The 71,838-nt window shown below is 44.5% G+C and overlaps 1 protein-coding gene across 9 annotated transcripts; it reads left to right on the forward strand.

The window, feature by feature from the left end:
• Positions 1 to 5,911: 5,911 nt before the first annotated feature.
• On the forward strand, positions 5,912 to 47,306 carry Cdrt4 (CMT1A duplicated region transcript 4). Of its 9 annotated transcripts, none has more exons than XR_005878048.1 (4): positions 5,912 to 6,083; positions 30,708 to 30,895; positions 44,821 to 45,039; positions 46,773 to 46,877. XR_005878048.1 is itself a non-coding variant. In XM_040747998.1 (4 exons), exons 3-4 carry the CDS (start codon positions 31,577 to 31,579, stop codon positions 47,225 to 47,227), a joined length of 528 nt encoding a protein of 175 aa, XP_040603932.1. In that variant the 5' UTR covers positions 5,929 to 6,083; positions 30,708 to 30,895; positions 31,546 to 31,576; the 3' UTR covers positions 47,228 to 47,306. The 9 variants fall into 9 exon arrangements, 2 of the variants coding, with proteins under 2 accessions (XP_040603933.1, XP_040603932.1); XR_005878050.1 differs by lacking the exon at positions 44,821 to 45,039 and adding an exon at positions 31,546 to 31,614 and having other exon boundaries at positions 46,773 to 46,858; XM_040747998.1 differs by lacking the exon at positions 44,821 to 45,039 and adding an exon at positions 31,546 to 31,649 and having other exon boundaries at positions 5,929 to 6,083; positions 46,773 to 47,306.
• The last annotated feature ends 24,532 nt before the right edge of the window (positions 47,307 to 71,838 follow it).

Below are 71,838 nucleotides of genomic sequence, written 5' to 3' on the forward strand. Positions count from 1 at the left end.
ATGAGACCTCCTGAAACTGAGAAGCTTCTGTAAGGCAAAGGACACAGTCAGCAAGACAAAAAGGCAGCCCACAGAATGGGAAAAAATATTCACTAATCCCACATCTGACAGAGGGTTGATCTCCAAAATTTACAAAGAACTCAAGAAGCAAGTCTCCAAAACATTAAAGGACCCAATTAAAAAGTGGGCTGCAGAACTAAATAGAGAGTTTTCAATAGAGGAGTCTAAAATGGCTGAGAGGCACTTGAGAAAGTGCTCAACATCCTTAGCCATCCGGGAAATGCAAATCAAAACAACTCTGAGATACCATCTCACTCCTGTCAGAATGGCTAAAATCAAAAACACCAATGACAATTTATGCTGGAGAGGATGTGGTGAAAGGGGGACACTCCTCCATTGCTGGTGGGAGTGCCAACTGGTTCAGCCACTTTGGAAAGCAGTATGGAGATTCCTCAGAAAAATGGGAATAAACCTACCACAAGACCCAGCAACTCCACTCAGGCATATATCCAAAAGATGCCCATTCATACAACAAAGATGTCTGTTCCACTATGTTCATAGCAGCTTTATTTGTAATAGCCAGAACTTGGAAGCAACCTAGATGTCCCTCAACCGAAGAGTGGATAGAGAAAATGTGATACATTTACACAATGGAGTACTATTCAGCAGAAAAAAAAAACCAATGTAATCATGAGATTCGCAGGCAAATGGATGACACTAGAAGAAACCACCCTGAGTGAGGTAACCCAGTCACAAAAAGAGAAACATGGCATGTACTCTCTCATATATGGATTTTAGACATAGATCTGGGGAGTGCCAGCCTACAATCCTATGGCCAGAGAGTCTAGGAAACAGAAACTTCATTTAGTGGCTGATTGAAGAAGAGGCAGACTCCCTCGGTTAAGTACTGAGCTGAACTCAAGAAAGCCAGTAACAGAGAGGGAGGACTGATGATCAAAGGGATTAAGACTGGGCTGGTTTAACCCCCAGAAACAGCTGACCAGACAAAGGTTAACTCTTGAATCCCAGGCATCAGCCTGGGAATCCAGCATGGGACTGATCAAGACCCCCTGAATCTGGGTGTCAGTGAGGAGGCCTAGGGAATCTATTGAGCCTTGGGCAGCAGATCAGTACCCATCCCAAGTATACACACGAACTTTGGACTCCCATAGAACAATGTGAGGTGCACTCTCACCCTGAACTCTTGGGGAAGGGTCTAGGCCCTGCCCTATATGAAATGACAGACTATGGACACCCCCATGGAGGGCCTCACCCTCACTGGGGGAATGAGGGGATAACGGGGGGGGGGGTTGGGGGGAGGGTACGGGAGGAGGGGAGGGAAAGGGAGAGGGACCTGGAACTGACTTGTGAAGCAACCTTGTTTCTTATCTAAATTTAAACTGGAAAACAAAACAAAACAAAACAAAAAACCAGGTAACAAGTGGGGGAGATCAATAGGAACAAATTGTATTTCCCCACACCTTCCAAACTTTGGATAAAGTTTTAGGACAGCGGTGAACCTCTGTGAGGGTGCTGGGAATTGAACACTGGTCCTCTGCAAGAACAGCAAGTGCTCCTAACCACTGAGCTGTCTTTCCAGCTCCCCGTACAAAGCATTTTCATTTTCACTGTAGCCTTTCTCATGAGTTCATGAGTCCAATTCTCTACTTGTAACATGGTGTTTTCCCTAAAAGTGTTTCAGGTTTTGGAGAATTTCAAACTTTGGGGTAGGGACAATCTACCTGTCTTAGTCACTGTTCTATTGCTGTGAAAAGACACCATGACCAAGGCAACTCTTAGAAAATAAAGTGTTTAATGGGGGTTTGCTGACAGCTTCAGAGATTTAGTCAGTTATTATTGTGGTAAGGAGCATGGCGGCATGCATGGCACTGGAGCTGAGAGCTACATCCTGATCCAAGGGGAGAGAGAGAAGAGAGAAAGTGTGTGTGTGTGTGTGTGTGTGTGTGTGTGTGAGAGAGAGAGAGAGAGACAGAGAGAGAGACAGAGAGAGAGAGAGAGAGAGAGAGAGAGAGAGAGAGAGAGAGAGAGAGAGAGAGAGAGAGAGAGAGAGAGAGAGAAGACTTGGCCTGGCTTGGGCTTTTGAAACCTCAAAGCCCACCCCCAGTGACACACTTCCTACAACAAGGCCACACCTCCTAATATTGCTACTCCCTGAGTCTATGGGGCCTTTTTCATTCAAGTCCCAACAAGTGAATGTGAACCTATCCAGGCCTCTAGAGGCTAAGTTCCAGGGGCAGAGGGACCTGTGAAAAAGTCCATGGAGGGGTAATCAGTGACTCCAGCATGTTAGCAATGAGTTTCTTCTATAGATACAAGGAGACAAGGTGAAGAGGGAGGACCTCTTTCCAACTTGATTTGATTGTATGTCCACCTCTGATACACTTAGCCAGAGTTACAGGACCACAGAGTGAACCACATCAAGACTGAAGGACATGTGCTGGCATGTCACATCCTAGAAGGGACTGTTAGCCGTGAGTTAAACTTCAGACCTAATCATTCTCCCTATGATACTATTCTGCGTTCATATATAACTTGAGTGTGGAGGTCAAAGAAATATATCTGAGGCCATTTGGCCAATGATTTGAGGGTAGAGCTGATGGGGGATGCCCTTCTGTATGCTGTAAATATATGTTTCTCTTATCGGTTGATGAATAAAGCTGTTTTGGCCAATGGACAGCCAGAGTGTAGCCAGGCAGGAAGTATAGTTGAGGCTATCAGACTAGGAGAACTCTGGGAAGAGGAACGCAAGGGAGATGCCATGTAGCTGCCGAAAGAGTAACATGCTGGAGCATTGCTGGGAGGCCACAGTCTCATGGCAATACAATAAGAAGCCTGAGCCATCTGCCAAATAGTTTATAATTAATATAAGCCTCTGTGTGTTTATTTGGGACTAAATGTCTGTGGGACCTGGCAGGACAGAAACGCTGTCTACCCTGGCAGGTGGAAGAGACATGCACGGAGGAGAGGTAGAGTGGGGGAGGGGCTCGGCATGACTTCTGTGCATTTTGGGGATGTTACCCTAAACTGCTGCTTAAAGATGTCTGGGGAGCATGTGTAGAACTTTCCTTGACCTGAGCATTCCCCATGCCCTCCCCCTCCACCCCAAGGCCTCTCTACCCTTCATGGCTTTGTGCCCCATCCTGCCCTTATTTGGAACATCCTACTCCAGAAGGTGTCCCCTTGTCATGGTTTGCATTCTGCAGTTTGCACTTTGGTTCCTTTACTAATAAAATATGTTCTCTAGGACTCACACACTGGAAATTGGATCCCCCAATGGTGTTTGGAGATGGCGTCATTGTGGGGTAATTGGGTCCTGGCTCTTGCGAGTGGACTAGTCCACTCGCAGATTAATGTGTTAAAGGGCTATCAAGAGAGTGGTTTGCTATGGAGTGACCATTCTCTATATGCTTGATCGCATAGGTTTGCCATTTATGATGCAAGGAGAGTCCCTCATGAGTGACCATGCAGATGTCGATGTTAGGCTCGTGAACATCCTAGTCTCCAGAACCAAGAGTCAATAAACTTTGTTTCCAAGTTTTCAGTATTTTCTTATAGCAACAGAAAATGAATGAAGACACTGTACAACCTAACTCTTGTGTACCCCAACTTCAGTATTTTGTAAAGTGGGAACCAGGACAGCAGATTCTCAGGGTTTTCCTGGGTTTCAATGTGGGGTAGGTTCAAGAAAAGGGTTGAGGTGGTTCCTGGTGTGGAATAGTCTAGAGGAAGCTCTAGAACCTCTGAAGACAAATTCCTTCTGCCTGGAGTGAAGGGGGAAAGGCTACGTTCAGTGCCTGCCTTTTGGAGATGCCAGGGATGAGGCCAGTTCACTGTGCATACCTACTTGGCTTGACCCTTCTCGTGGCTGGTAGAAGCATGTGGTGAGGTCACATACACAGAGTCTGACTTGTGAGGAATTTGCTGCCCACAGAAGAAGGAACAATGCATCTCCCTGGGGCCAGCAGTCAAAGGCCAGGCAAGCCGGTGGGAGGCAAACATCTCAGACTACAGAGTTATTTTCTTGCTTTAGAGTCTTGGCAGGGATAACACAGACCAGATGAGTGTCATGGTCCCCTAAGGTCCTATGTCCACAGGCAGGTGTCTCTCTGAGTGGCTCTAGCCTATCCAGCGGTCTGTCTGCCTCTAGACCCTGAACCATTTTACATGGTCTGTATCTATATAGACATCTGGACCCAGATACAAGCAGCTGAGTATCCCCTCACTCTATAGGAAGCTTATGGATTGCAAGGTAGTTACCTGCCTGTCTTTGCACTTCTAACCTGATCTCCGCCAGACCTTTGAACACAAGCATGCCCACTGACTTCCCCAGCCTTGCTGGCTTGACACAAATCTCACATCTTTGTCTTGACATAAATGTTTTCCATATCCCAAAATTTGAGCCTCTCTGAATCTCCCACCTTTCCACATGACCCTTCCCTAATCAGAATGTATTTCCTCTGCCACCCTGTGAAAAGGAGCTTGTTAGAAACACTGAGTGAACAAAAACAAACAAACAGGCATTGATGGCACATACCTTTAATCACAGCACTCAGGAGGCAGAGGCAGGTGGATCTCTGTGAGTTTGAGGCCAGCCTGGTCTACAGAGGGAGTTCCAGGACAGCCAGAGATCTTACACAGTGAAAGCCTATATCAAAAAAGCAAAGCAAAGCAAACACAAACAAACAAAAACAAAAAAGAAAGAAAGAAAAAGAAAAAAAGAAACAGAGTGAAGACTCATAGGACTGGAACATGATGATCCACAAAAAAGGGAGCTCAGTGAGCCGTGGTGTAGCTGACCCAGGAGCTGCCAAACGAGCAGCAGCTGAGGAGGGACTGTAGTCTGGGGAGGTGAGAACCCAGAAATGGAAACAGCAATGATAGGTCTGCACGGGCTTTTAGATGCAGAAGCAGCCACTGGAAAATGCTGATAATTCTAAGAGAGGCCGGTCCCAGTGTCATGTCAACCCCAAGTAACACACAAGAGACTGTTATTAGTTACAGTGATGTTGGCCAATGTCCAGGGCTTTGCATTGGCTAGTACTGTCTTAAGTATTAACCCATAACTACTAATATATATATATATATATATATACATATATATATTTCTATAAGGTCTTATCTTACTGAGAACACCAGGCTTGTGCATCCCTCATGGCAACTCCCTTTCCTCCATTTCCCAGAATCCTCCTCAACTCCTAGTCACACCTATCTTGCTTTCCTATTGGTCAACAGTGCTTTATTCATCCACCAATAAGATAAACACATACATAGAAGGACTACCCTCATTAGGACGGGCACTTGCTTTGATGACAAATCAAGTGCTTGTTTGAATCTTAGAAGGGCAGCTTCATATTTCTTCTGAGACTAGGCCTGAAGCTATGGGAAGGGATGAGAAAGAGTGGTCCCAGCAAGAAACCTTTAGCGGAATTATGACTATGGTTAGAGGAGTAACTGAGTCTTTGAAGGTAGAAATTCTCTCTACAGTTTCTCCCATAGTACCTTTTTAAAACCTCTTTGTTTCCACCCCAGGTCTATGAGTCAGCCATTCACATCCTTATTGGCTTTCTAGGTGATCCAGGCACAAAGGAAATGGACTCCTGAACTCACCTGTCGTCAGAACTAGTCAGGTCTGGTTCAGTGACTGCTTGTTGGAAGTGAGATTAAAAGCCAGTGTCTTCCTTGTTCTCTGAGTCTGGACATCCTAAAAAGGTCATTTACACAGAGTGCCTGCCTGGGGCTTTCTGTCTAGGGCAGGGATGGTTACCCTAAGAGTCACCTTTAATGACTGCCCGAAGCCAATGGAACCCTGGAGGAAAGGCAGGAGCTTCAGGGCAGGGAGGCATGGATACGGCTGATGTCACAATGCCTCTACTCACTTTGTTGGCCTGGTTACTGCGTCACCTCAGGGAAGCAGCAAGACCATGGCCGGCTGCAACAGACAAAGGACAGCAGGGGACCTGGGATCCAGAGTTCAGGGGACTGCAGGTGACAAACAATGATCCCTGGGACAGGAAGCAGCCAAGAGACCCAGACAAGGATGTGGAACACCAGAAACCAATCAGGTACTATTGGCCAAGCCCTCCTCCCAAGCCAGACGCCTGTGCTGACAAAGGGGGAGGGCTAGGCCCAAAGTCAAAGGCACATACCCATATTCTAGGGGTTGTGTCCTTTTCAGAAGGACGATTCTTCCCCTTGGTTAAAGGAGTTCAAGTTCTCAGCATTCCTTACCTTCTCCAGTTCACGGTCCATGTCACCTGTCAGAGACTGGAAGTGCACGAAGGCAGCCATGTGAGAGCCAGGTGTGGTGGTGCACATGCCTTTAATCCTAGCCCTTGGAGACAGAGGCAGCGGATCTCTCAGTTTGAAGCCCTCTGATCTACATAAGGAGTTCTAGGCCAGTCAGCTACATAGAAGACCTTGTTCGCAAAACAAAATGTTCAAGTGACTGTCTTGTACAGTCAGGGTCAACATAAGTATAACACAAATCTAAATACACAAAAATGTGTGTGTGTGTAAGGCCCCTGGAGAGACTGGAGGGGGGCTTCTATAATACAAAGAGGGTTTATAATGATACTCTCATGTACACGCATCTACATTCACACGGATATGTCATTACTGTTTATTGTTACTTAGAGGGGAATATACTCTGATGTTTCCACAGATGCATGACAAAATGTAGAACCAAAAAAAAGAAGCAACCAAGCCTGGTTCATGTCCTATTTACTAAGTATCTGTAAGGCTAGGCGTGGTGGTGCACATTTGTAATCCCAGCACTCTGGAGGCTGAGGCAGGAGGACTGTCATGAATTCGAGGTCAGCCTTGGCAACATGGTGAGTTCAAGGCCAGTCAGAGTTACACAGCTAGAGTTTGAGACCAGTCTGAGCTACATAGCAGGGAATACTATCTAATCCCTTACCCGCCCCTCCCCACAAGATAAAGAATCTCTAAGAAAAATTAAGAGCTGGTCACACATTCGAGAGACATTCTTCAAAGGAATAATTAAATTCAAGTTGCTTATTTAGAAACAATTCAGAGCAAGGATTAAAAAGCAACAGTAAATCAAATGGGAAAAATTAGTGAGAAACTTTATGAGCAACGAGGCACCTTAATTTGTAGATCAGGACAGGGGAAGATGAGGGAGAAAAGACTCTCATCCACGCAGACGAGGAGACCTGGAATTGGGCTAGATGAAGGTAGAACCTTGCTTGCCCCCTATTTCAGGGCAGTGCATGAGGGGTCCAGAGCCTCTGGTTCCCCCTAGCGCCCCCTCTCCAGGTTGCCAGCTTCTGTTTGCATGCACTGGAGCTGTGCTGAGTTAACATGGTGAGAAGTGTGGGAAGCAGAGCTGGTCAACAGCCCTGGAAGCCAGAGCTCTGAGTTCAAATTCAGATGCTGCAACTTGTCTGGGAGATGCCTCTAACTGACCTGGGGTAGACAAGCCCTGCAGCCTCGCTTCTTTCTTCCTGCCTGGAGATGTAGTTACAGGGAACCATGCTTGTGCTTAGACCATTGGCGAGTGCTAAGCCTCACAGGGAACCATGCTTGTATTTAGACCATTGGGGAGTGCTAAGCCTCCTCTTCTGGGACCAGTGCTGGGCAGGAATAGGCCTTTCTTCTTAAACACAGAATAATCTATGGGTCCTGTGAGACCTGCCCCTCCCCAAGTGCCACAGTTCTGAGGTCTTCTTTCTTCCTGTGCTGCCAGCATCTGGGGTTGTGGCCTTAGTGGATGGCCCTGGGGTTCCCGCCTCTTCTGGCAAATGGGTTAGTGTGTGTGTGACGGTGTGTATTCCCGTGTGGGTCTCTGCCTGTCTGTGTGTGTGCATGTATGTGGTGTGTCTTGGGGTCTGTTTGTATGTATTTCTGTTCTGTATCTCTGTGTGTATGTGTATTTCTAGGTGTGTGTCCATGTTTGTGTGTATCAGGCTGTTGGTGTGGATGCTGGTGTGCCTCTGTGTGTGCCATCTGTGCTTTCTCAAAATAGTTCTGGAGGTTGCATGCTAGGAAAGTGTTCTCCCTCCAAGCCGAATCCTCACTTCACCTTTACCCTCTGTTTTTGACAGTCTCACTAAGTTGGGTGAGTATCCTTAAACTCACACTGAAGTTCCCTCAGGCCTTGAACTTGCAATCCTCCTGCCCCAGCCTTCAGAGTAGTTGGGATCCCAGACTTGTGCCTGGAATGGGAGGTTGGCTTCCTTCTGCATTTTCCAGGGCCCTCAATGGCTGTGCTCTCTGTTTAAGTGGCAGCCTGCTGTCAGCCGGGCCCTGAGGATGGATAGCCACTGGCGTGGAACCTTGATGACTATGGGAAAGCTATCGACGGTATAGCCACCCACTAGTGTGTTTGGGGCAGAGAACAAGGGGGGGGTGGATGGAAGGAAGGCTTGCAGTCAAGAGAATGCTTTAGTCGTGACACTTGGGGATGTCTGAGTGGAAAGGAGGGCACGGGGAAGAGGCACAGAAGTATTGCTGAGAAAATGAGCGGGGGTTGCTGGGAGAAGGTGAGGATCCTGAGCCAAGAGAGCGGTAAAAGGACACTAAAATGGATGCTGATAGCTCCTCCCCTGCCTAGGACCTGATCTTCAACCATAGTTGGCTAATTCCATAAGCTACAGGACTGTCATTCAGGATAATTTCCATTACCCCAACAACACAAGAAGGAGCAGAAACTGCTTAGAAAAGTAGCCAGTGCTTCATGGGGCTGATAGCCCAAAGCACACAAGTGTGAATGTTCACTTATTTCTGGGTACCAAGAACCAAGCTTAGGCCAAGAGGTGGCCTCCACCTTTGAAAGGCTCAAGAGGTATTTGGGACACAGAGGATTAACACTTTAAAACCTGTAGGCTTGCCTGGCCTGGGACCTTCACCGCACCCCACATCCTCCATTTCATCTCTTTATCCCTTTCTTGAAGCTCACAGGCATGCCACTAGAAAAGAACGAGGCCAGGGAGGACAGTGCCTTCCTTGCCTGAGGTCACACAGCTGATAAATACTAGAATTGGGACTTGAACCCAGCACCATGTGACACCAGTTTATCAGCAGGGAGCCTCTATGCCATGTCTTGATAGCCTGTGCTCTGACCTCTGACTTTGGCATCTTTGACCTTGAAACACGGCTTGGACTCTCCTCTTCTGACTCTCTCACTCATCCCTTAGCTGATCAAGCCAGCCAACCTTGCAACTCAGCCTAAATTTTCCTCTGGCTCCCACCCCCAGCTGGTCGCCAGTTTTTCTGATACTTCCCCTGTTCTAGTCCTCAGGCCACTCATATGTCTCCTATGACAGAATAGTTTAGGAAAGGAAGCAGGACATGGGTACAAGGGTTGGGAAGGAGGTGTGTCAAGGTGGAACCGGCAGTGTGACTTTTGACGGACTGTAGTCACCGGTGGCAGGGGAGGTCACTGTGGAGGAGACAACTGGAGAACTTAGAGGTGGGGCTGTGTGGAATGTACTGGGAGGTCACTGAGCTGAGCATGGAGAAAAGCAGGGCCAAGTTCTAGCAAGTGCCTGGTTGAAGCCAGACAGCAGGAATGCGAAGCCGGCCAGGCCCATGCTTGCAAAATATTTGCCTACTTAGATTCAGTTTTTATTGTTTATTTCTAAGATAAATGTTTGCTTTACCTTTGTAGTTGTAAAGTTTTTAGGAACATGGAAAAGAATGGCTTTGTTCGGGGTATAGAAATATTCTTTGGGTCTTGGAGGCCCTTGCATGTCATGGTCTGCATTCTTGAGTCTGCAGGTGCCTATGGTCCACCTGAAGTCTTCTAGTCACACCCACAAAGGACCTGTCCTCAACCTGGTCCTCCTTGTCTGTGGCCATACCTGATCTTCTCCCTCCCCTCCATCCAAGGATCTCAAACAGATGCTAATGAGGCTAGCCAACCACACTAACTCCCATCCTAACCCTGTAACCCTGTCCTGTCACTCTGCAATGGTCCATGGGTCCTACATAACAGTAGCTTTTTTATAGTCTTTCATCTCTCTCCTCTTAGCAAGTTTTGTACTATTCTGTCCAATCCCACTCTTTCTACCCACTCTGCCATCCTTGTATTTTTAAAAGGAAAACATCTTAAATATGTGGGCCAGCAAACGGTTTAGATAAAGCACTTGTTGCAAAGTCAGTTGACTTGTGTTTGATTCCTGAGATCCAGAGGGTAGAATTGACCCCTAATGTGTTCTTTGACTTTCTCATGGGTATTGCTGTAACTATAAATGGCACACTTGTTGAGGGTATAGGTAACTGTTTATTGTAGAAATTACTTACAAGAGAAAACGGGCAACCCAGATGAGTCAAGTAACTTTCCGCCACCGAACCGGAAGCAGAAAAGAGAGAGTGTGGCTCTGCTGCACAGTCTTTTATAAGAACCTTCATACACACCTCTAGCCACGCCCAAAAGTGGGCCTGGCTAGCAGCATAGTTCACTGCCCTTTCATTACTACATCCATATGCGCCTCTAGTGCACCACATGGCTAATGGCGCAGTCCTAAGTCTCCTCCTATACATAGGCTCATCTACTGTTACTGATTTGGGGTTAATCTGTGTCTTAGAGTCTAGGGGAATGGAGTGGGAAAAGAAGCTCAGACAGGTGTTTAACATATTGCTTTCATAAATATTGTCAAGTGATGTAGTAGCATTTCTTGATAGTACGAGCCTTCGCCCACGGTTCTGTGCTACCTTTTGAGCTGGTGTCTTCTGGGCTCTTTGTTCAGTGACCTCTGCCTATTTTCCTGTTCTGATTTGTCACTGTCTAATTATAACATCCTTAGAGCAGAGTGTGAATGTCATGCACAAGTTCACTCACCTCCAATCACCTTTTCTATTCTCAGCCTTTGCCATGGTCATAAAAAGTCTAGATTTGTCAATTTTTCCAAAAAGAAAAATAACCCTGGAATGATTTTGGTTGGGGTTGCATTGACTCTATGGGCCACATGTAGAAGAAATGGCATTGTTTTATAATTGCTGTTGTGTTCTTACAATAAACATGACACATCTCTCTATTGAGATCTTAACTTTTGTTCTTGTTTTTAATTTAATTTTACTCCAGTTTTTGAGTGCCACACTATCATTGAATTTCCTTTTAGAAATTTTATTTTCTTGCTTTTGTTGGAAATTGGAAAAATTCAAGTATTTTTAGGTATGTGGACTTTATGTCTACTAGCCTTGCTGAACTCAGTGATTCCATTCATAGATTATTTTGGACGTCTGCACAGACAATCATAGTGTGAAAGTTAAAAACCCCAGTTTAGAATCAGACTGCCCTGGATTTGAGTTTTAATCTTATTTACTAAACATACCACTTGAAGGGAGTGACTTGTTTTCTTCTAAAGCCCATTTCCCTGTCTAAAGAAATGTTACTTATAGAGGAGTCTGAATGAGATGAGGGCACAGGGCGTCATCAGTGTTTGAATCTCCCCATTCATCATCTTTGTGCCCTCAACTTCCCTTCATGCCACTGCCTTCAGCTCTGGGTCATTTGTAGAATGCCCTCTTCATTTTCTAGCAGCACTCTCCACACACGGCCTATCATCAGCTTCAGTGCATTTCTTGACAGATCTGTGGCCTTTAGCGTCTGCCCCTTGTGGGGTTCAGGAGGCAGATGCTCCTATTTGATGGATAGACAGATATAGGTCTCTGCTACAATATTTTTCTAAAGAGAGCTGGTACTGCAAGTCCCTACTTGAAGTCATTCCGCAGTCTCCGCAATATCTGCAAGACACAGGCAGAATTCTTGCGTGTGAATGGTCTAGGCTGTTGGTTCTCAACCTGTGGGTCATGATCCTCCCTTTGGAGGGTCAAGCGATCCTTTCACAGAGGTCACGTATTAGATATCCTGGTACTGATATTTATTTTGATTCATAACCATACCAAAATTATGGTTGTGAAGTAGCAGCAAGAATAATTTTATAGTTGGCAGTCCCTACAACATGAGGAACTGTGTTCCAGGGTTGCGGCATTAGGAAGGTTGAGAACTACCCATCTAAGCAGTGGAAACACACAGCACAAAAGTCCACCAACGTGAGACCCTTCACACTTTTTGCATGTTAAAACCCACTTAGCATAGCCCTCTCACACACACAGCACAGGTGTGTCCCATGTGTTAGCTGTCCCTTTTTAAATGTCCTTTTCCCCAGCTTTTTCCTCATTGTATTTTTCTTCCTTTTTCTCAGTCCTGCCTGTTCACCATTCAAAAGTAAGCCAGGTGCCTGTTCCTTCAAGGACTCTCCTCTTGTGCCTCTTCTCAGTGCTGTCCCCTCACATCATCGGAGCAAATGGCATCCTGACACTTGGAACTGTGCTCAGCTGCCTTGTGGTGTTCTGGGGTGAGGAAATGGTGTGTTTGGGGGATTCTCAAGGCCTTAGACCACTGACACTGGTTTTCACACAGGAATCTATTAGAGATGCAGATTCTTGGCCTTTACCCCAGATCTACTGAATCAGAGACTCTGGTGACCTAGTAGCAGCCTGCATCCTCATAGATTGAAAGACCCCTACCCAGGACTCCCTAGGAAAAGAAAAGCAAGGCCAGGCCGTTGCCTAATGAAAGAAACCTAGACCAGGTGCCTCACCCAGCTGGCAGGATGTCAAACAGGATCTGTGGTCACCAGAGCAGTCACGGGACCCGGATAATAATTGCTGAAGCGTGCCAGGGTCTTTTATGTGGCAATACCAGGACACCTAGTCCTTGGCAACTACCCCTGTCCCCAGTTGTGTCTATGATCACCATAGTAGTCATGGGACCAGGATAATATTTGCTGAAGCGTGCCGGGGTCTTTCATAAAGTAATACCAGGAAACTTAGTCTGTGGGAACTACCCCTGCCCCCAAGATGAGCCAATGAAATGCCTGTTACTTATGTAATCATTAAAACTCTATAAATATTGTACTCCCTGCAAGCCCAGTAGCATCCGCAGGCGCCTGTGTACTCAATAAATCACCTCTTGCATTTGCAGGCAGTGGTCTGGCCCCGGTTCTTGGGCAGAGGGTTCGGTTCAGTGCCCGGTGCTTTGATGCCGAGGTCTTTTAAGATGTTCTAGGTGGTCCCAACACTAAGGAACCAGACCACCGGTCACATTTATCTCTCAGACTGTCAGGTCTGTGGCAGCACGTGTTAAAATGAAGTGACCATAAATCATCTGTCTCAGGAGTCTTTTTCACTTCCTCGGCCAATCCTCTACATCCTCATGAAACTATGTCTCCTTTCGGCACGTGTCTGGTGGTTCTCAATTGCTTCTAACTCCAACTCCAGGGGATCGGATGCCCTCTTCTGGCCTCTGTGGGTACCTTCATACGTGTGGCATATACTCACACAGACTCACATACGCATAAATAAAAATAAAACAGAAAAAAATTCAAACAGCGGTCTGCACTGTCTGACAATAACATGAAGTGATAGGGTAGTGGATAGTGAGTTGAATAACCTAACCAGCCAAGTTGGAATCTGCAGGGTTCGGTGAGTTTGGGAAGGGTGGGTAGGGGATCTGAGAATAGTGGATAGAGACAGTCATGGATGGAGTTTCAGGCTTCACTCCCGAGCATGCTGGGGAGGTTCCTGGAGAGGGAGATGTATGTAGGTTGAGGAATGACACTCACACTGGTGCCTATTTTTGAAAGGTTACTCAGGCTGTTGAGTGGATAAACTATGCTCCACAAGGGCAAGAGTAGGAAGGAGGAAGCCAGTTTGGGGATTGTGGAATACCTGGGAGGACACTGAGGCAACAGAGGGAACAAGTGTTTGACCACACGTCCCTGGTGCCAGCTACTCAGGTTTGAGTCTTGGTTTCATTCTAACAGGCTTCGAGCAAGTCACTGAAGCTTCCTCTGCCTCAACTTTCTAATCTGTAAGAGGGGATAATATTGGCACTCAACTCTTAGTTTGCAGAGAGGACTCAGGAAGCTAATGCAGGTGAAACGGGGCCACCATGGTGTGTTGTTGTTACTATTGTTCTGTTAACAGCAATAGAAACAGTTGTCATTATTCATAAAACAATGGGTTTAGGGTATGCTTACAAGCTGAATGGACATGATTTACTGATAAATTGGGTCTTAAGACAGATGAGAAGGAGAAAAGACTTCTAGGTTTTTACCAAGTGACTAATTAGTGGTGTTTGATAAGAGCAAGCCACAGGGGGGATGGTTTTGTGGGGTTATGAGAGTTACCAAGAGTTCAGCTGAATGGGGGAAGATCTGAGATACATGTAACACATCTGAGTTGTCTGACTCTGAAGTTCAAGGAAGACCTAGTCTGGAGGCCCACAGACACACACCTCTGGAGAGTAGGCAGAGGGCAAAGTCCAGGGCAGACGGGTGGGTCCCATTCTCTAAAGGTGGGCTGGGAGAAGAAGCCAGTTTGGATCCCAAGATTACCAGCTTGGGAGGTGAAACCCAGAAGGTGCCTGCATGGGCTTCATGATGAGCAGGGAATGGGAAGCAGATGGTTGAACTCAGTAACACTGACAGTATTTGTAGGGAGTGACTGGGATTTTACATTATCAGCTGGTGCTTAAAAACCACTCAGTTAGAAAGGTCTGCTTCTACCCACTTCTCGATGACAAGAATTAACATGAGGAGAAGAGGGGATATCCCTGAGGACAGCAGGACAAGCAGCCTTCCCAGAGATGCCTTGGAACAAGATATTGGCGCATCTAAGGGAAACTTGCTGCAAGCCAAAATAAACCCTACCTGCTCTACTACTCAGTGAAGAAAAGCATCCTACCTCCTTTTAAAAATAAAATTTGATAAATCACCATTAAGGCTGACTGAACCGAGGTGGAAAATTTCTAAAACTGAGTGAAGAGTTTCCAGTGATATCATAGTTTGGTACAACTGTTCTGGGTCCCAGAACATCTGAACACTTACTCCTGTGACCTTACCACACAGACCATGTGCATTTTAATTGACAAAGAACTTGTTACTATAATAAGTTATGGGTTTCATTGTGACATTTACATTTTTAATTAAAACATAATTGTATCTTTTTTTTCCTTCCTTTTCCTCTCTCCAACCCCTCCCATGTTCCCTCTAGCCCCTCCCATGTCCCATTCCTCCATCCCCTCCCAAATCTCCCCTCATGCCCTCTCAAATTGATGGGGTCTTTTTCTGTGACTATTTTCACATATATGTATAAATATATAAATACAGTCTGTTGAGTCTCCTAGTGTTGCTTGTGTCTATATGATTTTAGGGCTGACCACTTGATATTGGATGACCAATTAGGATATTTAATTTTTGAAGTTCCACTTTTTGACGGTTGGCCTTAATTCTTGGGCAAATAACGTTCTATTTAGAAGGTCCTTTCCTACTCCTATATCACACACCTATGTTTTTGTCTATACGTTTTAGAATCTCAGATTTCAAACTGAAGTCATTGGTTTGCTTGGAGTTGATTTTTGGGCAGTGTGATAGATACAGGTCTAATTTTGTTCTTCTGAAAGTGGACATTGTTTTCCAAGTACCATTTGTCAAAGATGCTGTCTTTCAATGAAGGTGCACGTCCCTAAGTCTGACAATCTGATTTTGATTCCTAGATCCCTCGGTGGGAGAAGAGAACTAGAACTAACTCCCCCAAGTTGTCCTGTGACTTCTGCACACATCCCATGGAATATGTACTGTCCCCCAAATCAATGAATCCATGGAAAAATAATAAAAAATAAAATACTGGTTATTGTAGAAAAAAAAGATGCCATCTTTATTTGTATGTGTTTTGGCATCTTTGCCAAATATCAGATAGCTGCAGTTATTTGTACTTACATTTGGATTCCTGTTATATTCCATTGATATTCACATCTCTTTTTGTGCCACTACCATGCTGTTTTATTACTGTAGGTTTGTAATATACCTTAAAATTTACAATGGTACTATTGTTTTTTGCTCAAGGTTGTTTCAACTACCTAGGGTGTTTTCTAATTTCATATAATTTAAGGATATTTTTCTATTTTTGTGAAGAATGTTGTGAAAATTTTGATTGAGTTTACATTGAATTTGTAAATTGCTTTTAGTAGGATGTCATTTTTACAATGTTAAATCTACCAATTCATGAGGGTGTTAGGTCTTTCTATCTTCTAATGCCTTCTTCAATCTCTTTCAAAGTTTTGAAGTTTTAATGTAGAGGTCTTTTACCGCCTTGGATAGGTTTATTCCAATATATTTGTCTTTGGCAAATTGTCTTTGAGTCTAAATTGAAGTGCATCCATGATCTCCTCACTCAGCTTGTATGTTGTTGGGGTATAGAAAGGCTACTGATTTTTTTGTTTACATTTTTCTTAGGGTCACTCTATGTCACTCTGGTTGTCCTGGAACTCATATGTAGATCAGGAGAGACTCAAACTCAAGAAGATCCCCTTCCAATGCCTCCTGAGTGCTGGGATTAAAGGCATGCTCCACTACTCCTTGTTAGCTACTAATTTTATAAGTTGGTCTTCAGTCTGCCATTCTACTGAAATTAATAATTGTTTCTAGAAGTTTTTGTTGGAATTTTTGCAGTTTCTTGCGTATATTATACCATCTGCAAATAGAGATGATTTGACCTCTTTTCCTATTTGTTTCCCTTTTAATTTCCTTCTCTCGCCTTATTGTTCCAGTTAGTACTTTACACACTACATTGAAAAGGAGTGAGGATAGTGGACAGCTCCATCTCACTCCCATTTAATGGAATTGCTTTGAGTTTTTCTTCATATAAAATAATGCTGGCTGTGGGCTTGTCGTATATAGACTTTATTATGTTGAGGTATGTTCCCACAAGCCCTACTCTCTCCAGGACTTTTAACACAAAAGCATGTTGGATTTTGTCAAAGGAGTTTTCTGTATCTACTAAGATGATCATGTGATTTCTTTTGGTACTAAAGCTTTTATTAATTAATTAATTAATTTTTTATGTATTAATCCCAATTTTCCCTTTCTCCCCCCTCCTTCCCCTACCTTCCCCTCACCCCACCCCACCTTTTGTCCCTCATAGAGGGTAAGGTCTCCTATGAAAAGTCAACAAAGTCTGTCTCATAACCACATTGAGACAGGATCAAGCCCCCTACTCCATGTCTAGGTTGAGCAAGGTATCTATCTATCTCTTCATAGGAAATGGGCTCCAAAAAGCCAGTTCATGCATTAGGGATAGATTTTGGTACCACTGCCAGTGGTCCCACAAACTCAACCACTGTCACCTGCATTCAGGGGGTCTAGTTAAGCTCTGTGCAGGTTCCCCAGCTGTCAGTCCAGAGTTCGTGGGCTCTTGCTAGCTCACTGTTTTTGTGGGTTTCTCCATCATTGTCTTGACCCCTTTGCTTGTATTATGGCTTCTCCCTCTCTTCGACTGGACTCAGGGTACTCGACCCAGTGGTTAGTTGTGGATCTCTGCAACTGTTTCCATCAGTTACTGGATGAAGGTTCTATGATGACAATTACAGTATTCCTCAATCTGATTACAGGGGAAGGCCAGTTCAGGCACCCTCTCTACTATTGCTTAGAGTCTTCTCTGGGGTCATCCTTGTGTATTCCTGTGAATTTCCCTAGTTCCAGGTTTCTCGATAATCCTGTAATGGCTCCCTTTATCAAGGTAATTCTTTCCTGACTCTCTTTCTCTGCCCTTACCCAAACCCGACCATTTTGCTCCCTCAAGTTAACCTTCCCACTCCCCTTTCTTCCTCCCCTCTCCCCTTCCACCTTTCCCCCTCCCTCTCACCCTCCTGATTCACTCAGGAGATCTTATTTCCCTTCCTAGGCAGGTCCATGTATGTCTCTCCTAGGGTCCTCCTGGCTTCTCTGGGGTTGTGAATTGTAGGTTGGTTGTCCTTTGCTTTATGCCTAATATGAGTACATACCATATTTGTCTTTCTAGGTCTGGGTTACCTCACTCAGGATGTTTTTTCCATTTGCCTGCAAATTTAAAGATGCCATTTTTTTTAGCACTGAGTATTTCTCCATTGTGTAAATGCACCACATTTTTCTTATCCATTCTTCAGTTGAGGGGCATCTAGGTTGTTTCCAGGTTCTGGCTATTATGAATAATGCTGCTATAAATATAATTGAGCAAATACTTTGGGTATACGCCCCAAAGTGGTATTGCTGGGTCCTGAGGTAAATTTATTCTCAATTTTCTGAGAAGCTGCCACACTGATTTTCAAAGCGGCTGTACAAGTTTGCACTTCCACCAGATGAAGGAGTACCCCCTTTCTCCACATCCTCTCCAGCATAAGTTGTCATCAATGCTTTTGATCTTAGCTGATCTGAACTCTATGTGATGGTATCTCAGAGTTGTTTTGATTTGCATTTCCCTGATGGCTATGGATATTAAATAATTCCTCAAATGTCTTTCAGCCATTTGAGCTTCTTCTGTTGAGAATTCTCTGTTTAGATCTGTACCCCGTTTTTAAATTGAGTTATTTGGTATTTTGGTGTCTAGTTTCTTGAGTTCTTTGCTTATTTTGGAGATCAGTCCTCTGTCAGATGTGGGGTTGGTGAAGATCTTTTCCCATTCTGTAGGCTGCTGTTTTGTTTTATTGACCATCTTCTTTGTCTTACAGAAGCTTCTTAGTTTCAGGAGGTCCCATTTATTAATTATTGCTCTCAGTGCCTGTGCTATTGGTGTTATATTTAGGAAGTGGTCTCCTATGCCCATGCATTCAAGGCTGCTTCCTACTTTCCCTTCTGTGAGGTTCAGTGTGGTTGGATTTATGTTGAAGTCTTTGATCCATTTGAACTTTTGTGCATGGTGATAGATATGGATCTATTTGCATTCTTCTACATGTCAACCTCCAGTTATGTCAGCACCATTTGCTAAAGTTCCATTATACCATTTTGGCTTCTTTGTCTAATATCAAGTATTTATAGGTGTGTGAGTTCATATCGGGGTCCTCTATTTGATTCCATTGGTTTACCTGTCTGTTTTTATGCCAATACCAAGCTGTTTTTATTATTGTAGCTCTATAATAGAGCTTGGAGTGTCTAGTATGGTGATGCCTCCGGAAGTTCTTTTATTGTACAGGATTTTTTAAACTGTTCTGGGCTTTTTGTTTTTGCATATGAAGTTGAGTATTGTTCTTTAGAGGTCTGTGAAGAATTGTGCTGGGATTTTGATGGGGACTCCATTGAATCTGTAGATTGCTTTTGGTAAAATGGCCATTTTTACTACGTTAATCCTACCTATCCAAGAGCATGGGCATTCTTTTCATTTTCTGATATCCTCTTCAGTATTGTTCTTCAAAGACTTAAAGTTCTTGTCATACAGGTCTTTCACTTGTTTGGTTATAGTTACCCCAAGGTATTTTATGTTGTTTGTGGTTATTGTGATGGGTGATATTTCTCTTATTTCTGTCTCGGCCCATTTATCATCTGTACATAGGAGGGCTACTGATTTTTTTGAGTTAATCTTGTATTCTGCCACATTACTGAAGATGTTTATCAGTTGCAGGAGTAGCCTGGTAGAACTTTTGGGGTCACTTATATATACTATGATATCATCAGCAAATAGTAAAAGTTTGCTATCTTAATTTCCAATTTGTATCCCCTTGATGTCTTTTTGCTCTAGCTAGAATTCAAGTACTATATTGAATAGATATGGAGAGAGTGGACAGCCTTGTCTTGTTCCTGATTTTAGAGGAATTGCTTTGAGTTTCTCTCCATTTAGGTTGATGTTGGCTTGCTGTATATTGCTTTTATTATGTTTAGGTATGTTCCTTGTATCCCTAATCTCTCCAAGACCTTTATCATGAAAGGATGTTGAATTTTGTCAAATGTTTTTTCAGCATCTAATGAGATGATCATGTTGTTTTTTTTTTCCTTTAAGTTTGTTTGTATGGTGGATTACATTGGCAGATTTTCATATGTCAAACCATCCCTGCATCTCTGGGATGAAGCCTACTTGGTCATCATGATTTTTCTGATGTGTTCTGGGATTTGGTTTCCCAGTATTTTTTGCATCAATGTTCATGAGGGAGATTGGTCTGTAATTCTCTTTCTTAGTTGAATCTTTGTGTGGTTTGGGTATCAGGGTAACTGTAGCCTTATAAAAATGTTCCTTCTGGTTCTATTCTGTGAAACACTTTGAGGAGTATTGATATTAGCTCTTCTTTGAAATTCTGGTAGAATTCTGCTGTGAAACCACCTGGCCCTAGGCTTTTTTGCTTGGGAGACTTTTGATGACTGTTTCTATTTCTTTAGGTCTATTTAATTTGTTTATCTGGTCTTGATGTAATTTTGACATGTGGTACTTATCCTGAAAATGGTCCATTTGCTTTAAATTTCCCAATTTTATTGGAGTACAGGTTTTTGAAGTATGACATGATGATTCTCTGGATTTTCTCAGTGTCCATTTCCTGGATTTCCTCAGTGTCAGTTGTTATGTCCCCCTTTTTATTTCTGACTTTGTTAATTTGGATATTCTTTCTTTGCATTTTGGTTAGTTTGGATAAAGGTTTGTCTATTTTGTTGATTTTCTTGAAGATTCAACTTTTTGTCTCATTGCATCTTTGTATTGTTTTCTTTTTGTTTTTTTTTTTATTTCAGCCCTCAATTTGATTATTTCCAGCCATCTACTCATCTTGGGTGAGTTTGCTTCTTTTTGTTCTAGAGCTTTCAGTTGTTTTGTTAATTTGCTAGTGTAGGATTTCTCCAGCTTCTTTTTGTAGCCATTTAGTGCTATGAACTTTCCTCTTAGCACTGCTTTAATTGTGCCCACAAATTTGGCTATGTTGTGTGGTCATTTTCATTGAATTTTAGGAAGTCTTTAATTTCTGTCTTTATTTCCTCCTTGACCCAATGGTGATTCAGTGGAGTATTGTTTAATTTCCATGAATTTGTGGGATTTCTGTAATTAGTGTTGCTGCTGAATTCTAACTTTAAGTCATGGTGATCTGATAAGATACAGGAACTTACTCTAATTCTTTTTTTTTTTTTGTATCTGTTGAGGTTTGCTTTGTTACCGAATATGTGGTATGTCTGTTAAGCCCATTTGAGTCATAACGTCTGTTAGTTCCTTTATTTCTCTGTTAAGTTTCTGTCTGGTAGGCCTGTCCAATGGTGTGAGTTGGATGTTGAAGTCTTCCACTATTAGTGTGAAGGGATTGATGTATGATTTAAGCTTTAGTAATGTTTCTTTTACAAATTGTGGGTGCCCTTGTATTTGGAGCATAGATGTTCAGAATTGAGATTTGCGGATTTTTCCTGTGATGGATATGAAATGTCCTTCATCTCTTTTGATTACTTTTAGTTTGAAGTCTATTTTGTCAGATATTGGTATAGCTACACCAGCTTGTTTCTTAGGTCCATAAGATTGGAAAATCTTTTCCCAACCCTTTACTCTGAGATAATAGACATTTTGTCTTTGTAGTTGAGGTGTGTTTTTTGTATGCAGCAGAAGGATGGATTCTGTCTTCGTAACCATTCTGTTAACCTGTGTCCTTTTATAGGTGAATTGAGTCCATTGATATTAAGGAATATTAATGACTAGTGATTGCTAGTCCCTATTATTTTTGTTTTTGCTGTTGTTGGTGATATTGTGTGTGTGTTTCCCTTCTTTGGGATTTGCTGGTGTGGGATTATCTATTGTCTGTGTTTTAGTGGGGGTAGCTAACTTCCTTGGGTTGGAGTTTTCCTTCTAGTACTTTCTGTAGGGCTGGATTTGTGGATAGGTATTGTTTAAATCTGGTTTTGTGACGGAATATCTTGTTTTCTCTGTCTATTGTGATTGAAAAATTTCCTGGGTATATTTAGTCCTCGCTAGCATATGTGGTCTCTTAGGGTCTGCTTTCATTGTTTCCATGGAGAAGTCAGGTGTGATTCTGATAGGTTTGCCTTTATATATTACTTGGCCTTTTTCCTTTGCAGCTATTAATATTCTTTTTTTTAAATTCTGTATGTTTAGTGCTTTCATTATTATGTGGTGACGGGATTTTATTTTATTTTTTGGTCCAGTTTATTTGGAGTTCTGCAAGCTTCTTGTACTTTCATAGGCATGTCCTTCTTCAGATTGGGAAAGTTTTCTTCTATTTTATTGAATATATTTTCTGTGCCTTTGAGTTGGACTTCTCCTTCTTCTGTCTTTATTATTCTTAGGTTCAATTTTTTCATGGTGTCCTAGATTTTCTGGAAAGTTTGTGTTAAGAATCTGTTGGATTTAGGAAGAGAGGATAGAGGATGAACTGGGATTGGAATGTAAAAAATAACAGAAAAAAGCAAAAAAAAAAGATTTTGTTGAATTTAACAGTTTCTTTGACCAATGAATCTATTTACTCTATCATTTCTTCAATGCCTGAGATTCTCTCTTCCATCTCTTGTATTCTGTTTTTTATGCTTGATCATTTACCCGGATTTCCATTTCCACATTTCCCTCGAATTGTGTTTTCTTTATTGCCTCTATTTCAGTTTTTTAGGTCTTGAACCATTTCCTTCACCTGTTTGATACCTTTTTTTTTTTTTTTTGGTTTTACAAGACAGGGTTTCTCTGTATTGTTTTGGAGGCTGTCGGTCCAGCTCGGCCTCGAACTCACAGAGATCTGCCTGCCTCTGCCTCCCGAGTGCTGGGATTAAAGGCATGGGCCACCACTGCCGGGCCTTGATTGCTTTTTTAAAAATTTTCTTTAAGGGATTTGTTGATTTCTTTTAATTTTTTGTGTTTGTCTTTTCCTCCATTTCTTTAAAGGAATTTTTCATTTCCTCTTTAAGGGCCTCAATCATCTTCATAAAGTTATTTTTAAGGTCTTTTCTTCTGCTTCATCTGCAGTAAGATGTTTAGGTTTTGCTGTTTTAGAACTGCTGGTTTCTGGTGGAGGCGTATTGCTCTTTGTGTTCTTGAGTGTATTCTTACACTGTTGTCCACCCATCTCTTCCTCCAATGGGTATAGGTGGAGTCTGTGCTTCAGGGTGTGTGTGTGTGAGGGTCTCTCTTCCTCCGGTTGGTGTAGTTGGGGGCTGTGACTCTGTTGATTGCTCCTCCAGGTGTGTATATGGGGGGGGGCAAAGGCTCAGGTGGTCACTCTTCTAGGTGCAGGTTAGGGGAGCATGATTCTGGAGGTCATTTCTCTCTGTGTAGGCTGGTCTGAGGCTCCAGTAGTCACCGATGCATCTAGGTCTCTTGTACAGAAATTGGCACTGAATGCTGGCTGGGACACAGAACCCTGAGGCATTTCTTATGATAGTTTCTGGAAGCTGCTTCTGTTGATGCTTCTGGGAAGCTTGCTTGTTCACTGATGTGTGCTCTCTCTCTCTCTCTCTCTCTCTCTCTCTCTCTCTCTCTCTCTCTCTCTCTCTCTCTCTCTCTCAGCTTCCAGGCTGCTAGATGGTCCACTGGATGCTCTCACTCTTCCCCACCCCCCCACCGCCCCCAGTTCCTGGGCTGCTCTCTCCTGATCATGTGATTTTCTATGGATAATACTACACTTTAATGTTATTCACCCCCTCCCCTATCATGCTTGTCCCCTCCTTCCATGCAAACATTTGTCTTCTGCCTTCAAATGACCACGTTCCATTTCTGTCACTTTCTCCCTCTCCACCTTCCCTTAGGATCCCATCTTCCCTTCATGAAAGGGACCCTTCGTGGTCCCCTCTGTGCCTGGATGGACTCACATGTTGCACACACAAGCATACAATGTATGATATATATGCGTGTGCATCTGTGTACATGCACACGTGTGTGTGGCATTAAAGGACAATCTCTTTGGTCCTCATCTTCCATGTTGTTTGAGATAGGGTCTTGCTTGCCATCTTCCAGGTTAGCTTGCCCAAGAGCATTGAGGGATTCCCCTGTCTCTCTGCCTTTTACCTTGCTGTAGGAGTGCTGAGATGTATTCAACTACACCCAGCTTATGAAGGTCCTGAAATTTGAAGTCAGATTCTCATAATAGGGCATCAACAGCTGAATCTGCCGAGCCATCTTCCCACCCAAACAACTGTATGTTTAAATCTAGGCTCCATGGATGGGAGAAAATGTGAGATATTTGTCCTTGGTTTGATTTATTTCACTTAACATAAGGAGTTTTGGTTCCATCCAGTTCTCCGAGAATGTCATAATTTCATTATTTTATGGCTGGATAGAATTTCATGGTGTATATGTGCAACATCGTCTTTATCCATGAATCTGTTGATAGAAATGTAGGTTCCATTTCTTAGCTTTTGTGAACAGTACATGGGTATTTGACTTGGATTCTTGGTATATACATTGGAGTTATATAGCTGGGCTATACAACAGGTACAGTTTTAGCTTCTGGGAACTCCTGTGCTGACTTCCATAGGGGCTGGACTATGTTATGTTCACACAAGCGATGTATAGGGGTTCTTTCCCCCACGCCCTTGCCAGCTCCGCCTGTCATTTTTTTCTTGGAGTTGGCTATTCTGCCCAGTTTAAAATTTCATTTCTCTGATGCTGAGGACCTGGAACACTTTCCCAGGCCCTCATCACTTGCTGTGTTCTTCTTTTGAGAACTGTCTGTTCACTTCATTATTCCGTGTACAGATCAGAAGGATTTTTTTCTGCATCTTATTTCTGCAGTTCTTTAAATGCTCCATGGACTTCCTGTCTGATGTGTAGCTGACGAAGATATCCTCCCATCCTGTAGCTGCCTCTTTACTCTGCCGATGGCTTCCTTTGTAGTAACAGCAGCTTTTACATTCCATGTAATACCATCTGTCAATTCTCAGGATTATTTCCTGTGCCACTGGAGTCTTTGCAGAAAGTCCTTGTCTGTGTTTTGAGATGTCTTACCTGTGCTTCCGTCTGGCCATTTAAAGTCTTCATTACGGCCTTTGATGGGTCTTGAGCGTGTTTTCACACACGGATCTACTTTGATTGCTCTAGTGTGGAGAGTCCGTTTCCCCAGCACCGTGTGTTGAAGAGGCCGCTCTTTTCCCCAGCACCGTGTGTTGAAGAGGCCGCTCTTTTCCCTGGCATATTTTGGCAGTCGAAAAGCAGGTGGCTATAGCTGTGTGGATGTGTTTCTGGGCTCTCTATTCCAATGGTGTGTCTGTTTTGTGCTTGTACCAGTTCCAGTGAACTGTGCACTGTGGCAGAGAAGTCATGACAACAGGAACTTGAGGCAGCTGGGCACATCAAATCCACGGTCAAGCAGAGGCAGATGAGTGCCTGTGTTCACCTTGCTTCTTCCTTTTCGTTCAGAGACCTGAGCTACCCTCCATGTCCTGTCACTCCCCCCCCCATGAATCTAATCAATAGGACCCTTCACAGGCATCCTCTGAGGCTAGTCAAATCTAGGCAATCTCTCACAGGTGTGCCAGAGGCATGTCTCCTAGGTGATTGAAGATCCTGTCAAGTTAGCAACATTGACAATTACAGCCTCATACTGGGAATTAAATTTTCCCTTCTTTCCTTCCTTCCTTGTTCCCCCTCTCCCTTTTCTCCTCCCCTCTTTTCTTTTCTCTTCCCTGCCTCCTCCCTGATTCCTTCTGATGAGACAGAGCCTCACTTCCAGAACTTCCTATGTAGCCCAGACTGACCTCTAGACTGCCATCTTGTCTTAATCTCCCAAGTGTGTCGTCAGTCCTCTCAGGGCTTGAATTTCAACCTGAGGTTTTTGAGGACTTTCAAAGCCCAGCAACGGCCATGTGTGAACTTCTTGCATCCCTCAAACCCTTCCTCACTCGGATTTTCTCCTCTCCTGGGCAGTTTGTTTCAGCCCTGTGCATTTGTGTGAAGGGAATGTAGGCAGCACTTTAGGCCAAGGGACAGAGTGACACAAATGATTAAACATGAACCGATTTTCTGGAATCCATTTTATAGCCCTTGGATAAAGCAATTCTTTCTTTCCACTTTCCGGAGTCAGCGGAAGTGGGGCGAAGACCTTGGCACGGGGTTTTGGAGAGATGGAATTAGTTAAGGCGCAGGGAAAGGGAAGCACTTGTCTGTGGCCCTGTCCTGTCCTGTCCCAGGACACACACACACACACTCACACACACACACACACACACACACACACACACACACACGGGCAGGAGACAGTTTGTTCGCTGCCGCCACAGAGCCTCCTTTCTTCTCCAGGAAAAGTGACTCTTTCACAGCCCTTAGAGGCAAAGGGAATGGAAAGTCCCACAGCATCATGAGCCCCTCTCCCCTCACGCAGGCTCTCTGCCTCTCAAGGTCAGGGGCAGAGCTTGCCTTTGCATGCAGGCTAGGCTAGTCAGAGGGTCCCCCTCCGTGTGTGCAGCCTGGTGCAGGGCGCAGACCAGGCTTAACTGAGGCTTTTCTGAGAAGCAGCTGAGCTCAGACCCTGCCGGCTCCACATTCCTGCATGATGAGGGAGGGACTCCAGTGTTTACTTTGAACAATGTTTTCCTGTGTCTGAACCGAACCCACTACGTGTTAAATTCTTCCAGATTTCTGGCTCCACACTGCAGCTCCAGCGGGACAGAAACAGGTTTACTGCCATTGGCAGAGGAGCGATCGCAGGGTTGGTCTGGACACCTTCTGCGTCTGCGTCTAGAATTTCCACTCGGTGGATGGAAAAGCCGATCAGTGCCCCTTTGGGCGCAGCGCCTGGGAGGGATGTGCGGTCTGGATATAGTAGCACACTTGGTTAGGCTAGTGCCTTTCGTATTTCCTACCCCAGAGGGCAAAAGTTAGCTTTTCTCCTTTGAGTGGCATCCGGGAATGAGAACAAGAGCGTTTTGAAGGTCGGGGCTGGCTGTGTTTTCTTGGGTAGGGTAAATCCAGAAGGAATGCATTTGGTGGGATGTTAATGACCTACAACACATTCCAGTTCTTGGGCCTGTGCTGTGAGAGGAGGGACAGGGACGCAGGGGTTAGAAATGGAGGACAAACAGGTGCAGGAAAGCCCAGTTCTTACTGCTGGTATCCAGGTAGCACAGAGAGGCAAAGTGACATGGGTGTGGGAAACTGGACTCGAGGGTGGGTCCTCCACCACAGCTGAATAAGACCACTGGGGAGGGGGTGCGGCGAGTCACAGGGGCCTTCTGTGTGGAAAACAGTTTCTTTACTCTTGTGTTGGGGATGATGAGCAACTTATGGAAAATTCCCATGGGGGTCCTTGAAGATTTGGGCTTTATGGAATCCACTGCGGAGCTCCACACTCCAGGCAGGAGCGTACCTGTCAGCCCAGACAGCTGATGTCTAAGCAGGGCATGTGTCAGTCAGATCTTTTAAGCCCACTCTGTTCTAGAATCTGTGCTCTCAGATGATGGGAAACCTACTCCTAAGTCCCCCTCATAATCCTCTGTGTGTGTGTGTGTGTGTGTGTGTGTGTGTGTGTGTGTGTGTGTGCTCTCATAGTAGGGAAGGAAGATGGACTTTGGTCTTGAAGGCGTAGGTAGAACCCAGGTAGTGTTTATGTAGCAGTATTGAGAAAATAGTCCTGTGATAAGACCTAGTGTTTTGATCTTGACACTTTCAAAAAACCATTTGGATACGATGTACATTTACTTCAGAAAGAAAAAATAAAATTTCAGTGCTTTATATGCATCAAGGAATGTGTGAGGCAAGCACCTTAACCATCCAGAGCTTCTCTCCTATACTTGGCTCCATCCCTACTCCAACCCTGGTCCCTCGGGGCAGCATTGGTGCATCTACTGTGCCCACATGGTCTTGTCAAAATCAGCTTTGTTAGAAGCACACCTTCATTTATGGAGCAGTCAATAGGCTTCAATTCCTTACACACTGTATTAGTTACTCTTCTCTTTGCTCTCACAAATTAACCCCAGAAAAGCAGCCTAAGGAAAGGGCTTACTCTGGCCCATGGTTTGAGGGCACAGTCCATCATGGCAGGGAGGTATGGCGGTGGGAGTGAGGCGGCTGGTTTCATTGCGTCTCCATTCTGAAAACAGAGAAATGAATGTTGGTGTTAAGTTGATTTCTCCTTGCAGCCTCTTTTGTTCAGTGGTGACCCAGCTTACAGGATGGTGTCACCCATATTCAAGATGATTCCTTGTCCCTCAGTTAAATCTCTCTGGAAATGGCCTTACAAATGTGTACAGAGGTGCGTCTCCTAGGTGATTTAAAACCCACTCAAGTTGACAGCGAAGACTAAAACCATGACACGTAGAAGCTCACTTCTTTTGGTAGGAAATTCTATTGTCTCCTAGAGATGGGAGTGAAGGAATGAGGAACTATCCAATCTCTCCCAGTGCTGCCAGCATAGGAAATCCTTCCTGCCTCAGTCTGGCTCACAGGCTGCTTTTCTTAGACTACCTGGCAAAGAGCCTAATACTGGCTATTTCTCACTATGTAACAAGTTACCCTAAGTTTAGTGACTTAGTACTTTGAGCTCACTGTGTGTGTGTGTAGTGGGGGAATCTGAATGTGTTTTTTTTTTTTCGAGACAGGGTTTCTCTGTATTGTTTGGGAAGCTGTCCTGGAACTAATTCTTGTAGACCAGGCTGGCCTGGAACTCACAGAGATCCGCCTGCCTCTGCCTCCCGAGTGCTGGGATTAAAGGCATGTGCCACCAACGCCTGGCCTGAATGTGCTTTTACTGTTTGCCTCTGTCTCCTGGTCTCTAGGAAACAAGAGTTACAGTTTTGGTTGAGGTTATGGTTTCATGAGAATCCACTTCCAAATGGCTCACCTGGTTGTTCTTATTGGTAAACTTAAGCTCTTTATCAGCTAAGGGCTTCAGTTCTTTCCTTGGCTGTGGGCTGAAATCCCTCAGGTCAGATTCACTACCTGGGGCAACTCAACAATGGCAGCTTCTATCTCAGAGTAAGCAAAGGGGCTCATCATGTGCAAAGAACTGATGAAGCTGGAAACCAGGCAGATAGCTCAGTGGTTAAAGCCTAGCAAGGCTGCGGACCAGAGTCTGGATCCACAGAACCCGTGTCAACGACGAATGGGTGAAAAGGCCCACCTGTAACTCCAGTCCAGGAAAGCAGACAAGGGATCCCCAGAGCAAGTTGACTGGTGAGGCTAGCCACACCAGTGAGTGCTAGGCTTGCTTGAGACAGGATCCGCCTCATTGAATAAGATGGAAGAATAACCAGGGATGATTCATGACATCAACTTCAGGCCTTCACGTGCACCCCGCACCCCCAAGCGTGTCGCTCACATACACTTGAAAAAGAAAAGATAGAAGCCGATTTTCTAACTTTGTCTCAGATGTGACTACCTTTTTCTTTGACTATATTCTGTTAGAAGTGAATGTCCCCAGACACAGTCGTGCTTAAGGATAATGTGTAAAGGTATGAACTGTAGGCTGGGAATGGTAGTGCTTGCCTTTAAATCTGCACTGTGGTGGCAGATCTCTGGGGATCTGTGGCCAAGCCAGTTTACATAGCAAGTTTTAGGACAGCCAAGACTTCATAGTGAGACCTGATCTCAAACATCAACCACAAACAATGAAAAAACAAATAGTAGGAATGGTAGGAATATTAGGAGATGTGATCATTGGGGTACCATCTTGTAGTCTGTCTAGCACAGGTCGATGGGCCCATTTGCTGTTGAGTCTCTATTTAGCCCTGGACACTAAGGTTTACTCAGTGTGTGTGTGTGTGTGTGTGTGTGTGTGTGTGTGTGTGTGTGTGTGTGTGTGCTCTCTGTGTATTTGTGTGTGTGTCCTGCTGTCCAGCACTTCTAAGCTACAGGCTATGAGAGGCACAGGAATGAGCTCATTGTTTGCCATTACTCTTCCTGGGAGGTGGCTTCCTTCATTGGTATAGCATATCAAATAGGTAAATATTTCTGAGTTTCCAATCTAGTTGCACTTAGCTTCCACCCCAGGGAAACAAGGTGAGCTCTATACTTCACCAACAGAAGCCTGCAGTCTTTGTCCTCTCTGAAAAACATACTACTCTGTGTGCTCTGGAGGTCATCTTGTTCTCATCCTGGACAGCACTGTTGGTAGCTTTCTGGTTTATTATGAAACCAGACTGAAGTTATAAATATAGTTCGTGCCAGTAGCTCAGGGGTTTGGTCTTCATGAAAGCCAGGAATCTAGCTCTTTGTGGCTCAGCATCACATTCCATCAGTTAGGATGCTACCTGTCTTGAGTGAGGACAGGGTCAAAAATACTCAGAAAAGTTGTTCAAGGCACATAATGAAGAGGTATACTAGTTTGCATTTCTGTTACTGTTATAAAATACCCCAGTCAAAGTTGAGACTACCTCGGGGGACCCTAGGCTGGGTCAAGTCAACACCTGAAGCTTACTAGGACAAGAGGGGAAGCTGGATGGTTTCCTGACTTCCATTTTTTTTGTTTCACTTTTTGACTCCATTAGCATTGTTTTCTTACCTAAGTCCCAGATTATTTCCTGTATAATGTTTCTTGACCCAATTTTCCTTATGAAGCCACAGATACTCAAGAAGAGAAACAGGCCTCAGATGGGATAAGGAATGTCAAAGGTGTAAGTGTATGTGCAGGTGTTATAGATATGACTGGTGACTTACACAGGTGTGTATGTATGTATTCATGAATGCACATGTGCACGGCTCACACACTCTTAGGCTCAGAACTATGTGTGTTTAAGTGCATATGTCTGTGTGGCTGCAGGTGAACACAGATACTCCAGACTTGCCTGAGCTTAGGCATCAGTTCCAGAGAGTGTTATTTTGGTAGACAGATTGTGTAAGCAGTGCTCTTGGCCCTTGAAAACAAAATGGGTGGGCCAAGATGGGTGGTGGGGGGATCAGTTTTGATGAGGGGGTCCCATAAGTACATCTTCTTATGTGTTTTTTCAAGCCTCTCATTTTTTTTTCCATGCAGTGACTCATTTTTGGTGAGATTAATTTTGTTGTTAATTTTTCAGACCTGGACATTGCATCATGCTGTGTTGGCACTGTGGGAGACACCGCATCCTGAATATTAACCATGATGACAATAGCCTAACTAAGAGGCCCTTAGTGTGTGGCTAAATCTGTGTTTAGTACTCAATGTGAATTAGCGTATTCATCTTCCCAGCAACCCACAAGTCCTCTTACTGCCTCTGTGTGAAAGGTGAGAAGTCCAAGGCTTAGGAATTTCAAGTATCTTATTCTTGATCAGACAGCCATGTTCCTGGTCTTTCTTGGGCTCATCCTGTTAATTTTGTGCTATACTTTATTCAAAACGAACTGCTTGGTGTGCAGTATCATCACAATGGAAACATTGGTGAATTCACTCAGTCGCCCCCTGGAACGTCAGGGAGAGGGCTGTCTCTCAAAGGTCAAGCCTTTGCCCGGGAGAGGACACCCACATGACACTGCAAAGGGCTTGTTCCTGGATCCTAGAAGTATTTGATGCATCCCTCTACCATGCCGTAGAGACACATTAAAACCTTTGTTGTTTAGTTGGATTCTGGCTCGACAAAAACATTCTTTTGTCAGGACTCCCAGATTTCCTGGCATGGTACCCACACATATTTTCTACGTGGTTAGCAGTTCTGCCCTGCTGTGTGCTACTTGTGTATATTCATGCCTAGAAAGATTCCTGTAAAACTGCTAATTGCAAATTGCTCTCCAACTTAAACAACTTCTTTCCTGGTCTTTAGGGAAGGAGACACTGCTCTTTTAATTGGAGGTCAGGGTTTTCTGTTCTCCCAGGACTATCCATTCACCTTAGTTACATCACATCTTTTCCACTTTGTGTTTCTCATTCTGTATTTGCAGGGATTTGCAAGATCTGGGAGAAGTCAGGATAATGAAAGGTTTGGATGGGATTGTCCTACAAATAAAGAGGTGCATTCAGCATTTAGATTTATACTCAACATTTGGTAAGAAATAGAGTCAAATAACTGTTGGTGTCATGTTGGGGATGGATGGATGTGTGGAGATGAAATGGAGAAAAGACTGCAGAAGTAACCAATGGAAACGGAGGGGGAGGGTGCCAAGTGACGCAGGAAGAGATTTGTACTGCATGCTTTCGTGAAAGCTAAGTGGGAAAATGTTTCTAAAGTATAAGAATGCTCAGCTCTGCCAAAGACCATTATGTTTCCAGAGATGAGAGGGTAGAGGCCTGGGTCATAAGTGGAAAGCCATTCTTCGATAATAGTAGGGTCACTTCATCCACCTAGTGGAAGGAAGGAAGGCAGAATGGTTGTGAGTACATGGTCAGAAGTTGGTAGGAATTTTAAAGGGAGATGAGAGCATTCTTGGATCTTTCTGGAATTAGAAAAGACAGTAGCTGAGAGTGAGGAGAGAGAAGCAGGTGACAGGAGTTTGAAACCTTTTCTTTGGAAATGAGAAAGTGAAAAGAGTAGTTAAGGGGAGACTCTGGGGTGGCCTAGCAACGGGACATGCTTCTGAGACTAAGTCAGTAAAGGCGTTGGCAGCTAGATAGCCTGAGTGCGAATTCCAATTCCTGTCATTTAGTAGCTGTGTGACCTTGGGCAGGTTACTCCATGAACTCTACAGGCTCTAGTTTCTTTGCCCGTGATGTGGGGATAAAACTGATTTTTGTCAGAATTAATTAGCATAAGATGTTTAGAGTGTGCTTGGCACCCAGGACAGCATAGAAATGTCAGCTGTTCACATTTCATGTGAGACTCCAGCACAGTCAGAGTCATCTTCTGGCAGGTCTAGTGGCTGAGATGGGGGCACTTGAGGAAGGACCAGCTTTTGTTTAACTGGTGCTGGGGCTTTGTCATGAAAATGTGGTAGACAGAGGGGGCAAGATGGTGTATTAGTTCCTTTCTTATCCAGACAAAGGCAACGTGACAAGGATTTGCTTCTGCTCAAAGCCGAAAACCTGAGAAGAGATGCCATCCACTATGGCAGAGAAGGCATAGCTCAGGGGTATAAGACAGCCTGTCACATTGCACTTACAGCCAGCAAACAGAGAGAGATGGTTTCTGCCATCAGCTTGCTTCCTCCTTTTCACTTAGCAGAGGATCCTAGCTCATAGCATGGTGCAAACCATATTCAGAATGGGTTTTTTCCTCCTGAGCTAAACCTTTCTGGAAACACCCTCAGATAGATCCAGAGGTGTGCTTCCGCATGGACTCTAAATCTAATGAGGTTGACAATGAAGAGTAACCCTCACAGGTGGGTTGCCTAGAATAATAATTTGGGAGCTTGGAATTTAAATAGGATACAGCAGAATGTAAGGACGCTATGGAGATGGATAGACAGGTAGGCAGACATTGATCATTGGAGGTGAGTAGTTCCAGGGATGCTGAGGCTAGAAGTTTGCATGGAACTCCGACATGAAGCCCTGCTAATAGTGATAGTGGTGGGCCAGGAACTAATACTGTTATAATGTGACTGAGACTGGGGACCAGGTCTCAGAAGACACCAACACCTGGTGAGGAGAAGGCTTGTGTAGTCTGGTGGCATGACGTTCAGAGGAGGACCAAGGAAAGAGAATGACTTGAGACTCGCAGGAGAATAGATCAAGAACCTGCTCTCAGGCAGAAACTTGTGGACTTGGTTGGCAGCAGGGGTGGGGGACATCTGGGCTTCCTTTCACAGTCTCAGGAGACTGTTATGGGGCTAGGAGATAGGATACATTCTTTGCTTTTTTCCAATAAAACACATCTAGCAGAACTTCTGTAAATTGGTGTGTGTGTGTGTGTGTGTGTGTGTGTGTGTGTGTGGTGGTGATGGTGGTGGTGGTGGTGGTGGTGGTGGTGGTGGTGCTGATGTGTAGTGTCTCCTAATTTCAGCCCCAACCTCAGCCTCACTTTTCCAGATCTTGAATGTAATTTGATCAGGTTATCCCAAGCCCTTTGATCCCTGATGATTACTTACTATCATGTGGTAAGTGCTATATATATTGGGGCCATTTCCCCTGCCTCCAGCGATGGGTATTTAGAGTGTAAAGTATGTGTATACATGTCTTTGTGCACATACATGTACATTTGTATGTAAGTGGGCCCATGTGTATATGTGTTTATGTATACACATGGACACAAGTCTGTACCTATTTGTGCACGTATATATGTTCAAATACATATATCAACTCATATTCAGATGCATGTGTGCACATACATGTATATTGTGTGTGCACAGGGCAGACTTATGGCTGTAGATGGGGATTGTCTTAGTTAAGGATTCTATTGCTGAGCTGAAACACTATGACCAAAAGCAACTTGGGGAGAAAAGGGTTTTTCATCTTGCAGATTGTAGTCCATCATCAAGGGAAGTCAGGTCAGAAACTTGGAGGCAAGACGTGAAGCAGAGGCCATGGAAGAATGCTGCTTATTGGTTTGCTTCCCATGGCTTGCTTTGCTCATCCTGCTTTCTTATACAACCCAGGACCATCTGCTTGGGGTTGGCACTACCCACTGTAGACCGGTCCCTCCCACATAAATCATTAATCAAGAAACCCCACAGGCAAAATTGCCTGTAGGTCAGTCTTCTGAAAGCAGTTTCAACTGAGGTTTCCTCTTCCCAAGTGATTATCTTTGTGTCTAGTTGACTTAAAATTAACCAACATGGAGATACTGTATTGAAGAGTATCTTTAATATTGGGATGCAGTATTGAAGGGTTTTGGTATCCCAGAGCTAGTTGTCTTGCCTTTTATATTTTAGGCAGTACATAAAAATGTTCTTTTCTTTTTTCAGGGGGCGGGTTTGAGACAGGGTTCCTCTGTGTAGCTTTGGGGCCTGCCTTGGAACTAGTTCTTGCAGACCAGGCTGGTCTCGAACTCATAGAGATCTGCCTGCCTCTGCCTCCTAAGTGCCGGAATTAAAGCTGTACACCATCACTGCCCGGCTACATAATGAGCTTTAAATAGGAGAGTGATACAATCAGATCTTGCTCATTTTCTTTCCCTGCTTACAGATCACACCTATTTAGTGCTTGGTACTCAATGAGCCACCAGTATGTATTTGTTGAAGGAATGAATGCATTTATAAAGTTTCTACCTGTAGCTTTCAAATGGAGAATAAACCAGAAAGAGAATAAAGTAGGAAGACATGTTCGGGGAACAGATTCTGAAATTGAGGTGCAGGAGTGAAGGAGGAGTTTAGTCCCTATTTCCACTTGGGTGACCCGGAACAGGCAGGGTAGGCTGCTGTCCAGTGAGTCTGTCTTTACCTTCTCAGCACTGCCTTCATACTCAACTTTTCCCCTCGGGTCCTAGGGATCCAACTCTCCTTGTGCTTGGAAAGCAGTCTTTACCAACCAAGCCTTCTCCCCAATCCAGATGCACTCTTTATTCACTTCTGAGGCCAATATTGATGTTGTCGAACCTAATTTTGTTTGTGTTTACAACTTGAGTTTGGACAGACAGATATATCTGTGATAGCCTTCCTGTAGGAAAGGCATACACCTATCAGAGCATCTGGTGCCCCTTTATTGAAATGTGAGATCTGTCCTCAAAAATTTAAGGGAACACTGTGCTAGCTGTGGGTACAATGCATTAGGTGGATCTCCAGAACTTACTCCCTCACATAGCTGAAGCTCTGCCACCAATGAACCTTCAGAGTGGAATCCTACAGTGTCATTTTGGCACTGGCTTAGTTCACTAACTGTAACTTGAGTGACAATTTCTCAAAGACGCAGAAGCTTCCTTAAGGGCCTCTGTGTGAGATGCATTTGTGTGACAGTGTTGGGCTGTGCTCTGTTACTGTGGGGACATGTGATGCTGGTGGCCTCTTCACTAAACAGCTCAGGCCCGCTGTGGTTTTGGTTTGTTTCCCATGGCTCTTCAGGCTGCGAGGCAGTCACCTGGCATCTGCCAAAGGAGACTTCCGTAGGCTGGGGTGCTTTGCACCTGTTGATTTGGAGATGGCTCCTGGTGGTTTCCACGATGCTTCTGCAGCTTGAGCTCTGTTCTTTCTCATTGGTCCTGTTGCTTTTCTTCCTGTCACATCACGAAGCACCCAGATCTCCTGTTTACCTCGTGAATACCTCCCCTCTGTCTGCAATCTCCTTGTCCACAGTAGACATGGCCACATGAACAGTCTCCTGGGGTGCTTTTGTTTATTTATTTGATTTTGTTTTATTTATTTCTTGGTACCAGGCATTGAATGTAGGTCTCTGTGTATTCTTGGCAGAGTGTATAACCTCCACGAGCTATAACCCCTGAGCTATAATGAAGTTTTTACTTTTTAAATAATTTTTTAAATTTAGAGTCAGTACTTACCTAGTTACTAGACTGGCCTTGAACTTGTAACCCTCCAGCCTTAGCTTCCTGAGCAGCTGAGATTACAGGCCTGAGTCACCAGGTGAACTGATTCTTTCCAGCTCCTTCTTTGAACTTCTGTGACAGGAATAACAACTGGGGGCTTTTGCCATATCGTCCTCCAGTGTGAAGATCTTCCCTGGAGGCTTTGCCTTGCTTCCGTGGTGGTCACAGGATCCATCTTGTCTCCTATTCTTATTCTTATTATGGGCTGTACTGAAATTAGGAGGAGACCTGGAGCTGGTAATTGTGGGTTCTGGAGTCCACCAAGCAGACATCTCACCTGTTTGTTTGTTTGTTTTATTGTTTGTCCATGGATATAAGGAAGGAGGAGGCTGGGAGGAGGACAGAGCTCATCTCACAGTGGAGGGGAAGTGCCTTTGGCGTGTGGCAATCTTTGCTGGGGAGAAACCTTGAACAGGCAGCATTAGCTGTGCTGAGCCTCATAGAATCAGAAAGCTGTTTGGGCTCTGTATTTTAAAAGACGCTGCTCATAGTGGCTAAAACTGGAAACACCTTAAAATCCCCAAACAGAGGCATCATGAATAATGATTCATTCCTTGCATGGATTGTTGAGTAGCCTCTAAAATAATTATGAGGGATCTTTAACACTATGAATAAATGAAAGATAGTGACCGAGACAAAGTGATAGGCTCAAAAGGATACATGTAAGAATGGGTGGAACCAGAATTGCGTTGGGATTTCGAGATTTAAAAAAAATAAATCATCAAAGCTTTATATAGTGTTGCTATATAACGACTATTGTAAGAACACATACAAATGCTTTTGACAAAATATATACTTAAATTTGGGAAACATATGCAAAGAGATACAGCCATCCTCCCCATAGCACATACCTCAAATTCCTTTCCTAAGGGGCAGGAAATTTGTTCTACTTTCTTTTCACAGTTTTCTAGTGGCCATGGTTGCAGGCCACAGATGGAAAACAGTGTGGTACCCTACTACAAGGCAGAGTCTACACATACCTTTGAACCTCATGTACTTCACTCCATCTCCCAATTTGCACAATGCTCAGGTTCCCAATCTGAGCTTGTCTTCCTTGTCAAGTGCTCCACCATCCTTTGGTTTAATTTCCATTCTGTAAATTGTGTTAGGGTGACAGTTATTGCTGGGTATGCATGAAGGGCATTTGTGACAATGTGCAAACTCTTACATTTTTCAGTAGGAAAACTTGGATTGTTGTTCAGTTGTGGGCCATTCACTCCCCGACAATTAGGAATTTGAATCAATCATAATTTGGAGTCACCTGTGACCTGGGAGTTGAGAGCATGCTGTGATACAGTCTTTTATCACATTCTGGCATGAACTGGGACTCATCTGTCAATAACAAAAGAATAATGGAGTCTTAAGGAGTGGGTCATTGCCTTAATTCTTTGCTTCTAGAAGAGTCTCAAGTGTCAGTCAACTCTGTCCAAAGTCTGGGTTCCTGGCCTCCATTCCTAATCTCTGAGCATTTGAGAGGAGGCTGCCTGGCTGCTGATTGAGATCAGCCCTGGGAAATGCTGGCTGTTTCCCCATGGTTCTCTAGGTTCACAATGCCCCATTGTTCCAGTGGGAGCTGGACTTCCTCTCTCTGATTGATTAGTCTTTGTGTGGCCATGCATTTTCACAGCTCCATTGCTCAGGAGCCAGCTGTCAGGCAGTGCAGGGGTCTCTGGGCAAGGATTGCCTAAATCTTTTCATGTTTGGTTTCCTGGGTATGGGTTTTTAGAATTGTTTCTCCATGTCTTTCCCTGTTTGACTAGCTGTTAATGTGCAAGTCCACGCTAAATGTTCATATAAGAAAAGGTAGAAAGGTCCCTTCATGCCTGTTTGGTTTATTCTAGAAATTTATAGTTGGAACTTGATGTATAGATAACACAGCCCACTCGTGTTTTATGCCTAATAGGTCTTCATATTACATCTTTCAAAAGGAAAAGTATGTTAGATGGAGTATTTCTTGAATAAATATAAAATTAATGTTCATGGTTGTTCCTGAGAGCTGTGCAATACTCAGAACTTCTTGTGGTAGGGAATTTGGGGAGTGTTGCTTCAACCTGTTCAGCATAATAATTCCTGTGCAGAGAGCAGACCATTTGGAGACAGCAATGGTCTGTCTATGGGAGGTGTGTGTCGTGAGCAGAGAAGAGAGAAATACCAGGGGTGTTATTAAGACCAAGATCTGGCCATCACCCTCCTTGCCCTTCTGGAGTCTGTAAAATCAGTTTTCCTTCCTGATTCCATTTCACCCTTCCAAGCTGTTCTGTCTTCCTCATAGGACTATGAGGAGTTTGTGCTGTGTCTGCTCAGTATCTGACAGCAGACTGCCTGATGGGTTATGTCTAGACTTATGACAAGGCTTTCTCTGTTTTTCTTTCTGATGACATGGACAGCATATATCAGTCTTGTTTGATGTCTTAGAAGTATGGGAAACCTGCTTTGCAGATCCTGGAAGAGGAAAGGGGCAGACACCAGAGCAAGAAGTGAATGTGTGAATGCACTATGATTCTGGGATGCTGAGTGAATGTAGGACCTACGATGTTCGCTACAGTGTTTGAAGAGCATTGCAGATTCAGGGAAATGAATAAGCACTGTATGTCTGCAGATGCACAGACTGTTTCCATGCTTGGAAACAAAACCCCTGAAGGTTATAGCATTAATCGTTAGAGAACATGTGTACCATATAGCAGTAATAGCCAGAAACATATCTTCCCTCTTACATAGCATGTGAGACACAGAAATGGCAGGCTGGTATTAGAAGATTGGCAGCTCTGCTTGGACTTGCAACGTATCACACCAGATGGAGTAGTGATCCTTGGTTTCCCCCAAAAAGGTCTGTCTCAGAACTTACCACTGTCAAAGTGGCCCATCACTTGCAAGTTGATCCGTGAGAGAGTGCAGTTAAGACTTATTTCTCTTCTTGAGAGTGTGTAGAGGGAGGCGGTGGTGAGGAAGGAAAGGTGGCTACTCACTGTCACACAGGGAGAGGGACAGGCAATGCTCCGCTTTCCTGAAGGACCAACTTGTCCCTTCTCCCCCCTCTTTCTCTATAGTTCTAGGGTTCCTGGTGCATATCTAGTGACTCTCCTGTATGCCCCTCCTCCAGGGCCCATGGGGTTGGTGTGGGGTGTTCAGGAACCAGGGCAGGTAAGAAAGCAGGGAGAGCGGTGATAAGGCAGAAGTTGGTCTGGGTGCACTCAATAGCCCTCCAGGTGTGAAATGCAGGGACTCTGTGAAGACTCTTGTTCTGCATGCACTGCACTATTGATTTCCGCCCTGGTACATGTCAGGGATCAGCTTTCCAAGACACTTCTTTCTGCTCTTAATGGCAGCTTCCTCCTCGGCCAAAAGAAACTGGGAAGTGGCCAGATAGCAGAAAAAGAACCAGGTCAGGGAAGGAAATGGGCAGCCGAGGAAGATAAAATGCAGAAGGCAAAGGAACCTTTGCATCAGGCCTCAGAGAATGCAAGCTTTTGCAAGAAGGACAAGATTCTCAGGGACAGCACTGGGAGAGAGGGTGCAAATGAGCCCAGCAAGATAAGCATGCAGACAGCAGCTGAAAGAGAGATGAGACCCATGAGAGAAACACCAGGCCCTCATGTAGGCTCGCCCTTCTACATCTGGATAGTTTGTGGGTCTCCGAGGAGGATTTCTGAAGGCTATAGTTAGGACAGAGCCAGAGATGCCCCAGCACCTTGACCCTCCTGTGCTCTTACACTGCAGCATTCCCCGAGGCATGCAGTTCCAAAGGCTGGGGAAGGACCTTGCTTACAAATCTGCACGAATGTTTCACCGATTCCCAGTTTCATGAAATTCCCTGCCTAATGAATGAAAGATGGACATATCAAAGATTATTCTGCATGCTCACTCTGCCTCTTGAAAGGTTACAAAACAAGTCAACATATAACAAGCCCCGAGAAATACTGCCGGGAAAGCATTTACTGTGGTATTTAAACAAACTTGGTTGGCAATATGTCTGTAATCTTGTGAAAATAGATCCTCTAAATGGTGAGTCTCCGGCTAAATAACCTATATGGCTGTATGGGTGGCCCTCGTCCTGGACTCCCCCAGGCCCCTTCTTCTTAAACAGTGCCTATTAACATTTTGAGAGATTCTTACATCCTATGGGACCCAATTTAGGCAAGGTCAAGTGGAGCTAGTACCTCACTCATGAGTATGCACTGTCTTACAGCATCAGCAAAAAGCCTGAGTGAAGCTGACTTGTCCCAATGTACTAATCCATTAATCCCGCCTGGAACCACAGAATCCTTTTGTAAGATGGTTTCCTGAGATAAGAGCACAGCTTGTGGCAGACAGAGAGTGAGCTAATCAGTTTTGGAGAATCCCAGCCACACTGCCAGCCCCTCATTTGCAGTGCTATTAAGCCGCTGACTTGCTTCTGCCTTTGATCTAAGTCCACCCACCATTGTCACGTGGTTGTGGCAATGCACCATGGCCCCATTAAATGTCTGAAAGGACACTGAGATACAGCACACAGCCAGTAAACACGGAAAGAAAAGTGGCGATGATGTAGACAACCTTCTGGTCCTGTGTCCTGTCTCTGGGTAGTTAATATCACCTTACAGACCGTCATTGTCTGGGGGGGATAGATTCATAAGCGTCCAGTCAGTCACAAGCTGCACTGCGTGTTGGAATCACCTGGTGTTCACCTCATCACTGTTGCTGTGAGAAAGTACTCTGGTCCAAAGCTAAAGTCTTTATTTGGCTCACATGTCCAGCATGGAGGGAAGAAGGGATCATGGAGTATTTCTGGCTGGCTCATAGGATTGTGTTTAGCTAGTTTTCTTTCCCAGCCCAAGACCACAGTGGGCTGGGCCTCCCACACCAGTTAACAGTTAAAACAACACTCATCCCTATCCTTTCCCCCAGGCCAGTTGGATCTAGGCAATTCCTCAGTTGAGGCTCTCCTCTCAGATGACTCTAGGCTGTATCCAGTTTACAGTTGGAGTTAACTCTTAAAATGTTCTGGTTAACTTGTAATACACAGACACACAGTCATTATTTATGCATAATAATGGGGTTCGGTGGCATATTTCAATACAAGTATTCAATAGTGCACTGATCAAATTCAACCCCCATTTTCCCACCTTCCTCAAGGCCCTTTGTTCTTCTGGGAAGCTTTGATTCCTGCTCTGCCTCTCATTCCAGGTAAATCACGAGGTTTGAGAGTCAGCACCATAGTTTTAAAAATCTGCAGCACTCCCGATGCACAGCAAAATCTGAATTGTGCTGGCTTAGAAGTACTTTACTGACATCTTCTTACGACAGTTAGGTCTCCCTGTGCTGGCTAGTTTTAGGTTAACTTGACACATGCTGGAATCCTTTCTGATGATTCTAGGAGCTCAGTTGAGAAGATGCCTTCACAAGACCCAGCTGTAGGGCATTTTCTTAATTAGTGACTGATGCGAGAGTGCCCAGGCCATTGTGAGTGGTGCCATACCTGGAATGGTGGTCATGGGTTCTATAAGAAAGAAGGCTGAGCAAGCTATGGGGAGAAGTCAGTAAGCAGCACCCCTCCATGGCCTCTGCATCATCTCCTGCCTCCAGGTCTCTGCCCTGTTTGAGTCCCTGTCCTGACTTCCTTTGGTGATGGACAGTGGTGATGTGGAACTGTAAACCAAATAAGCCCTTTCCTCCCTAAGTTGCTTTTTGGTCATGGTGTTTCATCATAGCAATAGAAACCCTAGATAAGACACTCCCTAAGAGAAGCAGGGAAGGAATTCTCTGCTGTCTTCGTTTCGTAAGTAACAGCAGAGGCTCTAACAATTTAAGGAACACAATCCTTGCCACAGTTATGACACATTCCAGGGCAGTGTCACTCCTTTGAGTCCGAACTTAGTATCTCAGACTAGATTTTAAAAATGTGATGAGAAATTGAGTGGGGACTGAGGAGTGCTTGCCTTGGACACCCAGTTGCTTCAACATGGACCTTGGTGTCTGTGGGAGAAACAAGAAAGCGACTTCAGCGTGGTCTGCCACCACTGCCATCAATGCTGTTTCTGTCTGGAGACTGTGGCTTTGCATTTCATTTACAGGAAGACAAAATAGAACCTTTGTGCTGGACTTGAAGGAAATCGTGAAAGGCCACAGTTTGCCTTTAGACTTATGTCAACTATTTATCTCATGTTATTTTCAACAAACAAGTTGAAAATAACATGCATTTTGAGACTATCTCAATCATCCGTTTTTGAGTTTCCATAGTTCCTGTTGCAGCTAAAACCAACCATTTGACGGCGTTACCCACTGGCCACTCTGGGCGGTGCTACAGAAGCCCATCGGGATAGCGTGGGAGGCTCTGGGTTGCACACAACACAGAGGCTCTAGAACAGAGCTAACTAGGAACCGGGTTTCATGGCTGCTTCAGATTTGTTAATCAGAAATTTAGAAACAAGTGAAAGGAATTATTCCCAGTCCCCTAAATATTATCATCTCCAAGTGTGTTTCCACCATTTGGCACCGTGGGGGGGCATAAATTCTAGTAACTTTACAAACATGGGTGGTAAGTTGAGTCCTCTTTCACTGAAGATAGACAGGCAAGAGTCAGTGGCCACTTGGATGCTCTCTGTTTGAGGAAACTTGGAATGGATGACCTTAAAGTTTGAGAACCTGTAGCTGGTCTTAGAAGGAAAACTAAGATGCTTTAGATTTTACTTTAAAATTATCCCAAGTATCTCTTTCTAGGTTAGAGGAAAATTTGAGCATTATTTGTTCTGGAGCTTAAAAAAGCTATATTGATACTGAATTTTAAAATGCCTTCCTGTGGGACATTGCCACTGCAACTCAATGGAGAATCCTATAAGACCTGGTTCTAAAAGGTTTGACAAAAACTGGCTTTTGTCTTCTCTCTGTTTTTTTATCCTTTTTTAATGTGAACAAACCTCCAGGATGCTATCATTCGTAGGTGTTTTAAATAAAATGTTGAAATTTATGAATAATTTACTTTATAAAAAATTAAGAGTTTAAAGTTTCTGTTAATGACATTCAGTTCCCATCATAGTTCCTTGATTGGGAGAACAAAAGGTGTGGAAAGGTGGGCATTTCCTATGTTAGAGGTGGGAGGGCCACATGGGAACAAGTTGACATACCACAGCTCACTTCTGTTGCAGTTGACAGAAATGGCACCAGCTGCTCATGCTGGGGACAGGGTGGTACCCAGCGTGGTCCATGCATCAAGAGCATCACCATCCTTTGGAATTTGTGGAAGCAAATTCACTGAATTGGGGCATCTGGGAGTAAGGCACAGCCACAGGCTCTGCAGGCAATTGAAGGAATTATTAGATTTTGGAAGAACTGACCCTAGGCCAAGAGTTCTCAGGCTGTGGTGCCCAGAAACATCAGCATCTCCTGGGAACTCATTAACAGTCATCTGCAGCATGTTTTTATGGAGCTTTGGCAGGTGATGGCTGAAAGGTTCCATGACCCTTTCAAATACTTAAAGGCCGCAGAGATGGAAAAACTGAGTAGTAAATAATGAATTCTTGGGGTAGAGAAGCAATGGCTCAGCCAATAGAGTGCTAACCATGAGTAATGTGAAGACCTGAATTTGATCTCCAGCATCTACTTGCTTGGAAAACCTCTCCAGGTAGATGGACCTGTGAGGTTGAGAACCAATGATTATGGTGCCCACCAAATCTTCTGTCTTCATGACACACAGAACACTCAGGCTTTCTGATTTCTGCCCCTCCTTGGGTGGGTGTCTCCTGGCAGCTGGCTGACCATCTCTGCCACTTCTGACCCAGCTGCATGCTGGGAAGAACAAGTCAGAGGGTGAGGCACTGCCACACTTGCAGGAACAAGACCTGGACTCTCTAAGGCTGCCCAGTGCTCACACTGTAGAGCCAGGGAATCTGAAAGCAGGACTCCTGAAGAACTGGTCATGGCAACATAAGGAGCAGGAGCGAGGCCACACTAGCAAGCGGTAGGACTCACCCAGCTCTCCCTGAAGGGACAGATCACAAGGACTTAGGATCCTCAGGGTGGCTACTGATCACTTGTCAGGTCAGCTTGAGGAGGCCCTGCCTATCACATTTTCTCAAAGTCATTTGGACATGTGATCGGAAGCTATAACAATGGGAGAAAACTGGGGCAGAAGAATACAGGAGGAGCTGGGGGATGGGCAGAGGGGGGTCTGCTCTTGAGCTGGTAGAAAACAAAACATGTTTGTCATGGCTGTTGCTTGCTCTGCTTTTGCCACAGTCATGCGAATGTCCAACCTGCAAGATCTCTGCACTTGCTTCGAACATACGAGGAAGGGTTGGGAAGGAGAGGACATTCAAGTCTGTACTTGGATCTTCCAAAGGTCTTTATTAGTGAAAGGCAGTGGCCGGTGTGCTCTTCAGGCAGTGGAATACACGACCATGGCAGGGATCAGGAACCCTTTGCGGCACATTCTTTACTGATAGATCTGTTCCCAGACAAACTCCAGCTTCTCAGTGTCCCCAACGCAGCAAGGGAATAGCTGTGTATGGTAGGTCCTGTTCCCCAGGGGATGTATCCCATGACTCCTATGAGTGTCTGAAACAGTCTAAAGTACTACACACTGTATCTACTGTGTTTTCTTCTATGTATGAGTGGCCATGATGAGGCTTATAAATTAGGCTCACTGAAACTAGCAATAATAACTAGTAAAAATAGGAAATTACAATGCTATATTATAAAAATGAATGGATATGTATTCCTGCTGCTTAATATTTTCAGATAACCGGAAATCTTGGAGAGTAACACAAGGACTAGGAATTACTTCTCCTGACTACACCATTTACTATGTTCGTTTATTTGTTGTTTCTGAACTCAGGTTAAAGATGGCAAGATAAATTTGTTTAATTCTTCTGCATCCCAAACACCCACTGAAATGACCTGAAAAACCAGGGAAAGAATGCACCACCAGGGGAGATGGGGCAGAGGCAGATGCAGGAGACGTGTTTGTCATTTCTGGTACACAGAGTGCAGCCAAGATGTGAGAAGGAAGGTCTGCCTTGCACGACTCAGCACCTGCTAAGGAACTAGCAAACGGGTGGGTAGAATTCTCAGCAAAGCACCCAACATGGTCTCAAACATCAGCACTTCAGGGCAGCAGCCACAGGGAGTAATGTGTTGCACTGGAGGTCTGATTTACCATTAGTAAGATGTGCAAACTGAGCAGCCTCAGTGCGGGCCTCTGCTAAATAGGGAGAATGTCTCCACTGTAAGATGCAATAAGGACGAGATACATGCAGTATTCATACAGACACACAGCTGGAAGGTAATAGCTGCCCTTTAATGATTACTGCCTGTCACAGCTGCTAAGCGTTTGGCAGAGTTACTGCTAATCTGCAGGGAAGCCTTTGGGAAGTTCTCATTCTAGTCAGTCAATGCCTCTAATGAGGCAACAGAGTTCAAAAAGGGTGAGTTACTTGTTTAAGGTTCATCCTGTTTCAGGTTGAGTAGGTTAAGGCTCCAAGGTCTAAACCTAATTTGCTGTTGTTTCTGTCCCCCTCTCTTTCTTTCTTTCTTTCTTTCTTTCTTTCTTTCTTTCTTTCTTTCTTCCTTCCTTCCTTCCTTCCTTCCCCCTCCTTCCTTCCTTTCCTTCTTTTTCTATTTTTCTATTCTTCTTCTTCTTCTTCTTCTTCTTCTTCTTCTTCTTCTTCTTCTTCTTCTTCTTCTTCTTCTTCTTCTTCTTCTTCTTCTTCTTCTTCTTCTTCTTCTTCTTCTTCTTCTTCTTCTTCTTCTTCTTCTTCTTCTTCTTCTTCTTCTTCTTCTTCTTCTTCTTCTTCTTCTTCTTCTTCTTCTTCTTGTCCCCCCCCTTTCTCTCTTTGTCTTGTTTTGGCAGTGCCTCATGTAGCTCAGGTTGGCCTCAAAATCCTGATCTTGCCTCCACTACGTTCAGGGGTTATAGGCCTAAGCTGCTGCACTCACCCAGTTAATACTTATCTTTTTAGTAGTGCTGGGTCTCAAACACTGGCCTCATGCACTCGAGGTGAGCAGTCTATCAGCAAACTCTAGTCCTCTAAGCTATATTCTTCCAAGCTGTAACAAATATATCCTTAACGTTATGCATCTCATATTAATGGTACATATCTCAATTAATGGTACATCCAAAACATTGCCTTTTACACAATACAGTGTAATAATCACCCATCCAGCATTGATTGTGTTAGTATTTGGTTTTCTAGAGGTAATTTCAAAGCACAAAGGAGGACTACTTAGGTTTTGTGAAAATACTGCATCTTGTTTTTCCTACTGAAAAAAACTAAAGATAGTCTGTCTATGTAGCTCAGTCTGTCCTCAGATGTGTGATCCACCTGCCTCTGTCTCTTCACTATTGATTTCACAAGTATGTCCAGTACACAGTATTTTTTAATAAGGAGCTTAAACACATATGGAATTTGGTCACTGTGGGAAGCCCTGGGAAGAACCTCTGTGAACACTCAGGGGTCATTATATTACAGTCCTTCCACAGATCTCTAAGCATTTAGTTGAGGACAATAGAATTTAGGGCTTAAACCAACAACTGTATAAAAGCATTTGAAAGCAAGTTTGCTCAATCCAAGTCTTTCTCTTTAGTGTAGTATTCTGCTGTCATTTAATCAATGTAGTCTGTAGAATATCATTCTATTTCTTATCTTTAGATTGGGTTTTACTCCCACTAGATAAGGGGGTGGGCGAGATTTGTGGTCCCACACCCCTGGAGTTCTTTGATGAAATGAATTACTGAGCATGCAAGCGCTCCTAAACCACTGTTTTTGTTTGTTTGTTTGTTTTCCCTAGTGGAACTCACAGAAAACATCGGACTCCCTCCGACACTGCTTGAAAGTCACAATCCTTGGCCAGCCTATGTCACATACATTTCCCCGGAAGTGAGGCGACTCGTTGACAAAACACTCGTCCAAGAGCTGGAGTGCATGCAGGCTGCTGAGGAAAACCACAAGCCAATGAGACTGAGCAAACCTAGTTTCATGCATCTGAAAAGGAAGAAGTCATCCAAGTCCTCAGAACTCTTGCTGAAGGATGCCCTGTCAGAGGCCAGGCTATGCCCATGGGAACCTTGCTCTGCAACAAACATTACTCCAGTAGTCATCCTAGAGCCCACACAATCACAAATGGAAGTCAGGGAGGATCCCACATCAAACTACAACAAGATAATTTTCTCCAGGAGGCCTGCCATGTGGAAGCTCCCCTATGGCTTTCTACAGTCCAACAAGGAGACACATGACAAAGTTTAACAAAGATCCCTGCAGCCACCACCTGAGAATGTACAACAGTTACACACCATTTGCTACAAATTACATCGCGTCCTTGAAACTTGTGCTTGTTCCTGTTTATCCATAGGTTGGCAGACAGAGACTTTATCAGAAAGCGGGCTGTGAGTGGGTGGGTGGATAGACGCTGACTCCAACACTGGAGTTTGTTGAGGTGAGGCAGCTGTAGCTGCTGAAGGCCTGACTGCAGGTGTGTTTGTTCACATTCAGATAGTAGACAGAAACCACAGCAGTGCCTTCCTTTAACCAGGTGACTAAAGATGGCAGAAAGGCATTAGAATTCAGTTATCAACAGAGGTAGCCCCTGTGGGAACTTGCACTGTCCCTGGAGTTATTTGGAGTTGGATGCCTACAGAAGGGAGATGTGTGGTGGAGCTCAGACTTTCTGATTTGGGGAAGTGGGTTTCACCCAGCTTGGATTACTGACTCAGTGTTGAGGAGGACCCCTGCAGGGTCCTATCCCCACCTTTGAGAAGGGGTCTCTGCTCCCCTGGTATCAATGAAAGACATCTGTGAGGCTGGGTTAGTGAGTGTTAGAAAACTCAAAAATTAGATTCAAACGCTGGAAGGCATTGCCACTGCCTGGCTGACAGAAAGGGACCCAAGGGGAAGCTGCCAGAGGTGGAAAGGGACAGTAGGACCCATCAGGAAGCAGTCAGTGAGTTCCTTCTCCCGGCTCTAACCATGTAGTCTCCTGCTAGCGCCCTCTGTGGGCAGGGCTTGGTAGGGCATAAGGAGGAATGCCATCCATTGGCTGATTCCCAGCCAGACCATCTCCCAGTACAAGAGGAGGAGGATCTCTGAAGCTGAAAGGAAATCAGTTCGGTGACTAGCAGTGTGGTTCTGATGCTCCCCGTGGCACCTTAACCTGGCACTGTAGTGCTTTTCCCTTGGAGGGCTTGCAAAATGGTGTGTGTGTATGTGTGTGTGTGTGTGTGTGTGTGTGTGTGTGTGTGTGTGTGTGTGGGTGGCGTGCTTGTGCTGAGAAATAGGGGTTTCCTCTCCATTTTTAAAGAAGGTAGTTTTTACTTTATTTGCTGTGTGTACATGTGTAAGTGTGTCATGGTAAGTGTGCCATAGTGCCTGTGCCATGGCACACATGGAGGTCTGAAGACATCTTTAGGGGAGTTGGTTCTCTCTTCCCCTTATGTGGGTCCTGGAGACTGACCTCAGGCTGTCAAACTTAGCAGCAAGCATCTTTACCCACTGAGCCATCTTACTGACACTCTCTCACCCCTGTACTTCTTTGTTTTAGCTTGAGGAGCAGACCTGGCTTGAATATGGGGGAAGGATTAGGATTCAGGGGTGAGCTTCTGGCCCGACACTAGATGTTATACGACAGCTAAAAACGGCCCCATCCATGCTCTGAATTGGCTCCAAAGCAAGTGAATTCTCCTCAGTCACCAAGCCAACGAGCTTTGTCTTCAGGCACAGTCAGCCCCCTGTTTGGGTTTACCTGTTATCATGAATGACCCTACCCGAGTTTCTGTGTATTTTCAAGGCAGTTAGTGTCTGTCTCCTCCAGCTCCAGGTGTATAGGGTATGATGCACCAATAGTTGCAACTGCCATCTGAGAAAGCCCAGTTCTCTGCGAAATGCGTTTACTCTATTGACTGCAAACATTTGGCATCACTCATGGGTGTAGTATTTGTCTCTGGCTCCTGTGCAGTACTGTATGATCACCACTGTCAACTAGAAGCTCCCAGTTCAATCCTGGGTTCTTAACCCTTGGCCAGTATGAATTCTGTAGAAGCATAGATTTTTTTCCCAGTGAATCTCAGTAAGTATAGTTTGTGTCCTGGAGACACAAGATAATTCTTCTAAGGAGAATTTTTATCTTAAGACTATGATGTAGTGGTATAGACCTGTAATTCCAGCACTCGGGAGCCTGAGGCAGAAGAATTATGGGCTACATAGACCCTGTCTCCAAACACACAAGTTAAAAACAAAACCCCCCAAACCTCTTCTATCCATTCATGGGCAGGCATTTCTGGGAGACCGTGGGTTATGGTACCTCTTTGAATGTTAACAGTTACCAGGTTACTGTGATTATTTCTCCTAATTCTTTTAAGGACAGTGATGTGGCAACCCGCATAGGCATATCAGTTTTGTTTTCTTTGTAGTTAATAGATTCTTTAAAAGCGTACTCCATAGTAATTGATTTTTAGCAAGCGTGATTTAGAATAATTTCATTCTCAGCCTAGTGTAATAACATAGGCATGCGCCAGGGATATCATTCATACCTTCTGCCCTGATGGAAAGGGCCTGGACTTTGTGCATATCATGTCTCACAGGGCAATTTTAAGACAGAAAAAAAAATCCAGTTCCTTTTGAAATGGAGAACTGAGCTTAAGTTTAGGCTGGGACACATGAATCTGGCCACTTGCTATATTTACTAGATAACTGGGAATGCTGCTAGGGAAGAAACTGCTGGACAAGACTATATGCAAGGAAACTTTGGCTACTGGGTGCAAGATGATCCTTACACTCAGTGACTCACCATGTGCAGTGCTTTGATGTCCCTGTTCAGCCCTTTCTGAGGGCTATGGGGAAGAGGACCAGTAGGTCCATCTCCCCAAGGACGGTTTGACTTAGAGTACCAAGACAAAGAGGAGGAGAAATCTTTGATTGGGTTCATAGCCCATGGGAACACAGGTTCCACTGCAATAGGTGTGGCCTTGAAAGCTTGAGGTCTGGGAAAGCCCAGAATACACTTGTTGGGATCAGCTTTGTTCATTCCTAGTGTTTCCAGAAATAAACATGGATCCTTTCCAGGACCCTGACATCCATCCGGAGCAGGCAGGGCATGCATGAAGTAGAATGTGGATTATTTCCATGTAACCTCATCTGCTTGTTCAAGCCAGGGAATCCTGGGGTATCTCAGGTTACTCTGAGCAAGCTAATGGCAGTCTTGAAGAAGGATCTGGCTTTCTCTGATGTTGCACAGCCTATAGCTTCCTCTCATTTATCTTCTCTGTATTTATTTATTGTTTTTGCTTAGCTGAGTTGCTGCTGCATTGCATCTGCCTGCTTTTGTAGCCTGTGTAGAGCCAGAATGTGCACTTTGTTGCTGGTAACTAATGCCACATTCTAACACGGTTCATCCAGCCCTTTACACAGATTCCTTGGCTTCCTGAGCACAGACAGTTGATGTGCAGCTTTAGCGGCATATCCAAGCCGCCAGTCAGTTTCACTTTGGACATCAAGCAGCTCTGCGTTCTGGAGCTTCCTTAGCTGTGGCCTGGGACACGTCTTGTTGCAGATTAGGCCTGCTTGACTGATAAGAGGCGGCAGGAATCTTCAGGGCAGTTCCAAACAGAGGTTCTGATACCGGTGTGGTAAAGCAGACATTTGGAGGTCACCTGTGACCTCTCTAGTTGGGGTGGGAGGTAGAGGTGGGACTTAAGCAGGTATGATAGATACTTTACGAGCCACGCTAAAGTGAGGCAGATACAACACGCTTAAAGTACCTTTTCTTTTTGTTGTTCAGTGTCCTCCTTATGCAGGAGGGGGTAACTATCACACAGTTTCAGTTTCCCCCTTTAGGATAGGAAGAACATAACAAGCACCGAGGCAGGTGATTTCTGGGGGTTTCCAGGACTCCTTCAAAGTATCTAAGCAGGCATGGGAAGTAGAGTCCCAGCATAGGACGGAGAGCAGCTTCCTGCGCTGAAATCCCAACCAGCGAGTAACCACGCATCTGGGGAGATAAAGAACAAGGCGTAAATGCCCGAGCACTCCAGCCATTCTCTCTGTGTGCCAGCAGTTGCAGTAAAAAGATTATAAAATGTCTTACAAACTGTGTCCAAGCAAACAGGACCATCTCCACCACGTGGTTCTTTTGGCTTTAAGTCATGTTTCCTCCCTGTATGTACAGACCAAAGGGCACATTTCCAGAGCTCTCAAGTTATCTGTGGCAGATAGAGCACCGAATGAGAAAACCACAGAGGGGGTGTTAGGGAAGGGAAGTAAACAGAAACCTGATTGGAGCTCAAGGCTGAGTTTCTGTTTGTTGAAAATGCTCCTCTTACTGCCTACCCCTCTCCGGCTCATATCCCTTATCTGGGACCTAGGACCTCAGTCAACTTCTTGGAAGTCACAGGGTGACATTACTAAACCTGTAGGGCATGACTAGGTTCTTGGGAAAAGCTAGGGGGCAATATAGAACACCTGTATTACCATGTCCTTTGTACACATTTGTAGGATGCCTGACAGCGTACTGCAAACACAGAACAAGAGAACATGTTGTGTCAAATTATGTCCCTTCTGGTAAAGGCTGCAGAAGGAAAGTGCACTTGGAATTTCATCACCCCACGTTCTATGCTACCCCACATTCCGGGACTCACTTTAACCATGACTGATCTCTCCATGCCACAGAGTAAGATATGCCAACATGCAGCTACCTCCGGTGGGTACCAAGACAAGAGTATGTGGTGTGACCTTAACTTTATATCCCAGAGGCAATAAAGATTTCTACCCTGCCTCTGGTGCTTATGGCGCGCATTCACTTCCTGCCTCTTACACAGTTTTCCAACGGCCCAGAAGAACCCATTATTTTTAGTAGATATAGGGACCTGAAAAGACACAGAGCTTCAGACAAGTTGGGAACTTGACTCTTGGCATTGTTTCTGCACATGTGCCAAGTGCACGAGAGCCAATGCAGCTGGAGGGAAGTTGGCCTGAGGCTGGCTGACTCTTTGTTCATGCTTTTGCACACTGGAACCCGTCTGCATCCATTTTACTGTTCAGAATCCCGGGGCGTGTTTACCTAGGTAAGTGGATAACAACTGAAGTAGGAGAGCCCTCGGTTGGACCCCAGGCCATTCAGCACCAAGTGTGGCATCACTTCTGTATTTAGTGCTTGTCCTGCTCTCAGATTGCCTTAGATTTTATCAGCAATAGTTCTGCTGGGGTTTGGTCTGTGAGTTCGGAGGTCAGGATACACTGTAAAGCCGTTTTATCCAAGACCCTTCTTCAAGTGGTCAGCTTGTGCGTGTGCCTGTGGACCCACAGACATTGAACATACCTGGCCATCTTCCCCTATATATCCCCTGGAGTCTGGTGTGCAGTCTGGCCTGGAACAGATACTCAAGTATTACTTGAGTAAGGCGTTTATAAGAGCAAGCTCTAAGACTCAAAACTAAAGTACCGAGAAGAGAGTTCTCCGGTGACAAGAGGCTGGTAAACAACACATTTTTGTAGGCAGGAAGAGGCAGCCTTGCTGTGGAGCTTACTTCTGGTTTTAATACTATTATTCAAGTAAAGTGTACAATGGACACCTTTTAAGTGCTTTTCTTTTAGGATCCTGGAAAAATAGAAGGGGCATGGACACAAAATCATAAAACATCCGGTTATTCTGTTCCTTTTAAAAGGGCCATTTCAAGCCCATGTGACGAAATTCCAAGTTTATTTTTTTTCTCTAGCCTTTATCAGAAGGGACATAATTTCACAACCCCAAGGCAGCATGCTGACAGGCATCCTGCAAATGCACACCAAGTGCTTGCTTGTGCCAGGCAGCGTGCCAGGGCCCTGGGTGGACACGGCAGACATGGGATTCTATTTTTGTGGTAGAGACACTGGACAAGCATACCATCCCGGCACAGTGTAAGGCATGCTATGCAGGCACATGGGGCGCTGCAAGAATGTATTTGCTGAGGGCTCATGACCTCCCTTCCTCATGCAGAGGGGATTATGGGAGGAGGCAGGGTTAGTGTCAGGACAGCTGCTCATAAAAGAGAGTGAGGTCATGTCCAAGCTGCAGCCAAATTGAATTTTCGTGGCCGGGTGAGTTTTTTAAACTTTGCAAAGCTGTCTCCAGTTTATATTCAGCCCTGGTTTCCATGTTTGTTTCTGTAGCACCATGGAGCTGATCCTAGTTCAGGCTGGCTTTCAGGGAGAGCATCCCGCTCTCTGTTCCTGGTGACATGACAGCACGGAGGCAGTGCCAAGCATTTGTAGTTTGCCCCAGGACTTATTCTTGGCCTGATTTTCTGTCCTGGAGGACTGGGCAGCAACAAAAGAGACCCTGAGGGCTCTTGAGTGACCTGGGAAGGTGCCAGGCCTCAGCCTCCAGTGTCCTTCAGAGCCCAGCTTCCATTTCCCCAGGCCAGTTGTGTCCCTTGTGTCGTCTCTGTGATGGTGACTCTGCAGCCTGCTTACTGTCCCAGGTCTCTGTAGCTGGAGCATGGGGTGCACTTCAACCTGGACATTACTGGATCACAGTGGTTCTTTCCTTTTTCTCTGCCCCTCCTCTCTTTCCTTTCTTCCTGCTTTCCCTTCCTTTCCTCTTTGTCTACTTCTGCTTTCCGTTTCTCCTTGCCCACTTCCTGCTTTCCCTTCCTTTCCTCTTTGTCTACTTCCTGCTTTCCGTTTCTCCTTGCCCACTACTTCCTGCTTTCCCTTCCTTTCCTCTTTGTCTACTTCCTGCTTTCCGTTTCTCCTTGCCTACTTCCTGCTTTCCCTTCCTTTCCTCTTTGTCTACTTCCTGCTTTCCCTTTCTCCTTGCCTACTTCCTGGCTCTCCCTTCTCTCCATCTCTGCTGCCTGCTCTCCCTTCCCTTCCTTTGTTATCTTTTATTCTCCATTATCCTTTTTTTTTGTAATTGCAAAATAAAACCATACTGTCTGGTTTTCTTACAATCTGTCAAAGAGGATTCTGACCTCTACAAACTGTAGGAGGACATGTTCTTTTCATGTCCAGCTATCAGGAGTAGGAGCCTTTGTCTTGAGGACAATGGAAAGTTCCCAAGATCTTCCAGTGAAACTCTGAGGAATGTTTGCATATCCCACAGAACTCCCCCAATGGCCACTCCTCACTCTCGCCACCTTTCCCATCCCAGTAAAAAATTATCTCACTTTACCTCAACATAGCCATTGAGGACCTTAAAGCTTCTCAAAGCCTAGCCCTGACAGGGTAGAAAGGCCAAACCTTGAATGCCTGGAGAAGAGCAGCCGAGTGCTAGCTGCTACCAGATGGGGTTACTTTCAGGAGGCCATAACCTCAACTTGATTTCTATTCTCTGCTGATGGCCAGCTCCACCTTGAACGCGGATCTCAGTACATCCATGTCAATTCTAACCCCCCCACAATTCCTCTGTTAATCTTAGAGATGTTGTAGCCACCTGCATCTCAGTTTCTCCTGATTGCTTCCTTAGTGTTTTCATCGCAGACAATGCCAATGGTAATACTGACACTTTATTCCTAAGACGTGTCTAGTTCTGCGACCTGGAGAAGACAATGATAACACTCAATACGGTATTTTCTATTGCCTACCTTATACCATCTTGGATAATAGAAAGGCCTTCATACTGGCTTAACAGAGCAGAGGACTTTATCTGGTCCTCTATATACTTTATATCACCTCTAGATTTTAAACATGATAGTGTGAAGATTATGTAAATGTTACTATTCTGTGTGGTTAGTGATTAATGACAACAAACAGCTCTGTGTGTTCAATACTATTAAAAATGTTCTTAAAAATATTGCCCATCAAGTTTGTTGAATCTGGATCCAGGACTTATGGATATGAAGGGCTAGGTCTGTATGGAAGGACTCAAATGTTCAGTTTTCTCACTTGATGCCAGTACTGAGGGACAGCTAGAGATTCAGAGACCTGGGTAAACACACTGCAAGCTCCCACAAGTAGAGAAATGAACCATCCTTCCAGGCTTCAGCCTTTCTCAGCAGCACATAGACACTGTCATCCTCCCGGCTCCATAATCCTCAGCCTGGATCCTAAAAGAGGACATGGTGCAGTCACCACCCAGGACATGTGCCCAGCAAGCAGCCATGGAATTTTGACCTGATTAGAAACAGAACTCAAATGCATCTGCATTGCCAGCTGCTGGGAAGTCCATGCAACCTGAAGCACAGCAAACTCTCAGATTTGGGCATGGAAGCTCTCTGTTTGAGGCCTAGGACTGGCAGTGGGGTGTGCAAGGTGGGTTGTGGAGCTCCTGAGGTGACATATCTGCTCTCACATATCACTGTTGCATATTAGAGTTATGAATCAGACTATCTTAATCAAGGCTTTTTGGTCATAGGCTAAACATTGTTTCAATGAACATATAAATTCATAGTGAAACAGAGTGGGTGGTGCCCTCTGGGATTGTATAATCAACATGTCTGCCACTATACGGGACCTCTGGAGAGAGACACTTTCCCTCTGTGTGGAAGGGCAAGGAGTCTGTCTGCTGTGTGTGCACAGGTGTGTGCAATGGAGGCATTGCACCTATCTCCATCTGTGTGGACATGAAAGGAAGAGTCTGCCTGCTGTGTGTGCACAGGTATGTGCAACGGAGCCATTGCACTTAGAAACACAGAATAGTGGGGCTGGAGATGTGGCTCAGCAGTTAAGAGCACTGGATGCTGTTTGAGGACGCAGGTTAAATTCCCAGCATCCACAGGGCAGTTTACAGAGGCAACCCTGGCTAATGACGCTGCAGTTATGAGGAGCCCTCAGTTAGATACATTAGTCATCTTTCTGTGGCTGTGACAAAATAGCTTTACAAGCTGAGAAGAGAATGGGCTTATCCCTGCCCACAGTTTCAGAGGTCTCAGTACATGGTAAGCTGGTTCTGTCGCCTCTGAGTCTGAGGAAGCTCACTAGTACTTCATGGTGGCCAAGAGGCATAGAGAGAGAAGGGAGGAAGGGAGAGGGAAAGAGAAGGGGAGAGGAGGAGAGGGAGAGATTAATCTCAAGATCTCTAGAAAAAAATACATTCTCCACAGCCACAACCAATGGCCTGCTTCTTTCAACCAATGAGCTGAGAACTCATCAATAGCGTAACTTGTTGGTGAGCCAGTGCTCTCATAATCTCAGCGGCACTAGGGACAGGGGGACAAAGCCTTCAACACGAGGGTCTTTGGGCACATTCCAGCTTTGATCTGTATCAGAGCCACTCAGTGAAGCTGCTGCCATCAGTAACAGAGATAAGTGCTTGTCTCAAGTAGCTTAACTTCACAGGAATTTGTTCTGTACAGTGGCTAATGAATGCAGGTAGGAGGTAAGGCCAGATCAACCAAGGCACAGACATGAGAGACAAGTGTTTATGTCTGATAAAATAAACATTCTGGGTAATGGCTCAGTCAGTAGATTGCCTGCTGTGTGAGCATGGATCCCCAGTGATGTGCATCTGAGACTCCAGGGCTGGGGTTAGGGTTTGGATGTGGAGACAGGTGAATTCTTGGAGCTCATTTGTTGGCCAGCCTAATCCTGTAGTGGGCTCAGGATCCAATGAAAGATGTCTCAAAAACCAAGGTAGGCTTCTAGGTATCCCCTTCCCCATTGGATGGTCCCACACCCTGTGCATATGGGCAGCAGCATTCGGACTCAAGAGATTATTAATTAAAAAAAGGAAGGCATGGAAGTGTGAGGGTGATGAGATTGGAGGGGTGTTGGGGAAGTTGGAGGTAAAGCTGGATGGATGGACATGATCAAAATGCAGTATAAATGTGTGAAAAATCAAAGAATAAATAAAAATATTATTGAAAGATAAGGTGGAGAATGACTGAGATATGTCACCTCTGGCCCCTATAGATGCTGACACACATGTACACATGTACACATGTACCCACATGAATACTCCAAGCAAGTACCTCACCAGGCCCCTTTGGTTTTCATTTTTATAACCCTTCCCCCCATTGTTTTGGTCATTAACACAGTTGTGTTTTTGACCTTGACTTGTGGGCTGCAAGTGCAGTCTTTGTATTAAGCCCTTTGTATGTCAGTTCCTTGTTCATTATCTCCCTTTTAAACATCTCACTAATTATTTCAGTTATATTTTGACATTTTAGTATTGTATAGATTTAAATATTTTACTGTTAACCAAGTTAGTACTTCTATTGTGACTTCTAAATTCTGTCTCCATTATAAAGGCCCTGCTCAAGATAACATGCAAAGGTTATTTCACATTTCTTATGGTACTCTTGTCACTTTTTTTCATTTGAATATCTACTTTCACCTGTAATGTAGTAAAATCACCATCTTTCCTCTTCGGCGACGGGAATGCTGAGGGGAGCACAGGTTCCTGATGTTGTGCACTGGCCAGCTCTGTCTTCCTGCTAAAACTTCATGACCATGGGTGGGAAGGTGCTAAGGTTTGAGTGTGAAATGTCTCTCACAGACTCATGTCTTTGAGCCCTTCCTTTATCCCCAGTAGGAGGAGATGTTTGGGAAGACCGTGGGACCTTTGAGACCATGGCCTAGCTAACACACCTTGAAAGAGATATCTACTACTGGTTCCAACCTCTGATCTGACAGGAACAAACCATGCTGCAAGCTTCCACCACCATGAACAAAGTCACTGTAGTCACCAGACATTCCCTGTGGTGGTTGTCTGTACCTTCTAGAATGTGAGCCTGATGAATCCTTTCCTCTTTGATTGCCTCTGTCAGGTGTTTTGTCACAGTGAGGAGGAAAGGGACATACAGAAAGCAACAGTCTTCCTGTCTGACCTCAGCTCTCCTGTGGGGAGCCTCAGTGTTGAAGAGGTGCTGAGGTTTAGTAACTGCCAGCGGGTATGATAGGAAGGATTTGAACCTTCCAACTTATGTAGCTGTCCTCAAGATATTGTTTAAACAAAAGGAAGTAAGTAAGAAAGGAATGAAAGAAGGGAGGGAGAGAGGGAGGGAGGAAGGAAGGAAAATGCAAAACAGAAAAAAGAAATCCCACCCTTGGTAACCTTGGTGTTTGATGGTTGCACAGGACACGCTGGGTAGGCTGTGGGGCCACCCTGTGGCCCAGGCTAGGGCAGATACACTTTGGTTAGTTCTTCTGCATCATTCAGGGCTCCCTGTGGTCCTCAGATGCAGTGGGAGGTTGGTATGAAGCTAATGTTTGGAGTGGGTGAGTGTAGGAAACAAAAGCAGATCTTTAGACATTTTTCCTTCTCTGCTCCTTTCTTATAGAGTCTTAAAGCGTCCATGGAAACAGGCTCCCATTGTGCACCGTGTCCTGGGCCTTCTGCAGCCTCTTTGAGAGGTCTGGGAAGTGAAACTTCATTCTGTGAAGAAACGGCCACAAGAGGACCTGACTCACCGGGACCCTTACCTGGGAATTATTTGTTGGATGCCCTTTCCCCTCCCCCAAGCATCTATTGTGGTTGAATTTTTGGCACCATGGGTGCTTACACTTTAGTTCCTGTCCAGAATGAGCTCAGTCAACTTCACACACATACCAGAGGCAATGTACAGACCCTGGGGCCCTTGCCTCCTATTTTCATAGATCAGGCTGACATGCGGGGGTGGGGGGGTTGGTCATGAGATTGGGAGTGCTTTGATTTGAGTTAATGAGCTGTGAGCCCTGCTCAAGGGAGAAGAAAGTCACATGCCTCCAGCCCAGAGCATCTTTCCTGGGAATTCAGTGTTGATCACATCTCCCAAGTGTCTTGTCAGGCCTGAACCAGGGGTGAGCCTCCTGGCCTGTGGAATGTCATCAGGGGTGCTGGTGCTATAGACATGATCCAGAACTAGAGTTCTGGCAATCTGGGGTACCCTGTTATTATTAACTCTTTACTCTTCTTTTTAGTTTCATGTTCTTCCCATTACAGAAGGTCCTTCCACTTCAGGAGCATTTCTGTCTTCCTAGAGTTTGCCACTGCATCAGTTCGAGGGAAGTCTTGGAAATCAGAGGTTAGGATGAGAAGATGGAGGGTAGCATTGCCCTCTTTGGTGGACTAGCTGGAGGCTCAGGGTCTTGGCTCCATCCACAGTCATGCCCACTAGGGCAGGGCTCCTGTCATCTGTGAAGTGGAGATTTGCCAGGAGAAAGGGTAATTATGGCTGTGTTGTTTATAGAGTGGCAGACACTGCTGTAGACCATGACATGCGTCTTATCTCATTCAAGTCCCACAGACACTGTAAGACAGCTGTTCAGATTATCCCCATTTTTATCACAGCAGCATTCAAGGATGTAGTGAGTCTAAAAAGGTCTCTAACTCATTATAAAATCTCATTAAAAGTGGTGGCAATTGTACATATCAATCAGAGACATGCCCACCATGTCACACGCCAGAAACTGGCCATCATGGCAACTCAGGTGTTTGTATGCATGAGTTTGTATGTGTCTTGCCCCCCATTTTTATAGAAATAATCTAAAATTTGGCCTCCATTAAAACCAATATTCTAAAAGAGGCCCTCCCCAAAAATCTTTTATAGAGGACATGTAGCTCTGTAGCTTGCTGTCACCATATTCCAGGCTGTGTGGACTTCTAGGCAGGAACTCAGGTTAGATACCAGGAAGCTGTTATCGTTGTTGAGAAAAGGTGGTGCAGTGTACGAAGAATCCCATTTTAGGAGACCACTGGTCTACACAAAGCAGTAGGATGCTCTTGGACTATAATATGTTGCATCAGTGCAAGTGTCATGACTTTCACGACAATGTTTTCTCTTATCATAGCCTAGAACCAAGGTGTGTACTATATGGGCTGAAAGTGGACTTGCTGTTGTTTGGATGAAATAGATAAAAAACATAGAAAGAAAGGGTATTCTGAGCATGCTGTTTGTCAAACAACTAAATGTTTATGGTAGATATCTATCTATCTATCTATCTATCTATCTCCATCTATCCATCCATCCATCTGTCCATCCATCCATCTATATCCATCTTTCTTTCTCTTTTTTTCTACCTTCTTATATATAATCTCTCTATCAATTATAAATTTGTTTATCATTCATCTATTTGCTATCTATCTGTGGTGGTTTGAAAGAAAATGGACCCCAAAAGGTGTGGGCACTATTAGGGGGTGTGGCCTTGTTGGAGGAAGTGTGTCACTATGGGGGCAGGCTTTGAAGTCTTTTTTGCTCAAGCTTCCCTCAGTGTGACTGTAAGTTGACCTCCTGTTGCTTGCAAGATGTAGCACTCTCAGCTCTAGTACCATACCTGTCTGCACACCACCATGTTCCCTGATGGTGATAATAGGCTGAATCCCTGAAACTGTAAGCCACCCCGATTAAATGCTTTACTTTATATTAGTTGCTATGGTCATGGTGTCTCTTCCCAGCAATAAAAGCACTAAGACACTATCCATCTATTATCTATTATTTATCTTGTGGTGCTGATTTCAGAATATAGGAACTCACACATAATAGCAAAATTCTCTACTTCTTAGGTGTACAATAAGCCTGGATCTGTATTAATTAACTCTCACTTATGTGCCATTATCGTACCCTGTCCATATTCCCTGGCTTGGTTACAGTTCCAAGTTGGGTATCTTTAAAATTCCCAAATCCAAAATACACTCAAATTGAAAATTTTTGCATGATAACATGACTCCACAAGCAGACAGTTCCATACCTGACCTCATATGATATGCTACCATCAAAATACAAGTGCTCTAAAAATATTAGGCAGTGCAGAAAAAGACAGGAAAGAAAAAGAAAAACATATATGAATTTCACATTTACATATGGATCTGTCTTAGTTATTTTTTTATTGCTGTTATAAGATACTGCTACCAAGGCAACTTATAGAAGAGTTTATTGTGAGCTTACAATTCCAGAAGGTGAGAGTGCATGGCCATCATGGAGGAAGGTATAACAGCAGGCATGCAGGCATGGCACTGGAGCAGTAGCTGGGAGCTTACATCTTGATCCACAAGCATGAAGCAGAGAGAGCTAACTGGGAATGGCATGGACTTTTGAAATCTCAAAACCCTCCCCCAGTGACACACTTCCTTCAGCAAAGCCACACCTCCTAATCCTTTCCAAACAGTCTCACCAGGTAGTGACTAAGCATTCAAATATAGGAGCCTATGGTGGCCATTCTCATTCAAACCTCCATGGGGTCCCATCCCTTAGATACCTTATCCTATATGCAACTGTAGCTTGTAGTCTTCCCGCCAGCTGTGGCCATTTGTTTTGGGATTTCCGCCTGGGACACGTTGCCGCTTTACCCCCAAATAACACACAGGATGCTATATTAATTATAAAGCTTTTGGCCATTTGCTATAATTTCTTACAGGCTAGCTCTGACTTAATTATTAACCCATTATTGCTAATCTGAGTATTTCCACATGGCCGTCTCTTACTGGATGCATCCTACATCATGACTGACTGTATCTCTCTTTCCTAGAATCCTCTTCAACTCTTAGTCCCACCTATCTTGCTTCCCTCCTGGCCAACAGTACTTTATTTAATCAACCCATAAGACAACATATACACAGGAGGACTTCCCCCATCATGCAACTATTCCAAACGTCTAAGAAATCTAAAATTAGAAGCATTCCCCACACCAAGTATAACTGGCATCACTACTCACCCTCTGTAGACTAACTTTCTAGTCTCTTGTAGTGAATGATACATTTTAGGACAAGCCTCAAATTGCATTCATTTCCTTACTCAGCAAGCATGCACTGAAAACTACAATTCACTTCAAAGGAAAACTATGTGTGATAAAAACCAAATTTCTCACTGCTGGGGCCTGCCAGGAGAATACATCAGAGAGGAGCTCAAGGCAGGTTAGGATGGCGTGCTTGACATACTCACAGATAAGAAGCAGACCAAATGCCAAAGAAGTTGATAAAATGCGTGGTCTGTAGAGAACAGGAGTTGGAAGACAGTTGGGACTGAAGCAGGCAGACTCTGCAGGGAGAAGATCAGGAGAGACACAGGCCCTTTAGTCCTATGAACTGAACTTTCAATGCACAGTTAGTGATAGGGGTTCCTCCTGGATTGTTGGAGGTATAAAATCTAACACAGCTGGGCTTAGGATCCTCCAAGATTTATGGACAAGGCAGCTCAGAGCCCCTGTGTAGATTAGATGATCAAAGACCCATCAGTGGACGAGGGAGTGGAGTCCTGAGGACACCATACGCTTATTCTGTCTGACCTGTGGGCTCTCTGCCACAGGAGGTACATGCTGTCCCCCAAGTGTGTTCAGAGTGACTGCTAGCAGTTGGCTGCTTGGGTACACCACTGCCATGCAACCTGAGGCCTTGGAATGCCTATGCTTGGGGCCTTAGGCATGCTGAACAAGCTGGACACACAGAATATCACCCCTCGGTCATCACTCTCCTCAGAGCTGGCGGCAGGTTCAGAACTACAGACACCTCTCATGGGAGCACAGTAGCTCTCCTGTCGGGTAATAGTGTCCTGTCTCGGGGGCAATCAAAGGAGCCATTCAGTGAGCGAGTCTCAGAGGGGATTTAATAGCATCAGGTCAGTGCTCAGACAGTTGGAACCAGGGTCAACCCTAGGCAGGTTGTCCCGGGTTTTATAATAAAATAGGCTGAGTAAACCATGGGGAGCAGGCAGCATTTCTCCATGGTTTCTGCTTCAGTTCCTGCATTCCATAATGAATTGTGAAATATAAAATGACATGAACCTTTTCTTCAAGTTGCTTTTTGGTTATGGTCTTTATCACAGCAACAGAAAGTGAAGTGGGACACCTAGAAACAATAAATGTACACAGATAATGTATATAAATTATATGCAAATGTTGTGGTGTCTTACAGAAGGGACTAGAATAATCATAGATTTTAGTGTCCTTGGTATGCTCCTGAACTAACTCCCAGTGGATATCAAGAGAAGACTGTGTGTTGAATGACTTTATATGCATGGGGAGCTCACTAGGTGAAGCAAATACTGTGTATATTTTCATGTGTACATATGTATAAATGCTTACTTTTCGGGATTATGGAAACTTTCTGCCAAAATTAAGCAAAATGTGGCCATCTGTCACAGTGACTAGGTGAAAGATGGGCACCTATGCTTGGATCTGAGGGTGGGGATGGCATGCAGGTGTGTGCCGAGGGGCCACTTGCTGTGTTCCATTTCCTTCTTTCCTTTCCTTGGAGACAGCCTCAAGTGACTGCAAGAAGCTGGGTTTGTGTGAAGAGAAAGGGACAGAATCCCCAGAAGTGACCTCCGAGGTAGCAGCTGTGGAAACAGGTTGAACACAGGCTACAGGGTTCTGTCTGTTGCTTCCTCAGATTTATATGCCAATGCCCTACCCCCTGGTATATCAGAATGTGATCTTATTTGGAGATAGGATTTTTATAGAGATATCTATGTCAAATGTGTCTATTAGGGTGAACCCTAAACCAGTGTGACTAATATAAAAAGTGGGAGCTTGGATGCTGAGGCAGATGTACAGGAAAAGCACCATGTGGATGTGGAGAAAGTTGCATATCTGTTGAGGAGAGTACCAAAGGAAACCTTGTTCAAAGTCCCTACAACAACAGTCCTGCCAGCATCTTGATCTAGAACGGAAGCACCTCTTTCTTTGTGGATCTTTATACAGCAGCCTTAGGGAAACCTGCGCTTAGGGCACCAGCCAATTTGAAGTTCTGATCTAGATTCCCTCAGGGAAGATGGTGGAACCCTTGAGTCACTGGGAAAAAACTGATTCTGGCTGCCTCACAGTGATCAGTCAAGAAGAGATTGTTGCCCTGTGCTGCCTGGTGTTGCCCACTGTTGTCTGATGCTGCTTGGTGCTACCTGGTACTGCCCATGGGCACCCCTTTATCTTCTAAGCCAACTGGATTTCCAGTCTAGCAGAATAGGACAGTTCCTGGGCTGGCTGAATTTGGGGCTTGTAACTTTAGAGGTAGGTCTCGTTTCTCAGCTAAGCCATTCCAACAAGGTGCAACCCTGTGTTCTAAGCCTTGGAGAAGAATAGAACTTTTTACTTAACGTTTTCCAGAAGTCAAGCCTGTGGGATGTTGAAGCTCCTAATTAACGTGGCCTGCTCTTCTCTCCACTTCTCCATAACTGCCTGTCCAGGGACACAGCAGCTGTTCAAGCAGCTTTACTCCGTGTTCTTCCTCCTTTTGCAAAACCGGAAAAAAAAATCAAAGCAACCCAACAACCCAGCTGCACTGGCTTTCCCCACCTCTCCCACTTCCTTCCTTGTGTCTGATTTCTCCCTTTCAGTAGTGTCACGTTCTTTCTTGTGTACATAGATTTAGCTTGTCTTAGCATTTTCTTTTCTCTGGGCTATTTATCCTGGTAAGAATAATAAAGGCAGGGAGGGACTGGAGTCAGTGCCCAGGTAGAGGACTCCTTGCTCATTTTCAGTGAGCTTGCAATGGTATCTGGTTTCTATCTGGCTGTCTACATTTTTAGCACATAACATCCATCTGTTGCCCACTTCTTTAAAGTTCTAGCATCCTACAGCATGGTGGGTTGTCTATAGCATGGTGCGTTGTCTACAGCATGGTGGGTTGTCTACAGCATGGTGGGTTGTCTACAGCATGGTGCATTGTCTACAGCATGGTGCGTTGTCTACAGCATGGTGCATTGTCTACAGCATGGTGGGTTGTCTACAGCATGGTGCGTTGTCTACAGAATGGTGGGTAGCCTCTATAGGCCATAATAAATCATTATGTACTTTTTTTGAAGAAGGAGAAGAAAGAACCTTTAAGGCTCCAAACAAAGTAATGGAGAGATGGACTTGTTAACCATCCTGATTTCGTCACTACACATCATATGCATGTTTTCAAATAGCACAATTTCTTCCACAAAACCACATAATTATTAAATGTTGGTGAAAAAGAAAACTAAGACCTAAAACTTTATAGATCAAGGGGCTGAAGATGGCTCAACAGTTAAGAGCACTTGCTGCTCTTGCAGAGGACCTGGATTTGGTTCCCACATCTATAGCCCCTGCCCTAGGGGAGCTTATATCTCCTTCTCACCTCCACAGGCACCAGACACCCATGTGCTGCACAGACACATATGCGGGCAAAATACCAACACACACAAAAAAATAAAAAAATGTAGATTAAAACTGATACAAATAGAGACTTGTACACACACATGTATTTTATCCCAGTCACACAGGACAAGGTAAAGCCTGTCCTTCCCTGGTGATCTTTCCCCTGAATAGGCCTGAGATGTTCATTCAGAGAAGTCCATAATTTGAATCAGAACTCTGAGCTCTACAAACTACAGATACACGTGAACCTTTTCCAGGGCCTCTGGATCTGCCTCAAGCTCCTCCCAATTACATTGCTTTTCCTTAAGACATTTTTAGTTTTCAGTTTCAGATTCAACACACATTTGCTTCCAAAAAGTATGCATATAGAAGCTAATTCTGTTACTTAGAAATCACCATTAACATTTTGCCACGTACACTTGGGGTTTTGCTTTACTGCGATAGACATACATCTAAAAACACGTTTACCAATGCAGAATTAAACACACATTATGTATTTTAAAGGCATTAAAACCAGCGCATCACCACATGCCTAACTGAAGTGTTCGTGAAATGATTCTTCATGGACAGAATAAACACGGAAGAAAGGTTTCTCATGGACAAATGATTTATTTAGGACTAATTACAGACAATGACTTTCTTACAGGGGTTTCAGTTCAGCAGAACACTGTTTCATCAACTCTGCCAGCTTGGGTTTGTGGTCAGTGTTAATTTCTAATCCTAAAGTCTTTCACTGAAGAAAGTCAACCACCTCTACTGACTAATGAGAGCATCCACACATCCCCAGGGTATCTCTGGGGAGGAGTGTTTCAGTGGGGAATTTACAGTTTTATTTTATGGACAAGGACTGTTTAGCAAATACTAACAAAGTTGAGGAACCACCCACAATTTAGGGAACTCAAAAAAAAGAAAACCCCAAACAAAAGCCAAACTTTCTGGGATTTATACATCAACACACAAAAATCTCCCATGGCATTATACAGTCAAGGGGAAAACAATGCTGTTTTTCATAAACAGTGGAATATCTTGGCTCTGGAGACAGTGGTGGCGGGAACATTACCCAGTGAGCAGAATCTTACAGAAAGAAAGGTCTGCATGTTCTGTGTCAGGGCCAGAGGGACAGCTTCAAGCTGCTGACAGGTGATGGCTGCAGTGTTTAAAGTGAGGGTGTAGAGCTGTGGTGGAGGAGTAGAGCCATGGTGGAGTGTATAGAGCCATGGTGGAGGGTATAGGAGGGTGTAGAGCCATGGTGGAGGGTATAGAGCCATGGTGGAGGGTGTAGAGCCATGGTGGATGAGTAGAGCCATACTCTACTCTGTCTGAAGAAATGCCCTGATGGCCAGAAATTTCTGAGGTAGCTGGTGTTCTAAACACAAATTTCACGCAATCTGGAGGCTTCTGGCAAGGTTATGTGACTTTAAGGGAACAGGAATAATTTCCTTTGGGAATGACCCCATTACCCAAAATGGATGCCTGCCTTGCACTGGTTGATGTAGCTCTTGTCTCCTTACTCTCAGAGTCACTCAGTAGAGCAGGCTGGAGTCACCTTCTTTGGGTAGGCAACCTCTTGGGGGGGTGTAGATAGCTTCCCAATCCTACTCAAGGGGTTCTTTATAAGATTCCTACCAATCAGAAAATTTAGGGTTATTTCAGTGTTGAGTTGGGGAGCTCATCTGTGTAGCAAAGCCCTTTTCACAATGGCACTGAGAATGATGGTCAGTGGTGCGCCAGTCTCTGTGTGTTACAGTGCGACTGTTTTGCTGCCCCAGCCCCTCTAGGCCTGGGTATCTTCACTCAGACTTTTGGCTTCCCGACTCTCACTTTAACATTTTTGATGAACACTAACTCTGTGATAGAAGGTATACTTCTATCTTTCAGCACAAGAGAAAAAGCCATCTGGGTACTTGACTTTCTCAAGATGAAGTCCAGGCACTGTAGATCAACATGGCCACACCTGCCCAGCACCCAGGATAATGCACCTGTGGTATATCCAGCCTCTGCCCCCTCACTGATGGCTGACCCAGGAGCTGGAAGTCTGTTTAGCTGCAGTGATCACATTCAGTAAATTGGTGGTCCATTTCCCTTGGACAGAGTGAACAGTAAAAGCAAGCTGTCTATCTTTCAGCCTGGTTGGCCTTACATTTCAAAATACATTAAAATCTGTGATAAAATGCATGTATCATTAAGATATTAAGTTAGATTGGTGAGTAATGGATTTCATAGTGGCATTTTCAGACATACTTTCTGTTCTTTTCTTTTGGTTTTTCTAGACAAGGTTTCTCTGTGTAGTCCCAGCTATCCTAGAACTCACTCTGTAGACCAGGCTGGCCTTGAACTCTGAGATCCACCTGACTCTGCCTCCCAAGTGCTGGGATTAAAGACGCGCACTATAACCATCAGACTTCCATTTTGTTCTTTGTTCCCCTTCTCCATTGCCCCCTGTCTCCTGCTGCCTCTTGCTGGTCCCCCTGTCCCTCTTAGCCCCCCTCTTCCTCCTTTCGTGTCACGTGTTCATTCCATCATTTTCTGATTTTTTCTTCTCTTGCCCACTTCCGTAAGATCTCTTCTTGGTCACTCCCATGCTCCCCTTTGAAACTTCACAGTACAGGGTTACATGTACATAATTATAAATGCATAAATCTAGGATCCACATATGAGGCTTGTCTTGCTGAGCCTAGCTTATTTCACTCAATATGATGATTTCCAGGTTTATCTACTGAGAAAAAAAGTCTCATAACTTCATTTTTTCTTCACAGAGAATGAAAGTCCACTGTGTACTTACACCACATTTTCTTTGTTTAAGCATCTGTTGACAGACATCCAAGCTGGTTCCATTTCTTAGCTGTTATGAATAGTACATCACTTAACGTGGATGTGTAGATATCTTCTTGGTATGTTGACCCAGAACCCTAGTATATACTCTGCAGTAGTATAGCTAGGTCATACACTAGGTTTATTTTTAGCTTGATTTCATTAAAATATTTTAAACTGTGTGCGGTGTTATGTAGACATGAAGGTGTGTGCCCACAGAGGCCAGAGGAGTTGGGGTCCCCAGAAGCTGGAGTTACAGGTGACTGTGAGCTGCCTGGTGTGGGTGCTGAGAATCAAACTTGGATCCTCTGGAAGAGGAGAGAGTTTACGTTTGTATTAGCAGGGTACAAGGTTCTTTCCCTGCATCCTTGCCAGTATCTGTTGTCATGGTATCATCCATTCTGACTGTGGTGAGATGAAATTGCAAAATGGTTTTGATTTGCATTTCCTTGATGACTAGGGATGTTGAACACCTACTAAAATATTTATTGGACATTTGTGTTCCTTATTTTAGGGACTGTTTGTTCAGAACACGAGTCCATTTACTGACTGGATGACTTAGTTTGAGTATATAATTTCCATAGATCTTTATATATTCTGAATATTAACTCCTCTGCGGTATATTGGAAAACATTTTCTTGCATCCTGGAAGCTGCTGCGTCATTCTTGTGACTGTTTCGCTGTGCACAAGTGTTGTCAATCATCAGGGTTATATCCTGTGCTTTGGAATTCTTTTCAGTAATTTCTTGTCAATGCCTCTATCTTGATGTGTTTCCTCTATGTTTTCTGCATGCAGTTTCAAAGTTTCAGGCCTTACATTAAGATATGTGATTCATTTTGAATTGATTTTGTGCAAAGTGAGGGTTATGGATCTAGTTTCATCTTTCTGTGTACAGATACTCAGTTTTCCCAGCACCATTTATTGATGAAGTGGTTTCATTCCAGTGTAGATTTTTGACACCATTGCAAAATATTAGGTTGTTACAGCTATATAGCTTTATTTCTTGGTGCCCTATTAAGTTCAATATACTTGTCTGTTTTTGCATGATTACCATGTTTTGTTACTATGGATCTGTAGCATAGTTTAAGATCAGTTACTGTGATATTGTCATCATGGATTTTCTTGCTTTGGCTGTTCAGAGCCTTTTGTATTTCCAAATGAATTTCAAGATTTCCCTACCCCAATTTTTGTGAAGGATATCATTGGAATTTTGATGGGACTGCATATAATCTGTATATAGTGCATTCAGTAATATAGTTATTTTCACAATATTAGTTCTGCCAATCCTAGTGTATGGAAGATCTTCTAGTACTTTCCTCAACTTATTTCTTCAGTATTTTAAAGTTTTCCTTGTAGAAATCTATCTCCTCTTTGTTTTGGTTTATTCGGAGGTATTCCTGGTGACCACTGTGCTACTTTATGTCTCTATGAGTCTTAATACTCTAAAATCGCATGCCAGTGGAGCTGTGTACTATTTGCCCTTCTATGTATAGCTTCATTCCACATGCTGTTCTCAAGGCTCATTCTTGCTGTAGCATGCAGCAGCATTTCCTTCCCTTTTAATGCTAAACAATATTCTCCATTATACACATATACATATTTCATCGGCCATTCATCTATTAATGGACATTTAGGTTCTTCTGCCTTTTGGCTGTTATAAACAATACTGCTTCAAGCATGGTGCCCCAATATGGCCTTAAACTTTGAGATAATTATAGATTCACATTTATTTGTAGGCAATAATATAGGTAGCACACACACACATGCATTTGGTTCTATTCAGTTTTAGCATCTGTATATGTTCATATACCCACCACTAAAATAGGACATAGAATAAAAAATCATTGTATTATTTTAAGACGGGTTTCCCTGTATTGTTTTGGAGGTTGTCCTGGAACTCGCTCTGGCCTTGAACTCACAGAGATCCACCTACCTCTGTCTCCCAAGTGCTGGGATTAAAGGCTGCGCTACCAACACCCGGCTCAAGTTCATTTCTAATGCATGAGACAGAAGCAATGAATACCCCAGCTCTCATCAGAAGAAAATGACTTGTTTCAGGTGTTCCCCCTCACTCTTCTGATAGTAGCCGAGGGACCTGAGTCTAGGCTGTGGCTCTTCAGCCATGGCTTCCAAGAGGGTGAATGAGGCAAGGGACTGGGATGATGACAGCCTCATGTCCCGCATCATCTCCATCCCACACATATTTATAGATCTTACCCTGGTCAGCCACCCGTCACCACATTGCTAGCCCAATCCCAGATGACACCACTGGAGTTATATCCCAGGAGGTGTGGGCTCCTTAAATGAAATGCTTCCACAAGAACAATGATGTCTAATAGGAAAAGGAAACAGTTAAAATGAACTTCAGTGTTTACTTCATTAAATCCACCAAAAGACTAACATTATCATCTCAACGTGTAAATAATTTCAATGTCAATGTAAATCTTTCACTGGGACATTTGCATTTTTTGGTATTAGGTCTTGGGTTTCTGGCATGAATTTTGCAATTACAACATGTCTCAGTTTGGCCTAGCCCATGTGACCACCTGCTGTTAGAGGAGACTGTTAATGCTGTCAGTGTGAGCATCTGGCTGATGGGCACTCAGAGAGGCCCATTCGTTGTGGGGAACACACCAACTTCCCTGGCGGGGCTCTGTTACCTTAGTAACTTGCTCTTCCGCAGCCCTGGTAGAGTCACCTGTTTAGTGACCCTGACGTGAAACCTGCCTCCGAGGCTCAGAGGAGTATGTGGTCCTGAGATGCACATTAACGTTTGTAGAGAAGGTGGAGGCAAAACCAGCGATTAAGGGAATCCCAGACTGGTGGAAAGGAGTGGATTCCCTGAATTTGACAGCTCTGGATGTCTGCATAATTCCCTGAGCCAAGGGGCTTTGGCATTCCACTTGGTCAGCTGGGCTGACCTCTCATGTCCTCCAGTGTGAGGCGGTCTCTTTTCCACCCGGGGAACTTCTGTTCTAGCATTCCAACCCAGGAGTTGGCAGTGCCACCCACATCTAGCCACCTAACAGATAGATGGAATACCAGCTGCCCACAGCCATACTGTGTCAGCTAAAAGCACCCTAAAAATGGGTGGCTGGATACAAAGTCCTCTGTCTGTTGCAGGCTGGGACAATGTCTACCACAGCCCACACTTCTATTGTGGGAGCATTTCTTGCTATAGTAATGCCCTGGGGAGACTACAGAGTTTCTGCTAAATGCGTAGCCTCGTGGGCCTACAACTGGTGGCTCTCTTTGGAGAAGCCTTTCATGGTGGTATGCAGAGTCTGCCTCCTACCCACCCACTCTTGCCCCAGCCATCTCTTCTCAACCAGCCTAGCAGGCACACGGAACATTCTAAATTAACAGGTTGAAAAGCGTGCACAGAGAAACCTGCTATATTTTGCACGTACTGGAATAGGTGTCATGCATGACTAAGGCCAACATACCTGCCATTTCTTTTTGCTTCACTTTTGTCCTGTGGCTCTCTGAAGGTTTAAAACTGCAGTATTTCCAGTAGGTAGGAATTCTCCAGTGGCTGCTGTGCTATGCCTTCTGATTTCAGAGCCACAGCATTTAGGTTCCAGTGTCATCTGTGGCACTTGAATCCCAGATGGCTTCAGTTTCCCCACCTATAAATCAGCAGCGTTAAAACCACACAATATCCAAGCTATTGCCAACTTCCAACTTTTCTGGGTACACTAGAATAAAATTATATTTGCACACTCTCAGCCTCTATGCCTGCAGAAAGCTGAGGCTCCCGAGAAAGGCACCTAACAATAAACTAAACAGCAGGCCCGGTGGGAATGGACAGAGGCAGGATGTATGGTTCTCACGTAGGCATCCATACCTCCTGGTTGACCTCCCTGAGACATGTGGCCCTTCAGAATCCCAAGATCTTAGCACAGAACTCCCATGAAGGAGGTGAGCTGGCCTGCTGCTTGGCAATCAATCGCAGGACAAGTGGGTGTAGGCATTAACTACTTCTTCCAGGAACACTTTCACAGAAGATCTCTTAAGAGCTGGGGAGTAGATGCAGTGCACTTGGGCTCCTGCATTGTTTATGTATTCAAAGATCGAGATCAATATTTCAGATGAGCAGACAGAAGGG

The sequence above is a fragment of the Mesocricetus auratus genome, unplaced genomic scaffold (genome assembly GCF_017639785.1).
Source record: "Mesocricetus auratus isolate SY011 unplaced genomic scaffold, BCM_Maur_2.0 Super-Scaffold_100007, whole genome shotgun sequence".
Classification (NCBI taxonomy): domain Eukaryota; kingdom Metazoa; phylum Chordata; class Mammalia; order Rodentia; family Cricetidae; genus Mesocricetus; species Mesocricetus auratus.

What these genes read in the sequence shown, in the direction of transcription:
- Cdrt4 (XM_040747998.1), top strand. Translation starts at nt 31,577, where the DNA reads ATGAAAGGTTTGGATGGGATTGTCCTACAAATAAAGAGGTGCATTCAG. An exon ending in AGATTTATACTCAACATTTG is followed by an intron (nt 31,650 to 46,772) that starts GTAAGAAATAGA and finishes TGTTTTCCCTAG; the next exon opens with TGGAACTCACAGAAAACATC.